This window comes from Acanthaster planci, linkage group LG08, assembly GCF_054643075.1.
Source record: "Acanthaster planci isolate LZ-2023a linkage group LG08, COTS_SCS, whole genome shotgun sequence".
NCBI classification, from domain to species: domain Eukaryota; kingdom Metazoa; phylum Echinodermata; class Asteroidea; order Valvatida; family Acanthasteridae; genus Acanthaster; species Acanthaster planci.
In genome coordinates, this window is record NC_141784.1 from 16,156,670 (window position 1) to 16,217,617 (window position 60,948).

The window sequence follows — 60,948 nt, forward strand, 5'->3', positions numbered from 1 at the left end:
AACGTATTTTCCTAGTTCTGGATCGCGTGCGTAATTCGTTTTACTGTGTGTGATGTGATCTGTGCATGCGCACAGTGTGGTGACAGATTTCAGGGATTCGTGGGTGCGTGCTTTTTCTCAAATTGAGTGGGGCAGCATAGTGAACCTATTGTGCATTTTGTGATAAAAGCACCAAATCTGGCATGGAGATAGATTAACACAATATAAACAAATCTGGATATTGGGGCATCTCTGATTTTGCTCTTCACAGCTGTGGCAGCCATTTTTCAAAATGGCGGCCAAACTTTAAGATCAATGTAAGGCACCACGTAATTCAAAGGGCTTTGACTGCCTCAGTGGTGTAAATTGAACAATTGAAAGCTCTACAATACTATTTGTTGTGATTACAAACAGCAATTGGACATTAGAGGTTACCAAACAGCCACTTTAGTAGCTTAATATTGTGGCGAAACAGGGTAGCTGCGTAGACTTGTGTTTAGTCTGGGTCATTAATAATTTAGGCACGTCTTAATCATGCATTAAACATGCGCGCGGCAACCAATCAGAAGCGCGCATTACCTTAGGTCTGGGCGCTGGCTGCGTGGGTTGCCGGGACTTCTCAAGATGGCAGCGTGCTAACCAGAGCTCTGTGGAGTTGAGTTGTATTTCGAGAGTAAATCTGACGTACGACCGCCGGTGGTTGGGGATCTACCTCAAGTGTACCTGGTGCGATCGGTTAGTGTGGTGCTTGTTCTCAGTTGCCGGAGCTGCCGATTATATCAGATCTCTTTGAAGATTGGGAATCGTTAGCCAGTCTCGTTTATTTAAGAAGCGGTAGATTATAGGGTTAGGGAACCCGAGCGAACCAGTTAATTGGGGAATTAGCGAAGCTTAGACTAGAAGGATTGTGTGCCGTTGTTCCATGCTTGTTGGCATAGCGACGGTTGGTTGCGGTCCTGGTCTGGGAGCTTGCTTTCCTCGTTGAGGTTTACTGGGTGCAGGTTTCCGTTAGAGTCTAGTGAGGACTATTATAATCGCCTTCTTAATCAACTTACCTGTGTTATTTCATAATAACTTAAAGTGGGTGAGGGTTATTTAAGTCACCTTAAACCTTGTTGCAGTTTGGGAACTGTGTTGCTTTGTAAGGCAGTATAGATTATTCTTGTAAAAAGTGTACCCTGTTGTGTTGTACAGTTACGAAGATTGTAATAGCTTGTGTGGTCAAGACTTATCAGTTATAAGCCATCAGTAGATTATTTATTTAGACTTGAGGGTTACTCTGATCACTGTGAGGGTTACCTGGTTATTGTGAGGGTTACCCTGATCACTGTGAGGGTAACCTGGTTATTGTGAGGGTTACCCTGATCGCTGTGAGGTTTACCCTGATCACCGTGAGGGTTATTCTGGTGTAGGTTACGGATAAGGCTTATTAATCACGTTCGTGGTGCAGTTGACCACGTAGGACAATTATCCCTGTGAGGATAATTTTGTATATAGCTAATTGCTGTTGTATATAACGGATAACTGAGCACTGACATTGAATAAACCAATCATATAATTGCCTTAGAAGTCACTGGTCACCGTGAGATTTAGTCAGTCCTGTGTCACTTGTATTGACATTAATTATCTTTATTGACATTGGGATCAATTACCTAATCACAGAGCGGTGGTAAACTTCCACCAAACGAACAGCCCCTAAGGCATAGTCCACCGTTCGTTAACTGATATCCCCCCTTGCGTCAGGATAGCCGCTCATTCTTGCGTAAGGTTAATAAATATATTTGTGGGGTAGGCCAGGCCAATTCTATCTCCGATCAGGCCAGTCTGCTGGTCCGCCACAAAAAGGTGTCAGTTGTCCCGCCACAGTATACAGCATTGGGATGAAAATTACCGTAGCGCCACGACTTAGCAATCGTGTGCATTTGCAATGTTCACTTATTGAATCTACTTTAAAACATGTTAGTGAAGCTCAGAATCAGGGTTGTTTATTCATCATTGTTATCCACAACAAAAACATCACTGTGATGGATGGGAGTACTTGAACTGGTTCACAGCTGTCATTGGTATCAAGTCCTCAAAGCATTTAACATATCCGTCGACAGATAATATGACCGTACCATTCAATGTATTGGGTAATTCACAATAAATTACCGTGTTTCAGTTCTAATCAGAGTCGTAGACCTTAACAATTTTACATTAATGGGTCTATTTATGTTTCACTGGAGGCTGTGGTGTCAATTCTGCAAATATTTCGAGTTGGTCGACGGTCGAGCTGGTCAGGAGTCGAGTTGGCAAACGGTCGAGTTGACCTACAACCATCTGAATGCTTCTAACATTTACCAACATTAGCGTTGTGTGAAATTAAAAAGGTGTAAAAGTCGAAGGTGTTCCGGAGGACGTAACTTTATCCCCGGCCACTCGTGCCCTGCACAAAATGCAGGGGCGCAGCAAGGACACCGCTTCCAACATGGCGCGGGTCAAATAGTCCGCGGGTGCGCCTGTCCTTTCTTCCAAACTGTATTTGCTATAAATCTCCAGCAATTCACTTCTGCGCACACCTCAACCATTATTCTTTCCAAAGTTATCCATTCCATGTGCAGAATTAAGTTTTTCTTTGAAATCTGACAATTGAAGTACAACAACCTCAACCAGATTTTAAAAAACCCCGTTTGAAAATGCACCACGTAACAAAATTTGCAACGCCCGCTGTTTACCTTCCTGAAAAGACGCATACGAGCGACACGGTCTGGACGGGATGACTATCCAGTCTTTTATCAATGGTCTCGTACCGTGTGCAAAGATTGTATAGCGCTGCGTCGTTGAGTCGTAGAGCGCCGCCGCGCTACATGTACTGTATATACAGGGCCAGGGCGCTATATACGATCTTTGATGCAGTCTACTAATTCAAGTGAAAATTTTTGGCCAGCGTATTAGCATTAAAAGTGACCGGCATTATCTTTTAAAAAGGAGCTTGTTTGGCCCCCAAAATTGTGAGCTTGTGTAAATCTTTGTCAGGATCATCTCCCTGGTTCTTTAGACTTCCATCTGAGAGCAAAACGGCTTAAAAGTACTGTTGAAAAATGGTCCTACAGTGCCCCCGAAAGTTGAGGGTTGCCACTTGGAAAATAGCTACATGCACACTTCTTGAAAATCACTTTCTTTGGGTATTTAGTTTTGTAGGAATAATTTAAAATGTAATAGGTTAAACCACACAAAAAAAAAACGATTAGGGAGAAGACAATAATTAGATTTGTGTTTCAGAAACCTCACGGATGGGATTTTATTGGGCCCTGAACAGTGCTGATTTTACAGTCTTTCCGTACCCTCGTACGTTGTGCGCGGCATAATGCTCAATGCTTAATGCCCGCGCTTGATAAGCATGATCGGACCTCCGATGTACTCATGTACATAAGTGGGCTTACTTAGCTTGCAGGGGTTAAGTTACATGTACATGTACTTTGGAAGGATTCCGTTATATTTTGATAGTTTTTGGCACGAAGCTTCATTAACGAGTAGATAGAGTTGGTAAGTACAATGGTACAATTAGGCATAGACTTGTAATTAGTAAGCATGAAGCGAACCTCATCTGTCTGCACAATGTTTTGCTTCCGGAGGGCAATGGATGGATGTAGGGCTAGGCCTACCGTTTGCGAATTGCAACTGGTTCCCATGACTGTTTTACCGTGGTAAGATCATGTGTTTTATTCCTCCATGGTAAGATCCGTTGGAAAACGTGAAGTGCAGTCCCTCTATGAATTTTCTGTGAGCATGGTGAGTGGTAAAATCTGGGCTTTTCCGTTTCACTTGGCGATGGAAAATTCCGGATTTTGCTGTGCTATAAAATTAATATTGCCAGTTTCACCATGGAGGAAGGAACCCTCCATGGTTTCACAGTGTAAGAAGCCACTCAATGTTTGTCATGTGTTTGGCATGCCATGGTTTGTCTATAACAGTATCATGTCTATCCTTGCTCTATCTGTGATAGAACTAAAACTCACCATGGCTCCATGAACTCATTGGGGTGGCGCAGACATTTGGGAATTTGGCAACCAATGAAAACAACTAGCCGTAACGAACATGCGTATGTATGTACTGATCAAAGAAATGATGAAACTGGCGGGTGCTTGCGTACATCGCCATACATGTAGTTACTGTTTTCATTGGTTACTACCTGCCATTTTGCGAGAGTACCAGATGTTCATGCTGCCCATAGGCCTATAATACTCTTAATTAGGCCTAATTATATCTGGTAATGACGCCAAGGATTCCTCAAAAGCACCCTAGCTACTGTATCTCACAAGCCTGTAGAAACCTGCCATAGAGAGGAGACAATGATAGGAAGGCAAAGAAATTTTGCAAATATTATTTTCTGTTTTATTTTTGTAGTGATCTGGGAGAGGATGCCATAAGAAATATTTTGATATAAGTTTTGGATTCCATTGGACTCTGCAAAGCAAACAAAATTGATTCTCGGAGATATTTTGAGATGTTTATTACTGATTAATTTGTACACAAGTATGAGTGTGGATTTTGACTGAAAAGCTCAAAAATCAAGTTTTTGTAAAATCATCTTATTTGTGCTTTATTTCAATGAAGGAAATGCTGGCTTCACTTGATATTTCAAAAATGTTGACATTGGAAATTAAATGGAGGGGCTACAGCATGCACAAAAAGACACATTTTAATCACAATTTCCTGTTAAAGAAAATGAGTTTCCAAATAAACCGCATCCTCACACCTTTTTGCATATATCTGTAACAATGAGAAGTACAGTGTACATGTACCAGTCGGCCAGGCCTTATTTGTTTATTTTTTTTCATTTCCAAGAGAGGCTTTTTTTGTCAGCCAGAACTAGGGCGTATGTCTTTTTAAGGGTATCTGCAATCAGTTTGTTTTAATGCTCATCTTAAAAATGCACCTTTGTGTTGGAGTTAACCTTAATAGAGAGGTTTCACATGCAAACAGATATGCGTACGCATACGTTAACGATCTGCCAGTTGTGAAGTCTATTTCCGACAACGGACAATCACCTTGAAACGGACATTTTGTACACTAATATTTTGTATTCAAAAGATTTTGAAACCCACAAAACTTACCTGTATTTGTTTGCAATTCATTTAATTTTCACGTTGATTGTGAAATACATGAAGTGTACATTTGGTGGATAGTGACCTGCATATGACGTTGCGCCCTGTGTATTGCACCGTGAGTGACGACGATAAATCAAACCACATGAAAGTTTTGTCCCACAAAGGTACATTTAAGTGGTTTATTGCGTGGTTATCTGTAGAAAAGAAATTTAGGGTAACAACAACATAAAATTTTAGGTAACAAAAACATAAAATCTTACAAAAACAATAACTTGTGAGCAAAAAACTATATACATGTATACACCAGTGTAATTAAAAAAGAGAAAGAAAATAACTACAAAACATACCATCATGAAACAAGTTGGTTTTGATTATTTACATGTATGTCATGTGAAGGCCTGTTATGACTCCATGAGCTGGAAACTTTTGGTTGCTTGAAATTTGGATAACTGATTTTTAAGCCGTTCCCCAGAGGTTCAAATTGTTGTGATTTGACTGTATTTCACTTCACACTTGTTACAAAGTACTATATATGTAGTCCTGTGCAATTTTAGTTCCTGAATGTGCAGTGTTGGATCCAGCAGCTTGGCAGTAGAGTGGTGGGGATGCAGTGGAAAATACTAGACTACCGTGTTTTTGTAAGGAGGATGATTGTAATCATCTACATGTACGATAACTTCAGTTCCCAGCCCGTGGAAAACAATTTTTTTTTTTTAGCTAGATCCTCACCCTGGTAAGGTAACATCATTCTCACAGTGATTAGACCCTTGAACAAAGAGCCCCTTTGATTTAGCACCATGTGCTCAGCATTCCTTCTAGACCCACTCAGTTTGCAGACTGGCAGTGAAGAGCACGCACCACATTTTTATGAGTTCTCTGCCACTTGCCTAGTCTGCCATTTTATTCGGTTGTCAAAGCTGTTGTGTTTGTTTTGCAACCCTCTTATATGCTGTGTTGGCTTTCTGTTTTTTAATTTTGGTATTTAGCCTCATCATGCTGTCTTGCAGAGAGGTTGCCTGATAGGCTGCGCTGTTCCAGGGGTAGGGAATTTGGTTAACAAAAATATAAATGCAACCAGGGCCTACTTTCAAGGCACTGCTGCCGTAAGTGAAAAATAAGTGCTTACAGTAGCAGAAGCTTCTTGCTTTTTTGCTCCTATTTCATGGCTGAAAAAAATTCATGCTGCTGTGAGCAGGAAATATTTGTCAATGGGCATCTGTGTTTTGCAATTGAATAATGGAGGCTGAAAGTGTAAAACTGAAGAAGACATTTTCCTTGGTTACTAGTGCAATGGACCTTGCTCTCGCATCCTCTTACAGTGAAGAACGACAAGCTTCTGAGGCCCCTTTAATTGAACAAATTAACAAAGAGATAATTGTTTCGGGTTTAAATCTGTACCGGGCCCTGTGTCGTTTTAGTGAAACAATTTTATGAGAATTTTGCCGGTTGCAGATTATACGTGGTCATCTTTCTTGAAAATGGCGACCGTGACCAATTGCCACTTTTTTCCGTTGTAAGTGGCAATTTGACCCTTAACCCCTTGAAGATGGGAATTTTTTTCCAAAAGCCGACTCCAAGAATTCAAGCCTTGCTTGGCCACGAAGGCCACCTGCCAAACCGCACATTCTCGGTTTGAGGCCCTGCGTGCTCTGCATGCTTTGAATTACACAGTGAAAGGCTGATTGTTCGGTGGCATGTGGCTCTACTCAAAATTCCACATTCCTGTTGCCTCTTTTCAAAGTGGGGACTATTGTGAAGTTGGTGATTATGATGCAAATTCGGTCTTTTCATTTCTGTTCCAAACACAAAGGCCAATCGCCATATACAAGAGCCAGGGTCTGCCTTCTTTCACCATGTTTGCTCGAGCATGGGCTGAGAATAATTGCTGAAAAGCGGGCTGAGGATCTCAATTTTGATGGTGGCTCTTACTGTCTCCCGGCATGAAGGGGTTAAGTGCAGAATTTCTGCACTAATCATTTAAGTGTAGAATTATCACATACGAAGCCCGTGAAATAGATTCTGTGCCAATGATGCCTCGTAACTGTAGAATTCCACAGTAGCAGTGCAGTGAAATTGGGCCCAGTTCACAGCAAAATATACACTTCATGAAAGAAAGATTATTTTCAAATTGAAATCACCTGTCTTCCTTTTGGATGTAAAACTGTAATGAAAGTCTCCTTGTAATGTGAAATTAGACCTTAAAATGGCAGGAGAATCTTCTCAGCTGGAATGAGTTAAGTTGGCCACTTAAATGTTTGGCGTGTTTTGCTGTGTATAGGATTTTCATTTGACATTTAAAAGAATGTACAAATAGTGAATGTTGGTAAGATGTTCCCTTAAATAAGAAGGAATAGAAAGGGTCATAAAAATGATAAAATCCTTGTAATTTGATTAGTAACTTACCACTTTTACCATTGTCTTCATGAATGAAAATTAAATAAAATCTCAACAAAAAATAGTCCAGTTCAGAATCAGAGGTTCAGAAGGCTTTTTTTTGTTAGCCCTGTGAATTCCTATAGTCTTATTGTTTAAAAGCATATTTGATTGTTTCACTGTGTTTGCACATACATAGTTAAAAACTGTTGTCATCCATTACTGGAAGGAACAGTACTTCTTAGTTACTGTCATCCAGTTTTTGATGTGAAGTGCAAGCAATATTTTTTTGCTTTACCATTATTGTTGATGCTATCATACCTGTATTTCCTGTCTTTCATGAATCATAAATATTTAAGTTATTTGCAAGTTCATTTCAGCTGTGATAGTCGTATACTGTGATAAACTGCATGCATGCCTATTTTATGTACACATTGAACATCTGTTGAATGGACAGAATGAAGCCTTTGCACATTTCACTGCTAGATTGAATACCTTTGCAAACATGGAGCTTGCAATCCCTATAAATCCTACACAGTTCAGTTTCAGGTTGTATCACATGTACTTGAATCATAATGTGTAACAGAAGAGAAAGCAAATATGTTATATTACATTTTCGATCTTGTTTCAAAAGATTGCAGGTGCATGTAATCCCATCTCATGATGTCTCTTGTTGATCTTGGTAAGAAGTTACTAGAGGCTTCTCGACAGGGCCTTGAAGATGAAGTGAAGATTCTTATGGCCAATGGAGCACCATTTACAACTGATTGGGTAGGTCTTTGCAAACTTTTATTTCCCTTTTCAAAATTGGTTGTGTGAAAGTCCTAAATCCATTTCAGCCTTTAGAACAGTGTTGTAAAATTATTGCCTTCACCGTGAGTCCATTTTGCCCCTAGAGCTATAGTCACTAAAGTGCTAACTCACTCTGGAAAGTGAAGCTTGCTAGGTACATGTACCGGTACATCCATGTTTATGTGCAAATCTTCAGAAAATTCAACATTTTGTACATTTTATAGGGCTGTTCGCATATCTGCATTTGCATTTTAGAATGTGTCTTCCAAGCCCGTATTCTATAAACCAAAATTCGCAATGAGTGAATGAGTATTTTCTTTTGTTCTGTGTAAACAACGCAACAGCATATGCTGCATGCATCTTATGAAAGCTTTTTAAGGCATCATTCCAATAATGCACTTGCATGTATGCAGTATGATGATCGTGTATGCCTTGTTAGTGCATTTTATATAGAGTACATCACTAGAACTGTGTTCATTTTATTTCATAATGTTCAACAATATGGACACTAATTCAAAGTGTCTACTCTTAGGACATTATCAAAGTCTATGTGAGGTAATGTGCAGTTAGAGTTCTAGTAATGTAATACGCGTACAGGTGGGCTTAAAGCCCAATAGTTTGACCTCAGTAATTTCATCTCAAGCTATAGAATGTAAATTCAGATTGAATTTCATGGATACATAAGGTGTTAATGGCTTACTGTAGAACTAGCCAACCTGAGCTGTACACTGAATTCTTGTTGAGCTGTCATGAACAAGTACCACGTAAAAAAGACCAACAGTACCTAATCATTGCTCATTCTATTGACCAGCAGGGTAGAGTCCTAATAATTGTAGGCTTTCAAACTTTGTTATGTACAGCTTGGTACCTCTCCCCTCCACCTTGCTGCACATGCTGGTCATGTACCTACTGCAGAAGTTCTTCTCAAAGCAGGAGTCAGTCGTGATGCTAGGACAAAAGTAGACCGAACACCTCTTCATTTGGCTTGCCAAGAAGGTCATAAAGAAATTGTTCAGTTGTTGATAGAACATGGTGCTGATGTCAATGCTAAAGATATGGTAAGTTGTTACCTTTTCATATCACAATTCATGTACAGGGCATGGATATATTCAAACTATTTCGTGTAGTCACAAAGGTCAATTACAAATTGGAAACAGCATTGAGTTTCATGTATGGTTAATTCCAGAAATTAAAGGTCCAAAAGTGTGCCATTTTTTGTGTCCCTGTTTCATCTGACCTTTGTTATTTGACATGGAAATATCACCAGAATTGATTGCAAACTATTACTATTTGTTTGGCAAAGAATGTGCATTAATTCATCACTGTTGGAAATTAGAAAAGGTGTTCTGAATGTTCTGACAGGGACACAGAAAAAATGGACCTCTAATTTCTGGAATTATCCACATGTACAACGCCCACTTGGAATATGTCTTTCTGACTTTGCAAGAAAGTAAACTTTGAGTTTGAGTGATGACAACAGTTCAACCAATGATCAATTGCCTCTTACAGCTGGCCCTGTACAGTTTCATGTGAACAGCCGGAGTTGAATTATTTAGTGAAATTCCATTGTTACATGCTGCCACTGGTTGCATCTCTCACTATATTCATGGTCTCTCATCGCACAGAGTTAGTTTTATATTGATAGTTTTCAAATTTTGGTCTTGTGACAAAATAGAAGACATTTTGGATCGTAGGCACACTGCTTCCGGCACAAGTTCCACCCAATTAGTCTTTCATCTTTCTGATTATGATTTTTTTTTGGCGTCGTAAAGTGGAGGATCTGTCAGGTAATTACTCAAGTCAAAGTGATCTTTTTTCCTGGTAATATATGTATATATGTTGTTGGTTTTGACATGTACCAACAAAGAGTTTCAACGTATTGTATTAAAAGTTGTACATGAATGTTTTGGATAAATCTAAAATGCATACGCCACAATAAATGGGCTTCTTCAATATGGTTTTTATTCTTTACATTTCGACAAACGAGAGATCACACTCGGGGAATAATATGGTTGTAACTTGGTTGACAAGACAGACGTTGAAAACATTTTGTATCTCCTCCGTGTGGCGTGTAGTAGATGTCCGTCTATTTGATCACACTGGTTTTCTATTGTTTTGCCAAAAACCGAGTTGTTCATCAATTTGAAGAAATCTTTTTCAAAGTCAGATGAAGCTCATTTGCGCAACTCAGTGTTTTTATGGATGTAACTTTTCATCCAAGGTTTTTGCACAAAAGACAACACATGATGAACTTTTTTGAGTTTGAGCTTCAATTGCAAATGTAGCTGCAGCATTTTTGAATTTATATTATTTATATTTTTCTTTTGGGTGTAACTTGGCCGCAAGTATTTCTACTTTGGGAGGATGTTCTTGATATTGAAGCTCTTTTTGATATTCAGAAAAACATGCTTCTGGGATGATTTCGTTATCAGGAGCCAATGGTAAATCATTGAGTAAATCGTGAAGGTCTTGTGGGCAATCGAGATCCACTTCGACTATGTAGCCTGTTCAAGAACAAGGCAAAAGTCTTCGAATGTATTCTGCAGTAAATTTGGCCAAAATTCATTCCCAGTGAAAGTGACCGTACGGTAGACACTGACTCATGCCTCGAGGATCGAGGATGCCTCATGCATCGAGGATGCCTCATGCATCGAGCTACGTGATATATGTCTCGGGTTTATTTGGGTCTTAATCTAATAAATATTTGTTGTTTGCCTTGGTGTAACTCGACATGCCTCAGCGTTTGGCCCACTCAAAAAATAAATGTTGATCAAAGTCGGTTAGTAGCTCAAGTTCGACGCCAGAATGTTTTAAAAGTGCGTGCCATGCAAGACTGGGTGCTGTATAATAATTGCCGTGTTCAAGGCCATAATATTTCATGCAGGTTTGCGAAGGTTTTGAAAGACGCACGCGTGTAACAACGCGTCCGTTTCTACATAGAGATCGTGATAATCACCCAAGGTGCAACATTCGAAAGTTTGCCAGACCTGTTGAGTGCCACTACATTCTTCTTCAGAGACGCTCTCTTGTCAGAGTGAACTGTAAAATTTGTATCTGGCCTGTAAACTCATTTCTTCAATCTTTTCAAATGAGTCTACATATTTATACGGATAAATGCCTTTTTGCAAAAGCAGATCTATGTTGTTTGGGAAACGGACTCGGAGTAATTTAGAAGCATCTCGAGGGCATGATTTGATTAACGTGTTGAGTGAAGTGCCCATAAAATTAAACGAATGTAAAACCAAAGTTAGCCTAACTCGAAGGAAATGTACATGTACTTTTCAGAGTTTTTAGGAATACAAACAGTTTGTCCTTGCTTGATGCAGATAGACCTTGCATAATTAAATGGGCGTCATAATTTTCCAAGTGGTTTAAAAATACCGGCCAAAAGAAGAGCCCAAACTGAGCTGTGCTGCATGCATGACCAATGGCTCAATGCGAAGGCCGATGACATCCAGAACTACACAGACAAGAAGGACATGAAGAACTTCTACAGTGCCCTCAAGGCCGTGTACTGTCCCACCACGTCCGGATCTTCCCCTGTTTTAAGTGCTGATGGGAACATGCTGATCATGGACAAGGAAAAGATCCTGGAGCGCTGGGCAGAGCACTTTAACACCGTCCTGAACCGGCCGTCAACCATTAACGACGAAGCAATCTCAAGACTGCCTCAAGTACCGGTCGATGACACTTTGGCTGAACTCCTGACTAAAGCAGAGGTGAAGAAGGCCATATCTTGTCCAGTGGCAAAGCACCTGGTGCTGACTCTATCCCAGCTGAGATATACATGTACACTTCTGGTGGTTCAAAACTCGTGGAGAGCCTCGCCAGCCTGTTCTGCTCCGCGTGGACTCAAGAAAAATTGCCGCAAGATCTGATAGATGCTTCGATCATCCACCTGTACAAGCGCAAGGTAACAGGAAAGCATGTGACAACCATTGCAGTATCTCCCTTCTTTCCATAGCCGGGAAGATTATGGCCCGCGTCCTGCTACCTGAGTGCCAGTGTGGATTTCGTGTGGGTCGTGGAACCGTGTACATGATTTTCACAGCTCGCTAAGTTGCCAACTACAGGAAAAGTACCAGAAGCAGAACGTTGGTCTCTATACCACCTTCGTGGACCTGACAAAAGCCTTTGACACTGTCTGCCGTGAGGGCCTGTGGAAGATCAAGGCCATGTGTGGCTGCCCCGCCAATTTCATCACAATGGTCCAGCAGTTTCTCGATGGCATGAGCACTAGAGTTTAGAATGACGGAGTGTATTCCCAGCCATTCTCTGTCACCAATGGGGTGAAGCAGGGCTGCGTGCTGCCCCCCCACCCTGTTCAGCATGATGTTTATTGCCATGTTGACTGACGCCTTCCACAGCGGCGACATCGGTGTTGATTTTGATACCGCACTGACAGGAAGCTGTTCAACCCCAAAGACTAAAGTACACACTGACACTGCCCGTGATTTCCTGTTTACGGACGATTGTGCACTGAATGCCTGTTCGCAGTCAGAGATGCAAGGCAGCATGGATCAGTTCTCCAAAGCTTGTGAGGATTTTGGTTTACTATCTCTACTAAGAAAACAGAAGTCCTGCATCAGCCAGCCCCCTCAGCCCCTTATGCTGAGCTTTATATCACTGCCAGAAATTGCCTGCAGCAGACAAGTTTGTCTACCTTGGAAGCACCTTGTGACCCTCAGTTAAAATCGACGAGAAGGTGTCCTATCGAATTGCCAGAGCCAGTGCTGCCTTTGGCAGACTTAAAGACAAGGTTTGGGAGCAGAGAGAACTGAGCCAGTACACCAAGCTCAAAGTCTACAGAGCAGTCATCTTACCATCACTGCTCCATGCTTGTGAAACGTGGACCGTCTCCAGCCAGCAGGCAAAGAAGCTCAATGCCTTTCACATGAGATGCCTTACAACTCTGGTATGAGTCAAATGGCAGGATAAAGTTCCTGACACTGAAGTGCTCCAGCGTGCTGAGATGGAGAGCGTTCACGCCATCTTGATGTGCTCTCAGCTCCAGTGGGCTGGCCATTCACACTGCATGGATGACAGTCGCTTCCCCAAGAGACTACTCTATGGGGAGCTGATTTCTGGCAAGCCCGCGCAGTTGGCAGACCAAAGCTGCGCTTCAAAGACACTCTAAAGGCCTCTCCCAAAGCATGCAACATCTCCCAAGCCACCTGGGAAGTATTTGCTGAGGACCATTCTGCTTGGTGATCCCTTGTGAATGCTGGTGTGGATGAGTATGAGGAAAACCACATCAGAGTCAAGGAACACCGACGTCAGTTAAGGAAGGAGCGCATCAGTTCCACCCTCCATCCTTGTTCAATTCCAAAAATTCCCTGCCCCCACTGTAGTAGGCAGTTCTGTGCGAAGGTCGGCCTAATCAGCCACCTTCGTACTCATCCAACCTCCAAGTGATGCCATTCCTGAAGTCAGTGGTCATCTTTGCCTCTGAAGGACGAACATGCTTAAAAATACCGGAATGACGGTCCTGTTTTGAAAAGTTTCATCCATCAGCCTTATACATTGTGATTCTGTCCTTGTGTATTTTGTAATTTGGATTGGTTTCGATTTGACGTTTGACTTTGTCGGTATTAAGTCTAAGGGCAGCACATATCGCCCAACGTATGCATTCGTAATTGTTATTTTGTACGTTTATAACCGCTTCTTTAAGTTTTGTGTATCCGGGTAATTTAATGTAACTTCCACCCAACGGGCATTAAGCATCATGTTGATATAAAATGCAACGATCTCATTGACTACCCATCCCAATCCGTTGTGGGTAAATCGATCTATATGCTCTAATAGTCATTCTTTTTGTTCTTCCAATACGTTCTTGATGTCTTGTTCCTGAAACACCATGACTTTTTCGCTTAAAAATCTAAACGTTTACCAGTTACCAGTTTCTAATATTTCCTTGAAGCTGTCTGATCACTGGAATGTTTATTTGTCTAAACAATTCCTTTCAATTCCTAAGCTTTGATTGCCGTGGTTAGATCTTTTCGCAGCATGCGGCTGTTTCTGCCCTCTTTTCGCAACATGCAGCCGTTTCTGCCCATAGCAATTAGGTGTAATTGGTTTCTTTGTGTCACTTGGAGTAACTGTTGATATGATTTGCGATCCAAGTATTTAAATTGTTTTAAATACTCGTTGATCGCATGCATGTATTCCTTGCGCGTGTATATTGCGCATATGTGTAAGGACACAATACTGGCTAACAAAAATGGGACACATAGGTAAAAATTCAATCTAGTGAAAGGTGTTTAATTTACTTTTAAATTATGACAATGGACCACCCTCTATCAGAAAATAGCAATGGGAAGATAATCGGCCCAAGAAATTTTCTTCCGTGCAGTGCTTTCTGTAGAGGGGGGCCTCATAAGTTAACGTTGGTTACGGTGTCCACTTTGCAGTCAACCATGCAATAATAAAAGTCAAAGAAAAACAATGTGGAGTTGTATTGTTGTGGTTAAGCTTTTCCTCCTTTTTCACACACAACAATTTTAAATGATTTGCAGTTTGATGACTTGAGGAAAACAGCTGGTTGCGAAGCTTGCAAGTACTTCAAAGAGTACATTATCATTGACAACCAAAGAACAGATACCCTCAATTTCAAAGATCTTTGTCCTGTAGTTTAACGTTAGTTACAAAAATGACACGGACACCAAAAATTTCGAATCAAAGCTAACATTTCATGTGACAAGTTTATTATGACTTGCTTTACTGGAGCCCTCAAGGTAGTTGCCTCACCTTCAGAAAATTGCCTATGTTACTATGTGCAGGTGTTAATACATGCACATGCTTTTTCATTTCTTGGGAGCATCTCTGTGATCTACATATCTGATAAGCCACTTCAGCCTATTTTTAGATGCCCTATATGCATGCAAGAAGGTTGCACATGAGCTTCCCAGAAGTTGAAATCTTTGACATTGTGAACTTAAGTACATGTATGTATATTTAAATGTGCACCATTTGCAACATTAAACAATTCTGAGGAACAAGTAAATTGAGTCAATGACTATTTTATTTTTCACTCTAATCTTGTTTCTTAAAAACTGTATTTCATTGTGGAGGCTATACACTGACGATCCCATCTGAAGAACATGGCACATCTCATTAAATGAATTTCATTGAATTTATTCAGTTCGTGCCACCTGGGTGACTCATTTTTGCTGAAAAACTGATGAACTTTTGACTACAGACCTTAGACAAACCTCTGATGACATACTTAGACAAAACTACATTTGGCAATAAACGTTTAAAAATACTTATTAGCATAGACACTGTATAGTGCATTAATTTTACCTTCTTCTTTGCTGTCCAAGTGAAAGTAACGCAAAGATGGATCTGGAATAAGTGAACTTGGATTAACAACACACAGAATGAATTTCCTGTTAACGGTCAGATCTTTTTCCCAAACAAAACTTTGCTTATTTTTATTTGGACGATCCATGCAGTATATAACTGCCAGTTCATCACTAATGATGCGCTTGATGGCACCTGGATACCATGCATCCTCAAATGCGACTACAACTATATCCCCTGGAGTGAGCTGGCGATCGGCAGGCTCTTGTGGGGTCCTGAAATTACAGAAATGGGAACAGGAATGGTTGAAATCGAATAATCTTTGATTTAATTACTACTAAAGCTTCTTTCACAAGGACATGTGAATCTACAGACATATAATCTGATCCAACCACTGAATCTTTTTCTCCTTTCTGGCTTCTGAAATAAGATAGAAGAAAAATAAAATTTAAATAGAACAATTTTTAACATAACCGGCAGTGGCTTGATTTGTGGAAACATAAAAAAAAACTCTAACAAGACCCCAGGGGTTCCACAAAGGCAAGTTCCCTATCTGTGTAAACATCACTTGCCTACGTGTTACATCAACTTCGCTCCATTTACTTTTAATTCACTGCGAACTCGCCCCCATACTATTGGATGACAAATGGGGCGAATTTTAATACGAATGGGGCGAAGTCGAAAGTGCCGGTGTGTAACGAACGTGAAACACTGATGATTTCTTGAACTTGGCAAGGCTATTCTTTAAGTTTGTTCATTTTTGTGATGGACTTTAGCTTAAAAAGTGTAAATTATTTGTCGTTTTGCAATTTCAAGCGGGACTTCAGATGTTTACTATTTTTTTCTTCCGTTCGTTAAACATGGACACGATTCACACGAAACCATCCAAGCGGTCCGCTACAAAGCCCAAAAATCACCCACTGACTATCCATTAAAATCTTCCCTTTTACAATGCCATCTGACCTCTTTTCACAAAAAAATACAGAAAATAAAATCTATTTAAGTTGATACAAACCTTTTGGCTGCTCTTTTTCCGGATATTGGCTGCTCTTTTCCTGATTGTTGGAGGGAAAGCTGTCGCGCGCAGCAACTTTCTCCGTTCGTTACAAAGAGACGTGAAAGCGGCGCGCGGTGGACACGGTGCTTAAAATAGCTTTATCTCGGAAAAGACGTAATCGAGCCTAAAACACTTGACCTTTAGGTCATCCATGCAGGGTACCATTGCACGTGTACGACCACTAGTCAGACTGCGTTGATCACCAGTTAAAACATGTGGACATTTTACGTTAGTTACAAAATGGACACGAAAATTATAGCGATCGATATGCTGATGTTTTCTCATCCTCGAGGGTAATTATGGTCTAGCACACATTTTACACGATGTTTATTAAGCTCATTTCGAATAAAAATGGCTTTTACAGGTAAGGGTGAGGCTTGTAAATGATGATTCTGGCCCTTTTCGTCATGGTATGGTGTGGTGGACACGATGTGAAACGAACGTTAACGCAGGTTCAGCTGCCATTTTGGAGCGTGGATTTATTTATTTATTTTTTTTTAAAGGGCCAAAATATTACTTCATTGCTTAACTCAAAAAATATGACCATTGTGATAAAATACGTGAGCTATAAGTAAAGTAGTTGAGTTCATTAAATTTTGTTCAAGCAATGTCCCATTTTTGGGCGCCATTTTGAACTAAAATTTGCTCTTCAACGTGAATAAAAATTATAGACTCGCATTTACACTGAATTATTTATCTTTAGTTATCTCTCAAATACATGTACAACTATAATCTCAAGCAAACATAGCTTGAAAATGGTTACATCATCTGATAAATTAAAGTTCATTTTTTGCATCATGAAAGTTGGCCAGTATTGTGACCTTACACATATATTTATTGTATCGACAACTCCATAGCAGATGCTCTCTCTTGGGGAAAGGTATGTCCCACGGATAAGGGGTAAAATGGGCCTTTACATTAGTCCATTCAGCAAAGACCTTATCTTCATCAAAGCCCATCTTCTGTTGCACTGGTTTGAATGTCTTTGTCAGCGTTTTCAATGAATCTTTTCCATATGTGGCTAGTTACTCTCTGTTCTTTGGCCAGTCCTCCAGATCAGTTATTCTGCATGCTTGCAAGATATGGTGGTTGGCAGATTCCTTTTGTCTTTCTGGATGGTGTGAATGATGTTGCTGTATGGTTGCACATCCCCCTGTGGCAGCTGAACATTTGTTAATTGCACTCCTTTATATGATCCATCTTAGCCAACTTACTGCAGGAATCTTTTCTGATGAAGGCCCTGTTCATTAGCAAGTTCATCTAGCTGCAAATTTGCAGTTTCAAGACCATCCAGAACATCTGCAGCAGGTATAATTTCTTCTTGGTATCTCAAAGAGAGTGATGAGATCACAGACAACACATTCCAGAGAAAGGTCATGAAGTGCAACATCCTAAAGTCATCCTAACCCAACATCCTAAATTCTTGACAATGTAGAGTGCCGTGGCCTTCATAGTTTCAGCAGCAGTGCCTTGTGTTTCATTTTCAAGATGAAACTGTTGAGAAGTATGGCAAGAGCTCTGCTAATGTGTGGCACCCATTGTATTCCACAAGATGAGCTGGTTTTAGAACATCTTCCTTCAAACACTCAGCAAGGGCTCTGTACTCACGCAGTGCTCTTGGTGACCGGTGATAATGCTTGTGAATTTTATGCAAGATGTCATGAACTTTTTGTAGGTCTTTACTGTCCTTTATTGATGACAAGACACTTACATGTAGCTCCAGTCTGTGAGCAACACAGTGAATGGTTTGCACATGTTCATGTGCATGCTGCTTGAGTCGTGTTGCAACGCTCTTATTTGCACCCATATTAACTGATGCTCCATCTGATCCTGCTCCAACAAGTTTGTCTTTCCAGTTACTGCCCAAAACAGAGCTAAATGCAAGGTTGATCCCTTTAAAGGTACCATCAGCATTAGCATTTTCTAGGTCTTGAAGTTTGAAGTAGTGATTTCTTGGGATGCCATTTTCCAGAAGTCTGATATACAGAATTTCAAGTTCTTGTACACTACAGTCAGTGGCACCATCAAACATAATGCTGAAGACCTGTGAAGTTTTGAAATTCTGTTCAATGGGTGACCTTACGGTATCAGCCAGATAAGTGGTGGACCTAGAAAAACGTAAAGCCATTGTCCTTTTTGACTGAAAGATTTGAAATTGAAAGTTTCAATTATGTAAGAGTCACTGTTTTATTTTTTGTTACGAATGTTGTTTTATTAAATGTTAGAAATACCAAATTCTTCCTCTTTTACAAATGCAGTGACTTGGGAGTCATTGTTGGGTTAACATTTATTTAGAAAATTTTGGATATTAATAAACTAAGGTGAGTGAGGGCCAAAATGAAACTTCATGGTCATGGTTTTTAAAATTATAATTGCATTTCTTTTTCATTTCATTGCGTAACTGCAAACCAATTATTTTACACACCTCCTGCATGCTTGGTGTGATCTATAAGACAGGATTCGCTGTACATCATGTCCATTGCTCGTAGTTTAAGCAAGTTTGAATGGGCAGTAAAGGGCATTTCTTGTTTCAAGACGAAGTATGCCGTATTGAAGACATGTTGGAGGACTAACATGTTTGCCATGTTCAGTTCCTGAATATGCCTATCCATTGGGCCCTCTACATCACCCCTGCCTTGTTATGTGGCTCTTGACTTCAAAGTCCCTGCTGCACGCATGTGAGCTTGGGATGTCCAGTGGCCTCAATTCGGCAGGAGGTACATCCCATGAAAAAAATGGAATCCTTATCTGCTACCTCTGGTAGTGACTGGCAGATCGCACATTGCATTCCATCTGGTGTATCCTTCAGGCCTTCAAAGTGAGTTGACCACGATGAAACAAAACCCCTTTTTCATTTGGTCTCATACTTTTCTTTGGGATGGGATTCCGTGTTGTCAACTGAACATGATGACAGGGAGCTTGAAGCTGTGCCGAAATAATTATCGATAGTTTGCTGTCTTTTTTTACCTACGGCTGCCATGTTTTGATTCATTGCATGCACGGTATTCAAATAAAAGTAAACTTCAACAAATCATTACTAACTAGACTACACGTGCACACGGCAAGCATGCATGACTGCTCAACGTACTACTGCACACTGACATGCAAATTCCTTCCTTCAGCCAATCACCATTGATGAAATTGCTACGCCAGCAATTCCACATGAATATACATGTACATCACCCCAACTGTTGGGTGTATGCAGAGCTAGAGTGCACAGGACCCTGATGCATGATTCATACAAGTTTGGGCAACGGCTATTTCTTAACCACTCAAGAATTTTGCCTGCTGTCATACATGTATGCAAAAGGTACATGTACACACACAGGTACCAGGCAAAATTCACTAATTAGCTAATGTTGAAGTCACATAAAATAGTCTTCGAGCGTCCGGCCGTCAAAGTGCCTCCACGACGCGCGTGCAATAACCAATGATGTTTGGTACCCAGGCACAAGGGTATTTTATAGTGTGTTTGTGCACGTATTTTCCCTTGTGTGGAAAGGTGCTCTGCTACATGTACATGTACAGTATGCTTTATACCCGTAAGTTAGCACATACATGTACATGTATGTAACAATGCAAAAATCATTGTACCCCACGTACCGACACAGGCCTAGCTGTTTACTTTTTATCACTTTTTATAAGCTTTGTGAAGAGGAAAAAACCAATCAAAGGTAAATTTGATGACTGATATTCTTGGCAACCAAAAACGGACACTTTATTTCGAGAAAAAGTACCTGTCCATCGGGCAATTTGTCCTAGATTTTTACTTGCCCAAAAGAAGAAATTACTTGTCCCTGGCAATAGGACAACTGTTAATGTGGAGGTCTGACCTCAGGGAAGGTGTCCTTATCTACTATCAATTATACCATCCATCAACACACTGTGGGTGGCCAGTCAGACCTTCTGCAGCAGCCATGTGCCACCAACGTGTGGACTGTCTTATGCATCCGTACACACAGTTGAACATTCATTGTGCATGGTGTGTGTGCGCTGTGGTTGGACTTACTACTGCACAGCAATGCACAGTACGTTGAGTACGTGTACACGGTACCGGTCTGAAGGCGATATATTTTTATGTGTCTTGCTGGGGAAACTCGACGAGAAAAATTCAGTAATCGTGGCTTTAATTAAAGGAAGCTTCCATTGAGTTTTGAAGTGTAGTCTCCTCTCATAGAAAATTACATATTGATTGAATGGAATGAATTGAAAAACAGAAGACACAAAAAGCTAGAAGGCAACCTAATGGAGGCCTTTTTTATAAGCTGGTGCACAGATTTTAACCCTCTGCATGCTACGAATCTGTACAGGGTGTATTCCTTCTTCGCTGGATTATATTTATGTACACACCCAATTCGTGCCTTCATGCATTTGTGGGCCTTTTTCTCATTCAAACAGTTTGTGTATCACAAATCACCAAATAAATTATTTGTAGAGACAAAGATTTCCAATATGTTGGTTCAAACAAGATTACTTTATGAGGTTTATTCTGGAAGTTACATAATATTGTTCCTACCATATTCCATTGGTATATTTTGTTCCTACCATGTTCCATTGGTTTATTTTGTTCCTACCATATTCCATTGATTTATTTTGTTCCTACCATATTCCATTGGTTTATTTTGTTCCTACCATGTTCCATTGGTTTATTTTGTTCCTACCATGTTCCATTGGTTTATTTTGTTCCTACCATGTTCCATTGGTTTATTTTGTTCCTACCATATTCCATTGGTTTATTTTGTTCCTACCATATTCCATTGGTTTATTTTGTTCCTACCATATTCCATTGGTTTATTTTGTTCCTACCATATTCCATTGTTTTATTTTGTTCCTACCATATTCCATTGGTTTATTTTGTTCCTACCATGTTCCATTGGTTTATTTTGTTCCTACCATATTCCATTGGTTTATTTTGTTCCTACCATGTTCCATTGGTTTATTTTGTTCCTACCATATTCCATTGGTTTATTTTGTTCCTACCATGTTCCATTGGTTTATTTTGTTCCTACCATATTCCATTGGTTTATTTTGTTCCTACCATGTTCCATTGGTTTATTTTGTTCCTACCATATTCCATTGGTTTATTTTGTTCCTACCATGTTCCATTGGTTTATTTTGTTCCTACCATATTCCATTGGTTTATTTTGTTCCTACCATGTTCCATTGGTTTATTTTGTTCCTACCATATTCCATTGGTTTATTTTGTTCCTACCATGTTCCATTGGTTTATTTTGTTCCTACCATATTCCATTGGTTTATTTTGTTCCTACCATATTCCATTGGTTTATTTTGTTCCTACCATGTTCCATTGGTTTATTTTGTTCCTACCATGTTCCATTGGTTTATTTTGTTCCTACCATATTCCATTGGTTTATTTTGTTCCAACCATATTCCATTGTTTTATTTTGTTCCTACCATGTTCCATTGGTTTATTTTGTTCCTACCATATTCCATTGGTTTATTTTGTTCCTACCATATTCCATTGGTTTATTTTGTTCCTACCATGTTCCATTGGTTTATTTTGTTCCTACCATATTCCATTGGTTTATTTTGTTCCTACCATGTTCCATTGGTTTATTTTGTTCCTACCATATTCCATTGGTTTATTTTGTTCCTACCATGTTCCATTGGTTTATTTTGTTCCTACCATATTCCATTGGTTTATTTTGTTCCTACCATATTCCATTGGTTTATTTTGTTCCTACCATATTCCATTGGTTTTACCCAGAATATTCCTGTGTGGTTCTCCTTCCACCTCTTAAACTATAACTGCTTCTCATTGTCTCCTCCCTGCAGATTTCTTCAGGCTTACGAGCTACAGTGCCTTGGGCACTTTTGAGGAATCCTTGGGGTCATTACCAGAAATAATAATACATTTAATAACAAAACATATAACAAGTTTTCCTTATACATGTGTACATGTAAAATGTAGGTTTGTACATGTAAGTGCATCCTTTGGCCTGTGTGGTAATCAATGGTGGTTATACAGTTTTTTCCACTTACATGTACATGCCTTATGATATCTCTAATGTATCAAAATGTGTGGGAGAAAAAAAAACGTGCAAAATTCTTTTCAGACAGTTTTAAGTTGTCCAAGGTTTCTGCTACATATACACGTATGTGTACACATTATGTACACATGTGCATGGCATCTTAGCAGTGTTGGAATAGCCAAAAACTATATGTACATGTAACATCTGAACTGGTGTGTGTTATTTTAATATTGTATATATTTACATCTATTTGAATTTCTTGTCTCTTTATTACTTGTATGTGTAGTTGAAAATGACACCACTTCATTGGGCAGTTGAGCGATTGCATGCACCAGTTGTCAAAGTATTACTAGAAAATGGGGCTGCTTTGGACAATTTCAACAAGGTGAGTTGCTTAGACTAAGTACATGTGCCGGTATTTTTTTCAGCTAAGCTGCACCTTGATGTTATTTGATTTTGATTTATTTGATTTTTATTTATTTGATTTTTATTCATTTAGGGTGGTGCCATGCCTTATGCCGCAATGTTCAGAAAACTTTAACATTACGCATTCCTGCAAATCCAACCAAATGCAGCTAGCTATACATGTAGCTTATCAGCATCATCCTCATAACCATCAATCCTGTTGCATAGGAATAAACTTCCAGTCGTACACATCCCAGATGTGTTGCCATTGCTATGTTGCCATTGCTGTGTTGCCATTGCTGTGTTGCCATTGCTGTGTTGCCATTGCTGTGTTGCCATTGCTAGGTGAGTGAGAAAGAAAGTGTTTGGGTGTTTTCCAATCAAAGATTAGCCACAAAATCCTAAAAAAAAACAACAACAAATAAACGAAAGGATGTCGAGATAGGTCTGCGGTGCTACCCAGCACAACTTGTGAAACCATGTTGGGCCACCGAAGGCCTGCACACACAAGGACTACTACAGGCGACCTTGAGACCTCCATGACAAATGTTATCTCGGGCGTGGGTGGTGGGTTCCTATGCGCTGGGGGTTTATATTAGCCATGGTATGTAATAAAAAAACATACATGTACGGGACATGGACATACACAGAGTCAATATTCACCGAGTCGACTGAGCTCTACCTACCCAAACAGTCACTACATATGCAAATTTCCCAGGCGCCTGTTATTGCTCACTGAAAGGATTTGATCAGGTGTAGTGCACCCTGACCTCCCACAATGAGACGGGGCTTTGCCACCATGATCGTCCTTCTTTTCTCAGCACCGTAACGTAATAGACATGTCTTTTGAGGCATCTTCGCTTTTAGAGCTTCTGTTTGCTACACGGTTTTGTGTCGATTTGATCACCTTTGTGAATAAAGTATTTTCTTGAATTTTACCTGTTTGTTGGTAAGAGTATTCTTTCGTATATATTTTTTGTGTTTTCTTCTGTTTTTCTTATGTGCACCCTGCAGTGTTTATTGTCGGTACTACGCAGTTACCTACGCCTGTGTCAACTGTCTGTGTTACTGGTTAATTATACGCCTTAGTCGGTTGATTTCAGAGGGTCGCTGTCAAGATCTTTCATGCTCCCCTGTCTTCTCCGGCCACTGAGACAAGGAAAAGGTCTTGCCGTCGGCCAGGGGGTTCCAGCCAGGATCTGGCCAGGCCCCTGGTTTGTTCGGTCCCACGGAGCTGACGGGAAAGCTCTGTGGTTGACTTTGAAAGACCCGAGCAGGGGCACCGCCAGGATCTGGCAAGGACCCTGTCTCCTTGGTCAGTCGCTGGCCTGGCAAGCCAGCCGGGACTCCTGAGAGAGTATCCCAACAGACGTCTCCCGGGCCCGCTCTACCATTATCGTACGCCACACCCTGCGACTGCCATGGCCAAGAGGAATCCACATGGGGTTCCAGCCAGCATTCCCCTGCTGTGCACTGCCTTTCTTCTCCTTTTGTCGGAATACATCGCCCGGAATACACAGCCAGTCTCCCCAGATTTTGCAGCCCTAGCACTTTGTGGCCTTGACGAAGGACTGAATAGCACACTCGTAGAGTTTGCTTGAATATCCTATCTGCCAACTTCAACAAGGAGATCCTTTGTGCCCTTGATGCAATGCATATTCCATACGAGAGAGTTAAATCTCACCTTCAGCCACTGCCGCTGTTCAGAGAAGACCTTTTTGTATGGAAACTATCTTGACAGTGGTACAATCCATACCAGTTCCGTCCTGGGCCTCGTTGATCAATCTTCACGAGGCGTATCTACGCGTACCCATTCATGTTCGGGACCCCAAGTTCCTTCGATTCATATACAAAGGGAGAGCTTCCGACGTATCTAGGGGCGGTATTCGATCTCTGCAGGGCTATAATCATGCCGACGATCAACCAATAATCAATCTTCAAGACTGCGTTTTTCTTTTTTGGTCGTCGCAGTCACCATCCGCCCTCGCTTGGCTTCATCTTTCGGCTTAATGGCCAGTATGATGGACCTAATACCATGGTGCAGACTCGGAAAGAGATCACTTCAGATCCATCTGCTCTCCTACTACCAGTAGTGGGGCGGCTTAGCTCCAAAATATAGGTCGATTGTGCACTTTCCCTTAAAAGCATGAAACTCGTCATATGGTTAGAGTAACACAATACAAAGATTTTTAGTCTAGGGGCCACCGGAAATTGCACCCCGTATGGCAGCCATCTTTGATTTCAAAATTGCTGCCATTGTGCATCTGTTTTGTTGAATATCTCCATAACTAGTTGAGATATCGATGCAGTTGAAACTCCTATACCTATATTTTATGGGTCTCGATATATCCTTAACTACGAGAGATATTGAGACATAAACATAGCGCATAAACATATAAACATAGCATGGCACAAAACATGGGGATGAATGACCCATCAAGAAGAAAATATCACAAGCGGATGCTGAAAAACCACAGCTAATCATCTCCTTGCTTTTCTAGTCTCTGTTGCATCACAAGAACATAGTGATGTGCATGGAAGTGCAGACTTCTTACACCTGCACCGACCAGTGCATCCTTCGTGGGGCCGAGAGCAGTGGCTATGTCATGTGCAGAGATGAATCGCAAACTCTTCCCTGTTCCAAAGACTAACCATATCTTCACAGAAAGTCTCTGAGTTGCTGTCACGGCAAGTACGACAACATCTGTATCAACGGTTCTAATGAGGATCCTGTCATTCCCTCTCTGTGCCGCATCAGCTGCATGGAGGAACATGCGGCCATCTGCCTCTTCTTGCCTGCATTGAGCAAGTGATTTGAGGTGCATGCGTGGTGGAGCAATCAAAACTTCTATTTCCAGTGTGACTACTAACTCCTTGATCTTGCTTGCAACTGATTTGATTATTTCAGTGGACAGGAAACTGAAAAGTTCTGTCTTGTTTTCATCAACACGAAAAAAATTCTGCCACTGCCCAGGAACTGCAACTGAGGCACCCATACGTCGACGAACTCCCTTTCAACACCTTCCTCGGGTTATGCTCTTCAGACTTTCAGGCAGGTAGCGGTCCCACATCAGGTCAATTCGAGTTGCAGATTTGTACTGTGAGAGAACAAATGGGATGAATACCTCTTTTGCATTTTCTCCGAAGGTCTTCGCTGTTCCAGGATTTAGCATTTGAACAACTGCTGCCCCATCAAGTATTACACATGTAACCTCTGGAGCCCGTGTGCTTGGCGGTACCATTTCCTCAAAGCATTGTTCCAGTTCGAAGCTTCCCTGCCTAGGACAAGGATGGAGGGAAAGACTGATTTTCATGACTGAAAGAATCATCAACGTTTCCCTCCCGCGTCTGACAAGCAATTTAAAAGTGGGAAAACAGTTGCACGTCATTGTTTAAAGAGACTACTTTCTGTTTGTCTTTAGGTTGGGTGTTTACTGATGAGCTGCTGAACAATGGCAACTTGTTGCAGGAGAGAGAATCATTGAGATGTTTTTGTATGCGGCTTTCCTGCTTAATTCCCAACTGATCCAGTTTAGATGAATAAAGCTTTGACAGATCTGCTACTTTAAATACAGGAGCAAAGGTGGCATCCTCCAAATTGCTCTCTTCAATATATGTTCTGCAAATGCGATGCCATAAAGCATGTTATCGAGGTCCTCGGTGCTTTTTTTCTCCTTCTAGACCATGGATGCATGATAATAGAGAGAAGCCAAGCACTTGGCATGGTATTTTGCTTCAAGAGCAACCATATCTCCGCCACTCAGACGTCTTAGCAAGTCATTGTCGTCTAGAAGTGCAGGACACTCTCGAACACGTTTGTCTGTTTTGAAAGTGGAGACCTCATGAAGTTGCTCTTTTCCAGGTGACTGCCCACAGAAAAAGCAGAGATCCTGAGGAATTGATGACATGCAACTTGAGCGTGTGCGCTGAGAAACACCAGATGAACCTTCACCGGTATGGTCAGCTGGTGTATCTTTAGGACCCTTTCTAACACGTTCCGGTTTCGTATTGTTGTACGTAAGCCTACAGGACCTATGCCAACATGTATTATGAGCAATGAATGCTGCCTCGACACCATGACCTTTGTCCAATGCTTCAATGATTATTGTTCTTGGTAGCAGACCGAGCTGATTAAACTGGAGGAGATTTTCCGCCAGTGTCCTGTACCCTGAAACTTCACCTTGTTCATCTTTTCGTAGACTAGGAAACTGAACCTTTTCAGTGGTTTCCTATTGACAAAGAATGCAGAGTTCCTACTGAATGACTCGAGATTTTTCAGCATGTGGCTCAGATGGATCCACAAGTTTCATGCGCTTTGCCATTTCCAGTTGCAGATGAACGGACCTATGTTGAGTTGATCTCTACTTGTGCAGTCACCATAACAACGGATGGTGTCCCCGAAATGACAAAAAGGACAACATGCATAACTACTTATCTCATCAAAATTTGATAATATTTGATAGTATCAAATATGTTGTCTTCGTTGCTGAAATGTGAGAACAGACCTTGCTATTTATTACCTGTTAAGCAAAATAGCTTGTGGGTGGCGGCCATCTTGGATTTCAAGATGGCGGCCACAAATTTCAAACATTTTTATGCCAGCATCGGCTTCCTAGACCCATAAGATATGGGTATAGGCGTTCGACTATCTCGATATCTCGACTAGTTATAGAGATATTCAACAAAACAGATGCACAATGGCAGCCATTTTGAAATCAAAGATGGCCACCATACGGGGTGCAATTTCCGGTGGCCCCTAGACTAAAAATCTTTGTATTGTGTTACTTTAACCACATGACGAGTTTCATGCTTTTAAGGAAAGTGTACAGTTGCTCAGCTAAGCCGCCCCACTAAAGGTAAATCCCATTGATTTGCCAGACCATGTCTTGGACGATGTCCGTCAACATCTACTGTGGTGGCTAAAAAAAGATCACTTACTCGCTGGACTCCCCTTTCGGCGAACCAAGCCAGACGTAGTCATTTCAACCGATGCATTATCTTTCGGATGGGGGGCATCCCTTCCTCCAGGCTCTTGGTTCACTGGCCCTTCATCCTTCTGGCAAGACCAGACATCCTTCGACAGCCGAGGTCAGGACTTCTTCATCCGCACCAGAAAGTCTTCGCTTAACATGCTGGACACTGTCCAACAATCCTTCTGCTCGGATGGACTTTCTCGCGACGCTGCGGCCATGGCCGCCCGAGGACGACGCTGTTCAACCCGCAAGGTGTACGACAGCCAAATACGACATTTCACTAATTGGTGCGACAAACATGCTGTGGCCCCAACTGACGCTCCTTTAAATACTGTCACAGAATTTTTCATGAATCTTTTCAATTTGGGTCTACAAGTCTCCAGGATCCCAGCTATAGATCGGCCTTAGCCGCTATAAATTCTGGTTTTGTAGATTGCTCCACTAAAACATTGCCCTTCATCATCTCCTGCGTGGAACACTGTATATTTATTGAGTGCCCCCATGTAAAACACTTAGTCATGGGATTTAAGCAAAGTTCTAAGGATGCTCACAGGTGCGCCCTTCGAACCTTAAAGTAATGCCACCCTACTACATGCCAGTGTTAAATTAGCCTTTCTACTAGCCGTGACCACTTCCAGTAGGGGTTCCGAACTGCAAGCCCTTTCAATTGCTGAGGGACACCTACGTTGGGAACCACACGGTGTACACCTTATTCCATCTATCAGCTTCTTAACCAAAAACCAGTCTCCTTCCTTTGAGCCACCAGACATTTTTGTCCCAACTATCACTTCGCATACGGGAGACGATGGAGACAAGCTCTGGCGTCCAATTCATACACTGAAGTGGTATCTATCCAAAACCAAGAATCTGAGAGGTACACTTTCCCAACTTTTTATTTCTTCTACCAAATCCATACTGACCAGCGGCGAGAGACACCGTAGCCCGCTTGATAGTCTCAGCTATTAAATTTGCCAATCCAGACTGGCCAACACACTCCGATAACCAGAGTCGGCAGTTTGTCAGAGCCCATCTACTTCTTGGACTTACTTCTCTGGGATTTCCATTGCAGACATCTGTAAGGCTGCGTGCCGGAAAACTCCCTGTACATTCACCTCCTGCTATCTAAGGGACGTCTTGCAAAGCGACTCAGCACATGGCAAGGCGGTCCTACTGTCGGCAGTGCAGAGGTCAAAGGAATTATCTTCAGACCAAACAAGGGGACAGTCTACCTGAAGATACTTCTCTGGTGAGTTTGGTCTTTATTTACCTCCCAATGCATAAATTTGGTACTAACTTTAAGTGTGTGTGCATATTTTTTGTGCTCATGACTATTATTTCATGTTGTAGCCAACCCTCCTCCTAGATCGGTGCCACTCTGCATACATGTATTTAGTGACTGTTTGGGTAGGTAGAGTGCCGTAGACTCCTCCCCCACATTTAGTGTGGGTCTGGTCTACTAGAGAATACCTACCCAAACCGCCCTCCCCCGTCCATCCTCCCTACTTTGGCTCCGACCCTTTCATGTCGCTTTCAAAAAGGACGATCATGGCGGCAAAGCAGCATTGCATCGTGGGTGGTCAGGGTGCACTACGCTTGATTAAATCCTTTCAGTGAACAATAATAGGTGACTTGGGCCGGCATGACTATCATTTTTTCAGTTTTCAGAATCCTTCAAAAATTCATCATTTCATTTAACGGTCATTTATAGCCGCATGAAGTAATCTTTAGGCACTACTCTAAGTTGACAGGTGAACTTCATTGATGCCCGAGTATTTCAACCTGGCCTGCAGCTTTGTAAACAGAGCCCAGATTGTGCGGTGTTATGTAACTTTCTTTTGTTCATGAACCTGGCTCTGTGCACTGCTGACCTCTTTTCAATAGGGGCCAGATTAGTGTGCAACGGTGCTGTGTGGCTCATCACTGCGGTGGTGGAATGCTTTTGTCCCCAGTGATAATCCGCTTGCTCTCAATGCCCCAAACCCTGGTATACAGTTTTAAAACAAGGCTGGATTATCACCACTTTTGCGAGTGAAAAATGCCGATAATGCCCAGCAGCCTGGTCTTTTGTTTGGAGTACGGTCTTTTGTTACAGGGCCCTGTTTCCTTTGTCCGGGTTCAGAGACCCCGGCCACACATATAAACCATACGGCTCCGATTTCGGAGTCCCCGGCTGGTAGTGGTTAACTTCATCCAAGAAGCCTTTCCTTAGCGTATCCATTTAAAACTCGCGGCAAGCCGACCAATTTAGCAGGATCATGGAAACTGCATGAGCACAACGGGAGTGAACATGAAACGCGTGTGACCATGGAGCATCCTGATTTTTTGACTGATGGCCTCTTGCACCCTCATGCTCACAGCAATGCAAATAGTTTTGCAAAAATACCAGGTACCCTTCTCAAAAGGTCCAAACCCAAACTGTCCAAATTATCAGGGCACAGATTCATATTCACTCTGTAAACCATCTCAACACTTCAGATGTCAAAACTACTGATGGAGTTGCTACTTTCCACATATTCACAATGTATATTTGTAATTTACAATTTGTTATAAATGAAAACAGCAAATTATAAACTCTAAATTTACATGTAGCAGCCATCTGTTACAAGTACTATGTTCAAAAACTGTACAGAATTTGTGCTGAGATGTAGTGCACAGTAGCTGGGTGCATGTCTGAAGCACCAATCCCAATGAGGGCCTAACACCAAGCTAAGACTGAGTATTTGAAACCAAGTCTAAGTCTTTGCCCTAGTCATGTGCACCCATGTACACACATGTACGATATACAATTTTACAAATAAAAGTAGCAATTTAAATAAGTGGTTTCAAAAATAATGTTGGTCCATGTCATGTCAATTCAACAACTGCTAGCATGTCCATATGCATGTGCATTTACATGTTAGTATTCAAAGCCTCTATTGAGATACATGTGCATGTAAAAGCAGTTTTAAAATGTGGAAGCCACCTTTAAAATGTCAATTTAAAAACTTCTTAATTGCAAATAATTAGGTTTTCAAAGTTTATTGCTGACCACATAAAGTAATATAGAGGCAGCGCTTGCGGGCCCGCTGGGGGCGGACCCTGACGATCCGGAGGGGAAAGACTGGTCTCCCGGTAAGGGATGGATTGGATCAGCTTGTAACACAGGTCATCAAATAATCACCTCCAATTTATTCGTCAATGGAAAGAAAACCCTATAAATTAATACAAAAGCATGAACCCTAATTAATTACATAAGTGCTTTAGTTGATTCACGGGCAATAATTAAACAACAATGACATCAAATGCAATGGTGTACGCAAAAGACGTTCTGTAATGGTATGAGTGCGTACTGCTTATACATATCACACATAATATATAGAAGCGAATATGCTATTTTAGCTAACAGCACAACCCAATTTTCTATTCACAGTGGCTTTGGGGGCTTTATGCAAATGCACTGACCACGTGACGGTACAGCGTGAAAATGATGTACATGTCAAACGTTTATAAGTGACCCTAAATGGCAATGTATAATGGATGAAATTACAAAATACCGGCGCTAGGATATGCCAAATACCCCCCAAACCCCGACTCACCCAGACACCACGGGTTGCGAGACCTACAGTGGTCTGCAGGGCCCAGCAACTCCAAGGGAACAGGCTGAAAACTGTCCGAAATGGTCCCGAAATGTTGCGCTGTCTCCACCGAGATGGCCACGGAAAGAAAAAGGACTAGACGTGGTCGAAGGGTCGGTAACGCACACTGGGCAGACCGGCATATCCATGCGCGGTATAAATAGTAAAAATGTTGACAATGCCTGTAATTACAATAAAAATGAATCTAAGCCTTTTAAAACAGATAATGAAGTCGGCAGAAGGTATTCCAGCTAAATCTTATGTTATCATAATAAAAATTAAATGGAGCTAATTCCAATAGAGGCGCAAGGCCATGCCAACGTGAAGGGTGAGGGGACCCTCTCAGTTGCTATGCAACAACGTAAACATTGAAAGGATCTTAAAGGCGTATACCATGTGCATGAAGATTATACATGATAAATATACGGGCAACTCCCCACAGTAACATTTAATTTTTTTGTGTGTATTCTTGTAACTTGAAGGTAAAAGTCACGTTGATTCTTATTTTGTCCATCATGTACATGTACATCATGGGTTTTTATTTTTAATTTGAACTGAATTCAGTCAGAGAGCTCTAAAAATGATACGTGTGTATTTTTTAGGTAATGCCATTTAATTGAAATTAGGAAGTGAAATTTAAAAAAAATCATTTCTAGGGGTTTCTTCATACATGAAATTCATCGCACTGGCTATTGTTCCAACCTGTGGGGGTTAGGTTGCATCATGTTGAATTGATATGGAATGGCCCGTGTGCAAAATCATCAGTTACTTATTGGCTATAATAGCATTTAGTGGTCAATGTAATAAGGTTTTACCATACCAGTACATCAGACTAAATGACCTTATACTATTTTTTGACGTTTCACCAGTTTCTTAATTGAAAAAGGGATATATCAGAGACAGGCATCTGAAGGTTTGCCTATTTTTTTGTGTATGGTTCCCCTGATAAACTCTCTGAAAAACAGCTGTTGAGACAATTCGGGACTAGGTGTATCTGCAGCACAATGAGCACTCAAAGGATGCATACCTGTATGAGTCACTTGCAGGAATACCCTGTCTTCAAGATTGTCCCTGCTGGTCAGTGTTTCCCTTTGGAAGCGACATGTATATACATGTCCAGGAATTCACCCAAAGATACCAATAATCAAAAAGCAACTGCCAGTAAATATAAAGATAAGTAATTTTTTCTCTGCATTTCTTTAACATTATGAAAAGAAAGAAATGTCCAAACTAGGGACATAATTTCAGAAAAATTTGTGATTGTGTTCCGATACAGTTTTCTTGTTAGGAAGAATAGAGCAACAGAGAGCAATCTTTGGAAGAATAGAGCAACAGAGAGCACTCTTTGGAAGAATAGAGCAACAGAGAACACTCTTTGGAAGAATAGAGCAACAGAGAGCAATCTTTGGAAGAATAGAGCAACAGAGAGCAATCTTTGGAAGAATAGAGCAACAGAGAGCAATCTTTGGAAGAATAGAGCAACAGAGAACACTCTTTGGAAGAATAGAGCAACAGAGAACAGTCTTTGGAAGAATAGAGCAACAGAGAGCAATCTTTGGAAGAATAGAGCAACAGAGAGCAATCTTTGGAAGAATAGAGCAACAGAGAACACTCTTTGGAAGAATAGAGCAACAGAGAACACTCTTTGGAAGAATAGAGCAACAGAGAACAATCTTAGGAAGAATAGAGCAACAGAGAACACTCTTAGGAAGAATAGAGCAACAGAGAACACTCTTAGGAAGAATAGAGCAACAGAGAACACTCTTTGGAAGAATAGAGCAACAGAGAACACTCTTTGGAAGAATAGAGCAACAGAGAACACTCTTTTATCTAGAGGAAAACACCATGAAGTTTGGGATTTGAATAGAACAAAAAAGAGCCCTGAAGTGTATGCATTGAAGACGATGCATACAGTTGGAAAAAGTGTGTACAGACCTAGCATGGGATTAGGAGGCATTGCATTGAAGTTGAAGTATGAACAAAAGAGGAATAGTGGGAAATTCTTGATTACAAACCAACATGCGTGTACATGTATGTACTGTACATTTACAAGAAGGTGCACAGAACAATTGCAAAGAGGACACAAATCACTCACATCCACCACAAGTGACTGCAGTAAGCTTGAAGATTTACATGTACTAGTACCTAACCTAATCGTGTTTATGCATCCTTAGATGTAAACTGGATAATCCTTTGCATGTTACAATTTAGAAGTTCTTGTAAAAGATAACATCATCCAACATGCAGATGTACATGTAGACTTATTTTCTTAATTTGATCACTGACCTGTGTTTGGTAATTTCTTGGTTGAGTAGTGTCTCAAAAATTGTCCTATTGACATGTGTTTGGTTTGTTTAAAATTGCTGTTCAGCTTATTGTAAGGAAATGCCTTGAACATGAAAACAAATGACATTTCCCAACTGTACGTTTGATAATCATTTTCCTTTTTTGCTCAGTTTGATAAAACCCCAGTGGATATAGCTGCAGATCACCAGAATGAAGAGGTCATTGCTATATTGGAAATGGCTCAGGTGAGTTGAAATGTTGACTGGTTCCAGTAGACACCCAATTTATGAGGAAATTTTAAGAACACCTCCCCCCCCCCGAATTCAATGATATCAGCTGAACAAGGGGCACGTTTAGTCTTCAGGGAACAAATAACCATAAAAAACTCCTGCAGCCCATTCCTAAAAACTGTACACAAGGGCATAACTTCATTTGTCCAAAATTTTATGGTATAAATTGGACAACAAACTATGACTCGTATGATAGTTGCTCAGTGAGTGCATAAGTCTGCGACTCTCAAATCAAATTGTGGTTTTACTTACGCACTCTGTTTATGTATTTTTTGTACTTTTTTTTTTTTGCAGTTTTTAATTCCTGTCATTTATAGCTTAACCTTAACTAGCCTCTTTTTTTAGTGGAGATTCAAGTGTAAGATATAGAAGGAACAGTACCTCCTGGCAATTATCTCCCTGATTGGTGTTTGTTTTGTCCAAAATGTCTTGTGCAAGACTAGGTACAAAAGCAAACTGGAATAAGTTCATCACAAGACTACAAAAAGCAGAACTACTTATGAAAAACTTTGCCACTCCTTTAGCCCATTATTAATTCCTCTTGTGCCTTTGTGTAAATTGATCATGCAAGTAATTTTCAAAGTATTTTTGAAAATTGAACTATGAAGGTGTTTTTGATTTCTTTTGTTAACCACTTGATTAAAAAACCCTAATACCAGTTTTGAAAAATTCCCCTAATCCCAGCAACCTGGTCAGTGAAATCTCTCCCAAAATCAGCAGTTGGAAGTTCTTTTTAGATGTCCAAATTATTTCTCATTTGCCAAGGTAACAGTTACACATATTTGGAAGAAAAATGAACAAGACAAGCACCAGGCACAGAAATATGGAAATTCATGTCAGTTGCATGTATCAACAGCTTGCGTATGTGCATGTGACCATGTGCTGCAGCCGTTATTTTACTAGCACTTCGTGTCTGGTATTACCATTGTTCTCTGAATACTGTTGACCTTAAATTTCTGCAAAAATGAGAGAAATTCTACTCAGCCCGTCCAGTACCAGTAAATCAAAGGACAATTCTAAAACATTTACCTCTTCGAACTGCAAGGGCCTAGGAGACTAGCAACCTCATGTTGCAGCTGGTATCAGATTGACTCAGAGAGAGAATTCAGCTTTACGCGTCTTAACCAGTTATTGCCTACAAGCACATTTGAGTGATACATTGCCTTGACTACTATTGACTCACTTAGGCACACAAAATGCTGTGGACGACATTACAGTAGACAACTATTTGGTGCCTTTTATAACCTGTAGTCAACCCAACGTTGTTAGCATGGAGAGGGAGTTTAGACTCATAAAAGGAATTGCAATTGGCAAGTGGGCACCCTATATTCATGAGAATTGTTCAAATGCAGTCAGTCCTTCCTAAGTGTTGAAAGGCCTGTACATGTATCTATTGGATGTACTGTAACTGCTATTTTCTTTTAGGGAATGGGAAGTGAGGTGACAATAGAGGAAGCTCCATGTGTCTACATCACAACAGATGGTGATCCATCTGTCACTATCAGTCCCACTCCAGCAGCTACTGCACTGCAAAGCTTTGTCACAGCAGCAGCAAGGGCCAAATCTAAGGCTAGTTGTAAAGGTCAGAATAATCTGTCAAAGTAATTATTACAGTGCTTTTTTCAAGGAAGTCTTGCAGTCATATTCACAAGTTTGTTCTTTTTAAATCAATACCCTACATGTATCTCATGATTGTAAAACTTATAGATGCAGCTATAGTCATCTTCATGTACTTCGATGTTCATCAGTATTTGTACATCCAAGGGCTATAAAAGAGGAGTTCAAATGGCTGAAAACATTTTGACATACATGTCTGGGGTTCTTGAGAGAGAAAATCTGTGAAAATTTTTTTCCCATTTGTTGGAAAAAGCGTGAAAATCTTTTCCTACTTATGGCACAATTTGTGAAATGAAAAGGAATTCCCTGGGAGAGAAAAAATGTGAAAAAATCTTCCCATTTTGGTGTTAACTTTCAATCGCAATGTACTGTATAACCTGATTGCTTACACAAGCCCAATTGTAGTCCCCTTCAGGCAATCCAATCACTGACACTGCAGCGGCCATATGACTGCAAAAGGAAAGGTCATGTGACCACACATAGGGAAGCCCAAGTGAAAAAAATAGCAGGGCTTCACCTTGTAAACAAGACTAAAAAGCGATAGGAAAGTTATACCACACGAAGGTACTGTACCACGATAAAGTGGTTTAGTTTAATAATTTGTTAGGATAACTCCATTCCCCTGAGGTTCGAGTGGTCGAGATTCCAATGTATAAGTACTTCAAACATGTGACGTTTGACTGGCCGACTGTATTATGGCCTGCACCTGTTAACATTTTCCTTTTTTCAAATGAAAAAATACATGTACTTCTGAAGACAAAATTCCTTCAGTCTCTTGTTCATAGGTTTGGTACAGTCATTTTCCTAGTTATGGATCGGGAAAATTATTCAGTTAAGAATGCAGCTACAAAAGTCCTCAAATTCGAGTGAAATATGGTCAAAAGTCAAGTTTGTGTTGTGGAGATGATGCACCTCATTTTTTTTCAAAATCTAAGCTTTTATATTTGGACTCACAGGATCGATCAATGAAAGTGACAAACGACACCTTTCCTAGTTCTGAATCAGTTTAGGATGGAGACAAAAAATCTTCACGAATAAAATTAACCATGCGAAAAATCCATTGTCAGCAAGAAACATTGTAAAAAGTTGCTCTAATAATGAAAGAATTTCTTAATTTTGAGAAAATTAGATGAAAAATAAGAATTCCAATGAATTAAAAAGTAGAAATTGCATAAAGTTGACTTGACGTTTCAACAGTACAGCAAGCTATCAACGGTACCCTCCCCGTGCTGCACAGTTGACGAACCCATTACGTCACATACATTTCTGCTGCGCCTGAGTAGTTGAGTTCACAACGAATTTGCCTGGTAACACCGCATGATCCTAAAGTAGGGGGGAAAGCTTTCAGTTTTTGGTCAATTAACATAAAAAAACCGTGGAAACTCTTGACAGTCATTTTGATTAAGCAGAAATTATATGCAAAGGTTTATATGACTGTTAAATCTAAAGAAGTATTTGAAATCACACGCAGTGAGTGACCTGTCACCCCTGAATTTTAGTGGCTTTTTCGCTTTTGTGAACTAGGAAAATTTTTGTACTAGGAAAAAGACTGCACTTCAATGGGCGGAGTGGATAACGAAAGTAGCTGTCGATCTCTGAAGTTTCATGTATGAATGTGGGACCAGGTTTTCAGCGGCACAGTGATTTTTCAAGAAGTCTGCCCTTCAGTATGAAATTTCACAAACATTTTATACATAGAAGCTTGTTCCTAATTTATTCACATTTTTGTAAAAATGGGTATTCAGCCTGGACAAATGGAACCAGGTTTTGATATCGACTGGTTGGTACCTGGGTACCCGGCACAGCCCTACATACGAGGTCAACTCTTGTTTGTGTGTTAGGCTGGTGACGTCATCCTGAGACACGTTGTAAAGCAGGTATGCATGCATGTATGCCTTGCCGAGTAGTGCTTTGTTACGAAGTGTTTTGATGTGACATGGATGATTTATATTCTGGACATAAACTTGTATATTGTCTGAAAGTATATTATTAGTGTCAAAATAATTTTGAGAACATTTGTTCTGAAAGAGGTACAAGTCATTGAAAGTTGTGTGGTGCGCAACATTGGTTGAGAAAATAAAGCATGGACGGCATTAATATATCGGTATAAAAAGACATTTACAACATATTACACATCCACAGACCACTCGTACTCCATGGAAAGTTAAGCATTCAGTGTAGTGCTACAAAGACAACTGCTTCACATTGGTCATTTAATCAGCCTTGTTTTTAGTCATTTTCCCAGTTCTAGATCATGAATGTTTTTTTCTGTCTGATTGCAGCTTAAGTAAACCTCAATTTCTACATGTAATTAAAGGAGATCAGCAGTTCACTGTGTGTGCAGGAGATACAACAAAAATATTTTCAAAATTTAAACTTTTAAGTTGAACTTTTAGGATCAACGAAATTGATGATGACATTTCTTGTTCTTGATCACTTTAAAATTTCTTCAGGCATTAAAAGTAATAAGTCTATATGACTGTCCAGTACGAAAAAAGTGCTTGTTCTTTCAAACATAGTAAGTGCCGTTTCACCCTGTCAAGTTTTCTCAATTTTTTCATCAAACAGTATATCAAACTGTTAATCGGAAATCAGCCCCAAATTCCTTTTCTGGAAATTTTATGAAAATAAAATTTGCACAAGAAGCTTGCATTTAATTTAACCTTTCACAGCAGCACTCGTCTGCAAAAGTGGTATTGGACAATATAAAAAGGTAGCTTTTCTTTTCAATCAATTCGGATAACTAAAAAAATCTGGAATAACTGCCCATGTGTGTGTGTTCTGCATGTAAAATCCCCATTTCGTTGTCAAAACAGTGAGACATGTCTAGATCCTGAAGTGAAAGTGATCACGGATACGATCCCATTGGCAGTGACGATAATTAACCCATCTGATACTGGTATGATCAACGTAGCCCAGCTGAAAAGTACATGCTGCTGCTGCACCATGCAATTGGCGGGGCTGTCCATATGTTCCCCTCATCACTCTCCTAAGTTACATGTAGCTTGCTTCTGAAGAAGATGGATTTGTATGAACATATTGTTCTTTGGTAAATAAAAACCAAGTCCAAAAATCCTATGACATATCACTCATCAGTAACCACAGGGAATTTTGAAATCTAGCTTCATTTTGTTGATGGGCTTGTTGAGGCAAGAGTCAATGTGAATGTACTTGTCACGAACATGTAGGATATCATGAGGAAAGGCCAAGTCTAAGTTTTTGTGGGCAATTCTGTTCAAAACTATCAAAAAATGCAGGAAATCACCGATTCAGACTAGAAGGATGGAACAGTCAGTGAGTGGACAAAGCATTTTGAACATACCTCCACTGTACCACAGTACTTGCCCAAACCAAGCATCCTATTCATGGTGTGTTGACTCATGTCATAACGTTTTCAGCATCATTAGTATGTAATGGGTGGCCCATGGTTTTGACATTTTTTCAACCATAAATAGGAAAGCTGTATCATCATTTCCTGTTTATTTCTTAAGATGTCCTTGTCATCTGTTGCAATCAGGCTCATTTCACGGAAAGCAAGATGCCATTTGAATTCCTCTTTCAGGGATAGAGTTTTTTTTACTTGTTCTTTGCAGTTGATTTTCATGAATCTCAATTCATTCCCCATGATATGCTTGTGTTACTGTAACTAATATTGTGATGTACTTCATCCTTATCACACAGTTGTCACTAAAGTACCCACTACAGCAAGTTCTACATCAGTGCTGGCAACGTTGGCAGCTTTAGCTGAGGCCTCTACACCTCTCAACAAACTTTGTACATGTCCATGTATTTATGTTCATTATAGCCATTTGTCCTTTGTTGTATCAAAATTCATTATGTGACCAAGTCTCAGTTCTCAATGTGATGTAGAACCAGTCACATATTTGGAAAAGAGGAGTTTTTACTTCCAATCAAAATCCTTGCTTAAACTCAAGCAGGATGTTGACAGGATTTGAGATTACCATTTTAAAATAAGTAATGGGAAGTACCCAAGTACTAGCATTCCTAATGTTTGAATCCTTTAGTTTACTTTGTTCTTCAGAACATTGTAGTGATAATGTTTCTCATTGTATTTCCTTTTTTGTGCTAGAAAAGATAAGAAGTTCAAAACAGTAAACTTTTGTCAAAAGATAAAATAATAAATGTGACATGTACATTACAGTAGTTGTTGTTTTCTTTCAAAGATTACCAAGTAATGAGAAAGTAGTGATCTTTTATTAACCGTGAGTTAATAGCTGCACTTATTACAAAAAAACAGAATTCACATTGTAATTTCTACTATCCTTGTTCAGATTTGCGTATTTAATATTATTATTACTATTAAGTCTTTCTGGCAATGAAACCAAGGATTCGTCAAAAGTACCCTAGGCAATGTAGCGTGTTAGCCTGAAGAAACCTGTAGAGAGGAGACAGTGAGAAGCAGTTACAGATTTAGTGGTGGGAGGAAAACCCCAGAAAAATATTCTGGGTAAAACCCACAAAATTGAGTAGGGACTGAAAACCCAATCCACATGTGGACTGATCTGGGAATTAAACCCCGGCCGCAGAGGTGAAAGGTGAACAAAGAAGTACCATGCCAACAGCAACCTGACTCCCCCAACATATATTGCATGTTACACTTAGGTTTGTCAATTGTTTGGGTTATTGTTTACAGCTGCCCACAGCAATAGAAGTAACTCTCTATATGGAACAAGTGGCGAATCACTTCAGATGTATACATTAACAGAAGCTGGAAAGCTGGCCATGCAGTGGAAGAAATTCAGCAATGAGGATGAGAATCGAAAGCAGGTGAAAACAAATGTCCTCTGTATAATGATGTCAACAACAGTAAAAGGATGTTTTTGAGGGGATGCAACATGAATTCATAGTACAAGTACATTTATTTCTCCATAATTAACATTGTGCGTACTTCAATTTGTGGTGTAGATTTAAGTGGCTATCTCCTCTATTGTCAAACATAAACACACAGGTAGAAAGGCTGGGAAAAATATAAAGTCCACTATGCTCATCCTACCCAAACAGTCGTTGCTTTAGCAAATTTCCTTTCATGCCTTTTGCCTTTCACTGAAAACTTGATCAACTGTAGTGCACCCTCTAGTGCTACAATGCAGCATGGCGTCGCTGGCCTGCTCGTCCTTGTTTTTCTTTAATAGTGCCATTGCTAACAGACGAACTTCAAATTTCTCAAGTTTCCACTGTACTATACTTTCTGTAGTAACCTGATCAAATGTAAGTTTTTGTAAATAAAAATCCTTTTCATTGTGCTGTGTCGATTTCTTTTCTATGGGTAAATCCAGAAATTAGGGGTCCATTTTTTTTCTGTGTCCCTGTCACATCTGATGTGATTTTGTAAGTTCAGAACATATTTTCTAATTTCCAAAGGGGATGAAATAATGCAAATTACCTGCCAAACAAATATTAATAGTTTGAAATCAGTTCTGGTGATATTTCAATGTCAAATAATAGTTAGATTTATCAGGGACACAAAAATGTCACACTTTTGGACCCCTGATTTCTGGAATTTCCCTTTTATATGTGCCATGCCCTTGATTTAAGTGCTTGTTGTCAATTTTGTTGTGATGCATTTCCCTATCCTCATCCCTTGTCTGTGTCCCTTCTCTTGTCTGTGTGTGTGTTTATGTGCATACTTCCAGGTTGTCCTATGTTGATTCTACAAGGAATTCCTTCTAGTACCTTTATAGCGTCAACCGGGTGACTGTAACTTATAAACTCGGGGACATGCACACCTGTATTTACTGTTTTGAACTGCCTCTATCCATGTTAGTTTGGGTATGCTACTGAGCAACACGAAGGGCTACGTAAAGAACTGTCTATCCCTGTTTGCGTGGGGGACAAAGTCTACCAGAGCCCTCACAACTGCAGCCGACTGGGACGAACCTTGTGGCCGCTTCACCTCTAAACCCACCAGCATCCGAAACCTTTTCAACAAGGGCACCCAGGCATGAACCAGACAATAGCTCTTCCCAGGCCAACTCCCCATGGCTCTCTGGGGTTGCCCCGGTGAATTCACAATCGGAATGCAGATCCACTGCTGTGTCTCTCCAGTCCGCAGCTCACGCAATTGGACCCACTTCTGCAGGCCCAATATCATTCCATCCTCCAGCTTCTCCTTGGGGCTCTCCGGAAAGAAGGTCTCTGGGTCTAATACCACTGCGGCTCCTCATGCACAGTTGCCTCCTGACCATGAACCACAGAATGACCATTCTTCTGTCATTTCCACCAATCCAGCTTCGTCTGCAAACTCCTGCAGGTTATCCAGTGCATAAGAAATGTAAACACTCCACATTTTCTTCAACTGGGTAAACTTTTAAGAAGTCATGTTTCTCCAAACATCAAGACGCATCTTCCTCTGCTATCTTTTTGGCTTTCCAGTCCCTCTTTGATACACTGCCCTTACTGGTCAGCTGCTTTGATCCACTCTCTGTGACCTACCCCTCTCAGTGCAGACACACATTAGCTGTCAGTGTGGGCTCAGATAACCCAGCAGACAATCAACCGACATCTGAACCTGCATGCGATCTCACCTGAGACATGCAGCAAGACTTGGTCCAGTTGCAATCCGATCTTCAAGATACATCTTCCGGGGATGAAGAGACTCCACTACTAGCCTTAACCCTACGGAGGCTCATCGTCTGCTCCTGAGAGATGTTATTCAGGTCCTGGGTCCGCCTGTCTCGTCGCCAATCAAAGAGGACTCCGAGTCACACCAATCCTTCAGACTGGAAGCCTTGGCACCGATTTTCCAGAAATGCCTCTAGACCGCTTACGCGTGGAAATTTAACCACTCCGTGCCGGGGCATTTTTCAACGTTGAGGATGCTGGGCGGGTATGACTATCATTTTTTCCGTTTTCAAAATCCTTCAACAATTCATCATTCCATTTAACAGTCGTTTATAGCCGCACCAAGTAATCTTTAGGCACTGCTCTAAGTTGACAGGTGACCTTCATTGATGCCCGAATATTTCAGCTAGGCCTGCAGCCTTGTAAACAGAGCCCATATTGTGCTGTGTTATACAACTGTCTTTTGTTCACGAACCTGGCTCAGTGCACTGCTGACCTCTTTTCAATAGGGGCTAGATTAGCATGCAGCGGTGCTGTGTGGCTCATCACTGCGGTGGTGGAGAGCTTTTGTCCCCGGTGGTAATCCGCTTGCTCTAAATACCCCAAACCCTGGTATACGGTTCAAAATAACGCTGGATTATCACCACTCTTGAAAGTGAAAAATGCCGGTAATGCCCAGCAGCCTGGTCTTTTGTTCGGAGTACTGTCTTTTGTTACAGGGCCCTGTTTCCTTTGTCCGAGTTCGGAGACCCCGGCCACACATATAAACCATACGGCTCCGATTTCGGAGTCCCCGGCTGGTAGTGGTTAAGATGCTGCTAACCATACTTCACTAGGGCTAAGGCCTACATTCAATTCCCCAGAATGACTTCACTAACTGTCCTCTCCGTCCCCGGGTCACCTACTGCCACTTAAGACAAAACTGTTTTTGACTCAGCTAGGTCTTCTGACAAGAAACCCTTCTTTATAAAGATAAGCCCAACCTGGAGCTTACCCTTATCAAGTTGGATCCAATGTACTGCCTTCCTTGCACTCTCATGCATGCAAAGAGAACTCTCCTGTTTCTTGCTCTCAGGGCTCTTGATGAGAACATCAACTCTGTCTTCGAGTTACTCTCACTGATCTGTTGTCTAGCTATGTCTATCTGCAAAGGTAATGCTTTTGAGGCAATGAACATCCCGTATGAGGATGTGAAAACCAAACATCAAAGCCTCCCCCTTATATGGAAAAGGTGTAATCTCTGGACATTTTATGGAGACAGTGGAGTCAGAGGCAAATTGCCTTGAAACTAACCACAAGCTCAGCTTCAATGAACCTCCCTACCCCCTCCTCTCCAGCAGCTGGCTACCAATTGCCGTGCTCGCTGTCAGATTTAAATCTCACTAGATAGTGTGTTTTTAAGTAAACTGTGTTTTTTCTTTCCTCAATTTTGTTTACTGTCACAGAAGTTTGTTGCACTTTTCCTTTGTACTCTTGCAAGTGTCAAATATTTATTGTATGTTCAGATGTCATTCATCTGTATTTTAAATAAGTATAGGGCTCTAGAACTTGAATTCCGCAGTCTACTGCCTGCAACCTACACAGATTACCAATACCTCATGCATTATTTCCTAGTCCATTTCTTCCATTCGCTAAATTCTCAATCACCAATAGTGCGCCCCCGCTCACTCACCCCCCAGAAAGGCGTCGGCCATGTTCGTCCTCTTTTTCTTAGCGCCATTATATGGAACGTGTTGTTCCAGCTCCAAATTTTGGGGAGTTTTTTCCTTCGCTGACGCATGTTTCAGTGTTATTCTTTGATCAGCTTGTTTGTTTCTTTGTTCTGACTCTGGTGAACGGTTAGATTGTTCCTTTTTCATTCTATTTCTGGATATTTTACCGTTTCTTTTCAGTCTTGTGCAGGTGGCAGACTGACCTTGTATTGACCTATTTTCAGAGTTCACCAGGTGGTGCTGTTGTTTTTTGGATAAGTATATTTCCGTTGCATCAGAATAAATTGAGTGTGTTTATTTATTCTGCTTGCTTGAATGTGCTCTATGATTTGCCCCAGTTGTGGCATTCTTGGTTATAATTTGACATAACCAAGGTCATTAATATCAAGGAAACACAATTCAAAACGAATAACAATGTGGAGAGATATTAAAACAAGGCAAAAAAAATACATGTAGTGTGAATACGAATTGTAAATCTACTAACACATGAGTTAGAAGCCCCCCAAAAAAATTTTGAAGGAATTAAATTACTGATAGAAGATACAATAATTAACCATTATATTTAATCAAATTAAGAATTAGCAAAGTAATTAATCCATCTAATTCATCTAGACTGTTAGTCATCAGTTGTGTGGATCCAGTTAACAAGGCACTTAGAGTAGAATATTACAAATGACGAGACCAGGGCAAGTTTAGATATGTGTAGAATAGATCTGTTGAATTCTTTTTTGTCTGGGTGGGAAGAAGTGATTTCAAGTGGTTTCTGTTGTCAGGAGTAATGAGACATTTGCTTCCAACTTCAGTGGCGATGAATGTACAGGTGAAGCGGAGTTGGGTGATGTCATGGACTAAGTAAGTGTATTTACGGCACTTGTATGAGTGGCTTTTGTCAAAGTTTGTTTTGAATGTTATCGTTAGCTCCATGATTGTTATGTCCCATTTGCTTTTTCTTGATAATGACCAGATCAGGTTTGAGTGTTGTGGGGAGGATCGATGGAGGGATAGTGTTTCCACCAATGGCGTGTGTACCTTCTATATCAGAATACAGTTCAAGACTTGGTTTATTTGTTACGACCTCATCCATCATGGAACATATTTCAGAGAGGATGTTATTATGACGGTAAATAATAGCGGCCCTGTTGGAGCATCACTGGACAGAGATTGAAGACATGGCAAGGTGTTTCTTTCAATGAACAGAGAGAGTATTTTTCACTGACAGTTTTTTCCCACAGACAAAGATTGGAGTTGACCGGTAGTGTATCAATAATTGAATTGATACCGAAGTGAAGTACTTTTCTAGGCAGATTGTATAGGATGGATTTCCAGGTGATGTTGGTATTTTTTGTTTCCATTAGCTCCAAGAGTCCGCCCTGTTTGACCAAGGATTGAATTCTTCCTATCCATTCTTCTTGTATTTCATTCTCAATTGATCTTTTGATGGTTCTTTTCACATGTTATAGAGAATTTTGCAGGTTTTCATCTACAGGGATTGGTGTTTCATTGTGAGCTTCTTGTAGTTTGTTTTCGGAGAACATGGTGTCAGAAGAAATTTCTGAGTACAAGACAATTCGTGCTGAAGTTTTGCATTCAGGCACTGTTTTACTTTCTCATCTCCTTTTCATCATGGATGAAACATAGGCAGTTATGTGGCATTCTTTGTACATTTGAGTGAGTGATTTTATTCCCAGTCTGGAATGAAAATGCACAACAGCATTGGTTGCACTCTTGGTTTATAAGCTACATCATTTCTTTAAGTATTAGTCTGTTGTCTGATCGAGAAAATTTAAATCAGTTTTGATAATGTTGTGTACTGTCAGGTAGAACCTAAGGGATGGTAACAGGTAGTTTGAATAAACCTTCAGTTTGAATTCGTCTCGGATCTTTGAGCTGCCGATTCTCCTCAGGCTAGTAATTAATTTGTCTTTGACAAACAACATTGTATCTCTGTTCTTACCATTGAATATTCTCAGATGTGGTGCCATTACAGATGGATAGATACTTGCATTTTGGGGCATTCAGTGTTAGGTTCATTGATGAGGCTTGAGGGACAATGTTGTTAGTAATATGTTGGTGACTTTTAACATGAGAAGTAATCACATGAAAGTCATCAGCAAATGGGGAACATATATATATAGTTTATATCCAAATTTCACTTCTGAATGTATGTATGTGTTGCAAAAGAGGGTTTAAAGCTACCAAGAAGATGATGGGTGAATGTGGGTCTCCTTGGAACACTGTCCTTTTATTAAAACCGGAAAAATCACTGTTCCAAGAAGGGCCTCGTACGTACCCTGCTAGACCCTCATAGAGGTTCTGGATATAAGTTTGGATTATGGGGGGGGGATTTATTCCGCTTAAGTTCATGGAATATGAGATCATGATGGACACTACCAAAAGCATCCTATTATGTATGTATGCGTGTACGTAGTCACTGTGTCTATCAATATTCATACATTGTCACACGCGCATGCGTGGATTAGAGCATTGAAAGTTGGGTCAGACCCGTTTTGAGAATTAAACAAAGACACCTCACAATCGCAGATCAATTGATGGAGTGGACGTCCTAATTATTCCACTTGCATGTACCTTGTCCTAATTAGCGGGACATAACAATTTCTGGCGACGAGGATGGGATACAGCAAAGTTCGGTAGGTCTCACCTTGGAGATCGCCGAGAACATGTGGATAATTGTCGGCAGTGTCGGGCAGGCCTACACTAGACTATTCATGCAATTGTTCGGGTACGCAATGTACACGCGTTAGAACGAGCAGCCGTTGTGCCATGCCCCACCACGCCACTACACTACAGGTGCCACAAGCACGCCGGACAGCTAGTTGCCGTAAGTGCTTGAAGTGTAACAACTTTTAGCGGAGAGCTGTTCCATTGACTGTGCGCGCTACACGTCAATTGCATGTACATGTGCGAGATCTTTACGCGTGCACTGTTTGGTGCCAGAGCAATAAGCACAACAGCGGGAAGAGCTATTTGAGTTGGAGAGATCGTGCCACACCCTGCAACAGCTGCCGAGTGAATGGAGTGGTGGTGCGGAGCCAGGGAACTTGTCGCCTTAGTAACGCAGTCCCAGACAGTGGAGTTGTTTTGGAGCGTCAGCTGATAAAAGCGGGGATCGTGAAGTTTCGCCCAGAACTGGCCAAGGATTTATGCAACGCTTTGACAGGACTTGGCTGTACCAGTTCCAAGACTGCGTACCATCGTTGATTGCCACCGGTACGTCCCCGTTCATCTGATCGGACTTCACTCACGAAGCCTTGCACCCCGTGCAGCGCCACACCGCCCAGTTTGTCGCTGGCAGAAGCGTGGACAATGCCCGTTGGATTCCTCAGGAACCATTTCCCCGTCTAGCACAGCATCGCTCAGTGTTGTCAGCGTCAACCCCGCCCGGCCGATGCTCCGCGGACTCATTGAACAGTTGATAGGATTGCGGACTTGAACTTAACATGCTTAATGAATCGTGGGACATGTCGATGGTACTTGATCGCCGAACTTTATGAACATTAACTATCACTTTATGGGCTTATTGTTGTGAGTATTGTTGTATTGAATTTTCCTAAACCATAGGCCTACCTGGAAACAAAGTTACCATTGCATTGATTCATAGCCAAGTCGGTAAAAATTTGCTGGCTTGATTTCAAATTGTATTTGTGGCCTACATTTTAGAAATATTCAGTGTACAAGTTTACTGTTCTGTTACCTGGTTTTGTTATTGCTATGACAAACATGTTACAAATCAGTTTTACTGTGTAGTAACGGTGTTGTTTGGTTACTGCCCAAACTAGTTGCCACATATTTTATGCCAGTGTTGATTGTTACAAATAGTTTTGCTATAGTAACAGTGTTGTTTGGTTACTGCCCAAACTAGTTACCACACGTTTTATGCCAGTGTTAATTGTGAAATCAGTTTCACTATATGGTAATGGTGTTGTCGGTTTACTGCCCAAGCTAGTTGCCACATATTGTATGTAAGTGGTAGTTGCTACAAAGCATTTGGCTATATAGTAATGGTGTTGTTTAATTACTGCCCAAACTGTACATGTATTTAGTTGCCATATATTTTGTCAAGTTGTGTTTAACTGGGTATCATTGGGCAACATGGCCAGTACAGTAAGTGGTGTGATAGGTGTTGTACCTGCTTTTGATTCTAGCCAGATTGAAGAATGGATCGAATTACTTGAGGCTTGGCTGGAGTCCAATAAGGTTGTAGAGGAGGAAAGGAAGCGCTCAGTGTTATTTACGAGTTTGGGTAGCAAGGGTTATCACACCTTGCGAGCTCTATTGCAGCCTAATAAGCCTACCGATAAGTCGTACAAAGAATGTGTAGATTTGCTGAAAAGCCACTATGCACCTAAACCTAGCGAGATTGTGTTGAGGTATAGATTTTATACTAGAATCCAGAAGCCAGGTGAGACTGTGCCACAGTTCATTGCTGGTCTTCCCCAGCTAAGTGAGAATTGTAATTTTGCAGAGTTGAATAATATGTTACGTGATAGGCTTGTGGTTGGTTGTCGAGAACCAGCTATCCAGGGGAAGCTGCTTAGTGATACCAGCCTCACATTTGAGAAGGCCCTGAACATCGCTACCACCATGGAAATGACCAGCAAGGATGTGGAGAAGATCAAGGAAATTAGCCAACCAGAGAGTCAGCCGGCAGATCCAAAGGTCAACAAAATGCAGTTTTCATGGAAACCAAAGCCGAAGTTTGCCCATAAACCACCAAGCAGTGCCAAAGGCAATCGTCAGTCTGATGACAGTGCTAAAGCGGCCAGCCGAAGCTTCAACCAGCAGAAGTGTTGGCATTGTGGTGCCACACATACCTCAGATGCATGCCCATTTAAATCAGAAAAATGCCACAAGTGCCATCGTACGGGTCACACAAAGAGCCAGTGTGACAAGGTGCAAGAGTTTAATCTGCGCCAGCAGCGGAAAGGGCCGAAGGCTCATCACCTAGAAGATGAGGAACACCGGGAGGATGAAGCCACAGCCACAATATTGAGTCACATGGACGTGCCAGCTGTTCAGCTACTGAAGTGTAAACCCTATAATGTGACCATGAATGTCAACGGTAAGGAAATCAACATGGAGCTTGACACGGGAAGCCCGTGGTCCATTGTGTCATTGGGGACATTTACCTGAATCGGGAATCCTGATGAAATTCAGCCTTGCAATCCCCATTTGACAACATACACCGGTGATAGAGTTCCAATCGCAGATCAATTGATGGAGTGGATGCCCTAATTATTCCACTAGCGTGTACCTTGTCCTAATTAGCGGGACATAACACATCCGAAAGGTCAAACCAGGTTACATGCAAGGTTCTTTTGTTGGCCTTTATATGAGCTAAAAGTTCGTGCATTGTCTGCGTGTGTTCTATGCAACTGTTAATTCCTTGGATGAAAGCTTTTTGTAGTGTGGTTTCGATGAGATGGTTTTCTGTCAGATAGTTGCAAAATTGGCGAGATAGGATCTGATAGTAGACCTTGCCAATACTGCTGTTCACGGCGAGCATGTGGAAATTAGCTGGCAGGGAGGAGTCTCCTTTCTTGTAGAGGGGCTAACTTGACAGCAGGACCATAATGGTTGTGCAGTTCCACTGAGCATTATCTTGGTGAAGAGTGTGGCTAACAGATGGAGTGTTGCTGGTAATTTTTTCAAGATGCCATAGGTGATACAGTCTGGACCTGGGGACTTGTTGGAGGCTTTGTGCTGGAGAATTTGCTTGATTTCTCTGGGGCGGATGGGTGATAGGTCAAAATCTACCACAATAGTTGGGAACTTAATGTCTGGGAACCACTTAAAACAATCAGGGGTAAACTGGGGTGTAGTTGAGTACTTGGCTGTGAAATATTCTTGGCACTGGCCCTGCTAAAAGTGGGACATACAATATCTGAGTGTAGTTCTCCTTTTACAAGGTGTTTTGCAAAGTGCATGAAGTTATTATGGAACAGTTTTTCTTCATGTTCGGCAGTTTTGTGGTCTTGCGTTTTCTTGAAAATTCCCTTTAATGTGTTGTAATGTCTGCCGCTTGAATGTTTCTCAACTTTCATGCGTTGCCCATCTTCCAAATGCTTGTTTTCTAAGTGTGTTCCTTTTCTGTTGTGCCTCAGATAAAACTCTAGGGTCATGGGCTATGTAGCCATTGGACTTACTCGATTTCACCAGTTCCGGTTTACTTTTTACAAAGTTGAACAGTATTGGGGTGAAGTCCTTGCCAGCCTCGGCAGGGCTGTGTTGTCTTGAAGCAAAGTCTAGATGCAAATTTTTTAGTTCCGCTTTCAGTTCCTGATTCCAGGTGTCCCATTGTGAGTGTAGCAATTTGGAAGTCACAAATTTGATAGGAGTTGTAAGGCAGGGCAGTACCCCTGGCCAGCTGGTCCAGCTGGATTTGTAGGAAGATTAAGACTTTGGATGGCTGCTCCTGAATGGATTGTCTGGGTGAAGAGGACAATTAAGGTCAGGGCAGAGATGAGCTTGGGATTTGTTGACATGATCAGAGTTACATGTTTACTTGAAGTACAGAGCCAAAGTGATCATCAAATTGCTCCAATATATTGAGATCAAATTCGAGAAGTTCAGTGTAGGCTTTTTTCGTGAGTCAAAAGTGACACTTGATCATGTGTGAATTTCTCCTTGATCGTTGCACCGGTGCAAAATTTGCAGAGGCTTTATGGAGCCTGGTGCACTCACCGAAAGCTCAAATTTGGTAGTGTTTGGTTGTTGATTTTTCGTAATCGCCAAATATTTTGGCGTCTCTGGTTTTTCTGATTTCTCTCTGCGTACTCTGTGTATGAGATAATCAAGAACCTGAGGGAAGTTCGAGTTAATCATCACCCTATTTCAAGATATTTGCCTGCTTGCAGGCCAGGGATTGCTTAACCCCTTCGCGACGGATGACGGTAAAAGCCGCCGTAAAATTTGAGATCCTCAGCCCACTTTTCAGCTATTATTCTCGACCCACGCTCGAGCGAAAATGGTGAAAGAAGGCAGATCCTGGCTCTTGTATTTATGGTGATTGGCCTTTGTGTGTAGCCCAGAAATGAAAAGATCGAATTTGCATCATAATCACCAATAGTCCCCACTTTGAAAAGAGGCAACGGGAATGTGGAAGGGTGAGTAGAGCCGCATGCCACCGAACAATCAGCCTTTTCACTGTGTACTTCAAAGGGTGCAGAACACGCAGGTAACCCATATCCCAGAGCCAGCAACTCCATTGCAAATGCCCCCTCTCAAGGAAAGATCTACTCAAAAGAGTGGACACTGCAATGCAATATGGCCAAGTCAACCTCAAAGTACTCAACAAACCACAAATCGACCTCTTCGTCTCGGCAGAAAATGCTCAGCTACCATTGTTTTGTACCAGGTTCCTTCACCCACAAGCCTGGGCCACAGCCGCCTTCCATATCAACTAGGAAGAGATGCTTGCCTTCCCTCCAGTATCCCTAATCCTAGAAGTGTTGTCCAAGATGGAATTGGAGGGTTGCCGTGTTCTTCTCATTGCTCTGTTCTGGCCACACCACCCTGGACTGACTAGCCTGTTACTACATGTCCCTCTCATCCTTTCACTCAGACCGAACCTTCTCCATCAGCTGAAATCCAACATACCTACAGCCAGCAGACATCCACTTGACCTGTTGGCCATTGTCCAACGATCATTCTGCACAGCAGGCCTTTCTAATGACCCTGCCAAAATGGCCGCAAGAGGTCAACGCCAATCAACTCACAAAATTGACAACAGCAGAATACAAAATTTCACTTTGTGGCATAAGGGATGTGGTGTGGCTCCAACTGAAGCGTCTATAACCTCAGTAGTCAACATTTCTCATACCTAGTCAACATTTCTCATACCTATTCAACTTGGGACTGCGGGTTGCATTCATATGCAACTACCCTTCTGCCATCACAGCTATTCACGGTGGTTTCCTGAACGGCTCCATTCTGTTGGACAACACCACCCTTAAAGACCTCCTTCACAGTATATTCATCAAGCATCTTCCTCAAGACAGCTCATTCTCTCTTGGGACCCATTTTTTGTCTTTCAGCTCCTTGCAGGTCATCCCTTCGAGCCCCTCAGGAAAGCCTCATATTACACACCTTGGTGAAGCTTGATTTCCTACTTGTAGTAACCACTTGACACTGAGGCAGCAAGATGCGGGTGTTATCCACTCAGGTTCTCCTGATGACAGGTTATGGAGTCTTGTTTGAACTCTCAAAATAGTATTTTGCCAGGACTGAGAAACTGAGAGATGCAGCATCTCAGCTTTTCATTACCTCGGTAAGACCCTATTGGCCAGCAGGTCGAGACACTATACCTAGATGGGCTGTCTCAGCCATCAAGTTTGCGAATCCTGAAGGGCTGACTTCTTCAGATGTTGACATGTCTTGTTAGACATACAAGACACTAATCACTCTTTTCTCTTTATCAATGCATTCTTGCCCACCCTCCTTCGGCGTCCAGTGTTTTTCTGCTGAAGTAGTGACCGTTGAGCACAGTGGACTTCTCCTCTGTGAGAGAGTCTGGGAGAGGATACCTACCCCTGCAGCCAGCGAGTGCCCGTCCTCCCCACTCTGGCTCAGATCTTGCACTTCAAAAAAAAAGGATGACCATGGTGGCGGCGCCATGCTGCATTGTTGCACAAGAGGGTGCAATACAGTTGATCAACTTTTCAGCTAATGGCAAAAGGCATAAAAAGTAGCAACTGTTTGATTACGCATTCCTAGCAAACTCTCTCACACTATTTTAGGGGAGAATTTGGCTCACCAGCTACTAGATTGAAGCTGAAACAGATGACATTTTCTTAGACTGTTTTCACAAGAACATTTTTATACCCTCAGTGTCAGCATAACAAATCATGTGGAATGTTGATACTCGCTACTTCAGTAATATGTAGACTCCTGATGTGTCAAGTCAGAAATACACTTGCTGTTCATGGCTTTGAAGAGGTGTGTTGGTGAGGCCATTTCTGTCAATTTTATTTTGTACTTTGCCCCAAAGTGGGCAGGTATCAAAAGCTCTTTGATTGATGCTTGAACATGTCCCTAGGTTCTTATGCCCATACATGCCTCACATATTTCTACTGTTTCTGACAGGATATAGATTCTTCAGAATCTACCCAGAAAGTTATCACCATTGTCCAGACTACAGAGCAGGAACCAGAAATTACCTCTAATAGCAGCAGTTGTGATTCAACGCCAGTGACACTTGCCTTTGTTGGTGAAGATTTAAATGTGAGCATTTATAAATAATCTTGCTGTAGATAGCAAAGTTAATTGCTACCAGTCTTTACTTGGTTAAAAACAAAACTTGTCTTATACCTTAGTGCATACATTTGACTCTCATTACTGTGAACTTGGTCAAGTCAAATTCTGCTGGTTATAACAAGCATATCTTTGGTCCCAGCAAAAATATGCATATTCCCATTAGCAGAAACTCTGTTACAGAGTTCACAACAAAAGATTTTGTGACTTCATTACGTGAAAAGCATTGTGGGTGACCTGTTTATAACAATCACATTATTGCAAGCAGAGTTATTTATCAGTAGGTGTTCCTTGTGTGAGTAAATCTTGGCCTGATGTAGAATCTTTTCATGTGAAGGTGCTTATTGTTGGACTGTGCACAGTTGGTAATTGTCCGCAGTGGTTACTAATGCACCAGTGACGCATTCCCGTTACCTTTGCCCGTGTGCATTGCCAAAGGAAATGATATAAAAGAAACAATCGATTTTATGAAGGAGTTTTGCCAGCCTTGCGAACGGCTTTTGTCATGAACCCCAGACTCCTAATAACTTAGTGAATCCCCTGCCCCGGTCATTCAGATAACTTGTACATGTACATGTGTATGCATGCATATACAGTATGATCTGTACATGTAGTAAACCGAAGAGTGGATGCAATTGCACTGCACTCCATATAAAGCAATTTTCAGACACAAAAAAAACAGTTTCACTGAGTTCTGCGGATGTATTGCTTTCAGCCCTTTTTTCAATTTCATAATCGTGTTTGCATTGGACTTATTTTTGTAAAACTGAAAGAGACTGTTGTCAATTTGACAAAATCAAATCCAATGCAGACAGCCCATCAACTCTCATAATTGTGAATGTTGCATGTAAGTATCAGTTGGTAGGTTTACCTTCTGCAGCAGAGGCTTTTCAGGGCCAACCAGATCATGGAAGAATGATCAAGAAATCCTGTGCAGATGGATACAGTGATGCAAAACTTACATTTTGATCTCATGCATGGGTTAGATGGGATATACCCGTATAGCACCTGTTGTTTCCTGTGCACACTTTCAAGAAACCTTGTTTCAAATACTGGGTCCAGGTTACGTTCTGAGTGGTTATTACTTTTTGAATTTTGTGAGGAAAGTTGGGAAATAGAGACCTTTTACATCAGAAGTGACTTGTCATTACTGCAATATTTCTACAGTGCCGTATGTATTAGCTAGTCCACCAGTTTGGACATCGTATACAGCATATGCTGAACACAGGAAGAATTCTAATACATGTATGTATAAAGAAAAACCTGTTTTAGCTTGGCGATACCAGGTGAATTTTGGAAAGTTCCCCTGAAGGCCCTGAGTATCTGTCATTAGAAAGGACAAATTCAGATATTAAAAACCATTAAAAGAATTTCTGTTGTAATTCAGTTGAGGTTGAGACCTAATTCATGGTGGGCTGTTCTGTTACTGTACACAGACTCCCATATAGTATTTGGGTATAATGCAGTTGAATATCACCGCTGCACTGGTACACAACCTACCATTCTTAAGTTTGGTTTTAAAGACCATATCAAGTTTCATTACTGTAAGGCAAATAATTGGAAGCACTCCCCTATCTCTATGGAGAAGGCTGAGACAAGTTCTGCTTTCTCAATGCACTTAAGCCGAATTTATCACTGAAGCATTAACTTATGGGAGATGCTATCCCATTATGTACATGCATACATGTAGTGAGGTCCCCTTATGCGACATGGCAATATCAGTCGATGTTTCCCAGCCCCTTGACTTTCCTTATTCAGTGCTGTCAACCTCTATGTTGACAGGCTTCAATTTCACTTTATTAAATTCTGATACACCTTAAAAAGGCCAGCATTTGTTTATTGGATTATGAGCATACCGGTAGCATGGAATTTTGGAGGGCTGGTGGATGAAAAAAATACTAAATTAAAATGCTAGAGTTCCATTTTTTCCTTACAGTGAACTAATCTTGGGTTGGAAGAGAACAAATTGAATTTAGTCTTTTTTTCTTTTCAGAATACTGAAAACACTGTCAAGTATAAAACAATTTTTTTTTCAAATACTGCATTGTTTGGAGTCAGTGGGTTCGTAATCAAACTAATGACAAAATGTTGGCCAATGCTCACTGTTGAACCTTGTGAATAATTTTTATGTCATGAAATTCAGACTGAAATTCAAAACACTGGTGTCTGGAAATTAGGCACAAAATAGGAGGATTGGTGCACTTGAACAAATCACAACAAAGTCTTGCTCTCAATCTTGCCCATAAAGTTGCGGTCTCAATTTTGGAGTTTATTAAAGGTCTCAGTCTCAATTGCCAGGTTTTGGCTTCAGTCTCTATCTTTTTAGGTGTCAACTGCCATTGGCAGTGGAAAGATTTTCAGGGGGGGGCAGTTGTGAGACCATCGGGCATTCGCCATGAATAGGCTGGTTTATTAAGCCCCACCTCATTACAAGACCAACAAGTGGGGGGGCATACCCCCTTTGTCGAAAAATGGGAGTCACTGGCGCCCCCTTCCACCACCAGTGTTGACTGCATCACTGTTCTCCATGGAAACGTGTACCATTCATTTGGGACCGATGATTTTGTCTTAACTTGGTTTGCAGTAATGAGAGCGGACTGTATATTGATGTATAGATAGGCTCTTAATGATGTTATCGTAACAATGTAAGAATTTGGGTAAAGGAACTGCATGTGCTGGGGAGTCCTTTCAAAAATTCTTAGTAATTTTCTCTTAGTTATGATCAGGTCCAGAACAGTCTAAAATATCAGTTTTACCCAACTGTATATTCTGCCATCTCGTCTTAAATTTATCATCCCTTTTGATGAAGGACCCCAATAAAAATTGCTTGTCATTTGGCCAGTGTAAGTCTTCAACGTATGACCTATTGCTCTATGTTTTCACCATTTCTTAATAGGATTGTTCCAATGTTTTCTTTGTGACTGGTAGGAGTTGAAGACTGCTAATACCACTGTGGACAATTCATTACATCAACAGCTACAAGAAGCTCAAAAACAAGCTGAAATATACAAACAACAACTTGCAGCCAAAGAAAGAGAAGCTGAGGACTATCGTAAGAGATTACAGGAGATATCAGGGAGCAAAGACTTACAGAATAAGTAGCATGCTCATACACCGTAAGTGTACTTCAGGTGTGTCATGGTAGGCTGAACTTGGGCAAGTCATTGCAATGAATTGTTAGGGGCAAAGACTAATCCTGCAGCTTTAAGAATGCACGTCTGACATTGCTAAGAGAAGGAGCAGGAGTCTCTGATGACGACATCACTCTGTGTTGAATTTTCACTGGCCCTGCTTTATTATGTTCACCAAAAACAATTGTGATTTGGTACTAAATATTTCGTAGAATCATTTCGATTTCATCCACCTCAAAGAAAGGATTGCAAGAATTTCCTGTTTTAAAATTGATTCATTCTTCTTTGCAAGATGTCTATATTTTCCTTTTGTGATTTGTAGTTCTGAAGTTCTTTGTAAAGAAAAATAGAGTAAATTTGAAATATAGGCCTACATGTATAAAAAATCAACAAATTATGTATTTTCCCTGCAAGAAAAAGAGAAAATGGACAAAAGCCTTGTGTTATGTTTAAACGGATTCAGCACCTCAAGTCTTTTCCTTTTTGTTCCGACCCCAAACCCTGTGTACATGTTTTATTGCACCGTCGACTTATATTACTGAAAACAAGCTTTATAATAAACTTTAACTGAGGTATAGATATCTGGGTCTTCGAAGAGTGATGCCATGACTATGACTGATTTCAATCTTTAAAGATCTTTAATTCTCACGGTTGGCATGACGTCAATATGGCCTTTTAACACCCCAAAGGGGCAAAATTTCCAATCGCGCTACATGTATTCGTTGCAATGTAGACATGCACTGAAGTTTCCAGATGTCCGACTGCGAGAGACAAATCAATCGTGCGAACCTTCATCTTGCTTTTTGTGGCAAGTAGCATTCCTCTCTAAAGGCAAAGAATGAAACCTCACTCTTACCGTTTATGAATCCGCTCAAAAAAGAGTGAAAACTACTCTTAAAAGAGTGAAACAACTCCAAAAGATGAGCCATAACTTATAAAAGACTCTTTTGGAGTGGTTTTTATATAAGGGACTATTTTTGAGAGTGAGTTGTTTTTCACTCTTTTCATTTGTCTTCAGAGAGTGACCGGGTAAATTTAGGTTTTTTTATCGTGCACGTGAGATCACTGGACCCTTGGTTGTGGTCGACACTTCAAGTGCCTTATTTGAAATCGATAAAGATAAGGACTTGACGTTTCTTATTCCTCCATGCTCTACGGCGAGATAATATTCCTCAATACCTGGACTCTCTTATATGTAATCATGGCCTTAACTACCAAAGTGCTTGTGCGCAAGATACATGCTTATCAACAGCATTCATCGCAATAGTCGGTGTCTGATTTCGCTAAATGAGGCGTCGTCTTTTTCATGGATTTTCTGGAAATGTGCCAGAACAATGGAATACTTATGATAAATTCAAAATTCATAAACAAAATGATAAAGCATAAATGTATGTCTCAGGAACATTGATTTCGTGCCCTGCGTCCCAGAAAATCTACAAAATAAAATACTGCAAATTGAGTTTGAAGCAACGTGCGCGCGCGCGTAGTCCACTGGTTTGTACGGCATTTCGTGGTTCTTCTGCGATCGTCCAATGGGAGCCTGCAAAGCGTGGTGCGTCCGCCTTTGTGACAGTCAAGAACCGGATACTCTCGCTAGAAGGGGGTATACTCCTGTACCCGAGTGTAATGCGCACGCATCCTACTCGTGTTAACAGGACTAACCGTGTGAATGCACCAATAGTAAAAACGAAAAATCAGTTGACCTACTTTTCGACCTTCGCAGTCTGGTTTTTTTTTCGTGTACGAATGGCAGTCGGATTTGTGTCTCTTCGTGAAAACGCAAAATGCAGTTATCGAGATTTTAACCCCTAACAACATGAATGTTTTTGTCATTTCATTAATGATATGTGGCTTGAGGAAACATGTCCAAAAGGTCAAGTAGGCCTACGATGTTTTAGAACAAAAAAGTGCAAAAATCGAAAAAAAACATTGCCATTTTCGACACGTGTCTTCGAGAAAACAGTGACGACTTATGTCATTTCGAATAGTCCAGAAACTTGTAGTCCTAACGGTGCGTGTCAATTCAAAACCACCGTGTATCGATTCTTAACACCAAAACGGTATAACCAAATATTGGGATGATGATTTTATGTAAAATTATACAACCTTTTCATTATTGATATTATCTGAGTACGTAGAGTCGTTAAATTGGGGAGATTTAAATTTCAACTACACCGCTTCCACTGCTATAGTCTACTGCCCGTATCCTGACTTCAAAGTCGGCGCGACCAGCGCAACACACGAACATGTACTGTACATGTCACCAGTACATTGTGCTTGATCCCAGATTCGCTGCCGCGTGAGTGTGTTACTGGACAGGCGCCGTTACTCTGTATGTTTATGAATAGATTACAACAGATGTGGCAGATTTCCTACGCGAGTCATTACTAGAAGTAACCAGTGAGAACTGAACAGAAAAGGAACTGCAATATGGTAGGACTGTAGCATGGATCAATTATTGAATTCATGTATTTGATTTTTTTTTCGAATCAAGTTATTCTGATATAAAAGTCAGAAAATATCAATTTGGTTAAATTTTCAAAGCATACATGTAGTGTAAGGGGCAGTGAGTAAACAAAGACAGCTGCAGTATCAACTAATTAATTTTCCTTTTAATTTTTTTTCCCCTGAACATGTACATGTAAAGGAATTGCATGGCCCGCTAAACTTAACAGCTTTATCCAGAAGAAAAGCCACATGATAGTAAAGTCTGGCATCCATTATAATCCTCCCCGGTCATGCCTTACTGAAAGGTAAAATGCTATAATGTTGGGTATAGACTACAGTCATGCACATGTAGTAGCTTCCACGGTTTAATGTTGTTCAATTCTTCAATTTTTTTTTGTTCACGGTATAAGTTACATTTAAACGAAACTCTGTTCTCCGCGAAATTTAGTTATCTTTTCCAACTCACTCTAAACTTAAAAGAACTGTGTAGACATTATGTAAATTGCAATTGTAAAATTGAGTGTCAAAAACTGGAATGTTACATCAAATGCTAAGGAATTGGCAAAATTTCTTAATTTCATCTGTATATATCTGTGCGTTATTCACTATTTCATTTTGTATATAAAATAAACATCTACTTTGTAAGGTTCAGTATATTAGTATCCTTTGATTTTATTGGCATGCCATTAATGTCATGCAAGTGTGTCAATCTAAAATAAAGATTAGAGACTTGAATTCAATGGAGTAATATGCTCAAACCCTGTCACGTCTGTTGTCAGTTTGAAATTAACTGTACTGCAGGTAGATACTGTTATTTAAAGGGTAGCTGCGATCAATTTGTTTGAATAAAAACCGTTTAAATACATCTTTTCAGTCTCAGTTAACCTTATTTTCAACTTTTGCTTCACTATTTTAAAAGGTATTTCACTGTCCGTTTTGGTTTTTGCTAAGAAGATTATGGTCATATCCATGACCATGACTGTGATGTTATCCCAGGAAGACAGTCTCAATTTTACATTCGTGTGTGCACGAAAAAGTACTGCATTTTTGTAGATTTTGTAGGACTAAATTCTTTTCTTTGGCCTGTTTATTATTTATATGCATAGGAATAAGCATGTGTCAACCCATTTCTCAGAAATGTTTTCAGCAAGTTAATTCTGGGTTCACAATTGAACAAAAAACCATGCTCTGGACTCTGTGCTCCCTAGATGACATCACAGAAACAACACCCCCGTCGTCAAGGAAAGCATGGGTAATTTCGAAAGTTTCAAAAAGTGCACTTTTCAATGTGTTTAACCAAACAGGAGTGTAAAAGAGTTTTCATACACTGATGAAGAGTACAAAGTTGGAGAAAAACTGCCCAAGAAAAATGCATTGCAGCTAGCCTTGAAAATAGCAGTTTTATAAAGTGAACTGTGATTAATTACATCATACAGTGACAAGTCATTCATATGAATGGTGGTTTAATATTTCCAAATTACATTAAGATAATTTCTGAACATCAACAGCCTGTTTGTTTTATACAGAGTTGAGGAGTGCAGACACACTCACTATTCTCATTTGGTAACGTCCTTCGGAATTTAGAGGAATGAAATTCCTCTGCCATTTGCTTTGTCAGAAGAGAATTGATTGCATCCTTACGCCAAACATTTTGATCCATGGTAAAGCACCTGAAACTCTGCGAAACAAGAATCAAAGAAATAGGGAACGATTTATCAAGCAAAATTTGGCATTCAGTTGCGTGTACTATATCTCTGCTCCAGCAAAATTAGAGATAATCGTGTAGGTATGCAGATATATATATACAAATGACGTGTAAACTATTCTACGTGTACATGTATGTGCATAGCTGAACACACGTATTGGAGTATAAGAGTTTACTTTCAGAATTTCACCCATATGTTTCTAGACCCACCACTTCTTAAGGATTTTTATTCTCCTACACTTCAGGAAATGGGTGAAAGAAATCACCTAACTTTAGGCCTAGGTATTTTAACCGCCTTGTATATTTAATAATGAGAACCACACATTCAA

At 40.7% G+C, this 60,948-nt stretch overlaps 1 protein-coding gene across 10 annotated transcripts; it reads left to right on the plus strand.

Annotated features, from left to right (window-relative positions):
• Positions 1 to 584: 584 nt before the first annotated feature.
• Positions 585 to 59,779, plus strand: LOC110987802 (GA-binding protein subunit beta-2-like). Of its 10 annotated transcripts, XM_022250889.2 has the most exons (12): positions 3,273 to 3,504; positions 6,056 to 6,109; positions 8,077 to 8,213; positions 9,095 to 9,292; positions 10,007 to 10,021; positions 22,873 to 22,971; positions 34,035 to 34,109; positions 35,580 to 35,736; positions 39,453 to 39,545; positions 40,426 to 40,559; positions 53,168 to 53,305; positions 56,264 to 59,779. In XM_022250889.2, exons 3-12 carry the CDS (start codon positions 8,103 to 8,105, stop codon positions 56,435 to 56,437), a joined length of 1,194 nt encoding a protein of 397 aa, XP_022106581.1. In that variant the 5' UTR covers positions 3,273 to 3,504; positions 6,056 to 6,109; positions 8,077 to 8,102; the 3' UTR covers positions 56,438 to 59,779. The 10 variants fall into 10 exon arrangements, 9 of the variants coding, with proteins under 9 accessions (XP_086996345.1, XP_086996347.1, XP_022106584.1 ...); XM_087140219.1 differs by lacking the exons at positions 3,273 to 3,504; positions 6,056 to 6,109 and adding an exon at positions 585 to 714; XM_087140221.1 differs by lacking the exons at positions 3,273 to 3,504; positions 6,056 to 6,109 and adding an exon at positions 2,867 to 2,969.
• The last annotated feature ends 1,169 nt before the right edge of the window (positions 59,780 to 60,948 follow it).

Excerpts from the sequence above, each read along its gene's own strand:
- LOC110987802 (XM_087140219.1), top strand. The coding sequence starts at position 8,103 with ATGATGTCTCTTGTTGATCTTGGTAAGAAGTTACTAGAGGCTTCTCGA. Across the intron at positions 22,972-34,034 it reads CTTTGGACAATTTCAACAAG|TTTGATAAAACCCCAGTGGA; the intron begins GTGAGTTGCTTA and ends TTTTTTGCTCAG. Across the intron at positions 39,546-40,425 it reads TACACCTCTCAACAAACTTT|CTGCCCACAGCAATAGAAGT; the intron begins GTACATGTCCAT and ends TATTGTTTACAG.